The 71199-nt window shown below is 46.8% G+C and overlaps 1 protein-coding gene, 1 long non-coding RNA gene and 1 other non-coding gene across 3 annotated transcripts; 1 reads left to right on the plus strand and 2 right to left on the minus strand.

The window, feature by feature from the left end:
- Positions 1-21427: 21427 nt before the first annotated feature.
- Gm11735 lies at positions 21428-35182 on the minus strand. The gene is made up of 9 exons (XR_001780373.2): positions 33342-35182; positions 25826-26324; positions 24900-25068; positions 24634-24807; positions 23933-24069; positions 23493-23596; positions 23214-23303; positions 23028-23127; positions 21428-22877 (listed from the first exon to the last, which is right to left on the minus strand). It is a non-coding gene; the product is annotated as a predicted gene 11735 (transcript).
- Positions 35183-35790: 608 nt separating this feature from the next.
- Positions 35791-41507, plus strand: BC018473 (cDNA sequence BC018473). Its single transcript, NR_003364.1, has 4 exons — positions 35791-36210; positions 37194-37289; positions 37958-38113; positions 38917-41507. It is a non-coding gene; the product is annotated as a cDNA sequence BC018473 (long non-coding RNA).
- A 7141-nt stretch (positions 41508-48648) lies between these two features.
- Positions 48649-59131, minus strand: St6galnac1 (ST6 (alpha-N-acetyl-neuraminyl-2,3-beta-galactosyl-1,3)-N-acetylgalactosaminide alpha-2,6-sialyltransferase 1). Its single transcript, NM_011371.2, has 9 exons — positions 58911-59131; positions 52495-52993; positions 51569-51737; positions 51305-51476; positions 50602-50740; positions 50162-50265; positions 49883-49972; positions 49697-49796; positions 48649-49546 (listed from the first exon to the last, which is right to left on the minus strand). Exons 1-9 carry the CDS (start codon positions 59024-59026, stop codon positions 49355-49357), a joined length of 1581 nt encoding a protein of 526 aa, NP_035501.2. The 5' UTR covers positions 59027-59131; the 3' UTR covers positions 48649-49354.
- Between the last annotated feature and the right edge of the window lie 12068 nt (positions 59132-71199).

Here is a 71199-nt window from a genome sequence, read left to right on the forward strand (position 1 = left end):
TGTCATTACGGGTGGTTGTGAGCCACCATGTGGTTGCTGGGATTTGAACTTCGGACCTTCGGAAGAGCAGTCGGGTGCTCTTACCCACTGAGCCATCTCACCAGCCCGATTTATTTTTTTAAAGTGGGCTACCTCCTTATCGACCACATTATTCAATAAGCTAATAACCCATTCTTTTCAGGTGTAACATTTTTATGGAATTTAACTGAGAGTCTTTGTTATGAAATATAATGTGGCAGCAGGGGCAAGGGGGTAGCTGGTGGGCCCACACCAAGGTGCTCCCCTGAGAAATCCCACCATGAGACAGACCTGATAAAAGAAGAATTTATTATGGGAGAGGGGAGGGAGCAGGGACTTGGAAAAGGGGTAGAGACAGGGAAGGGGGGTGACTGTAAAGAAGGACAGAGGCTGGCCAGGAACACATGGGAATGGGGAAGGGGTGGCAGAAACCAGCCTGCCCCAGAATGTTTTGAAGTGGGACACAGAGCTTTCTAACTGTACAGAATGCTTGCTGGCAACTTCTAAAAAAAAAAAAAAATCCTGAAAACTTTCTTGTTATTCTGTGGTTAAAATCCACCACCTCTTGGGTAGTTAACACCTGTAGCCTGCCAGCAGGGAATTAAGAATTTAGAGCTATTGTTCCCTTTCCTGTTCAGGCAGCCAGAGGCTTCTCTGGCTTGGCTGGTTAACTCTTTGTGAAGCAGAGAGGAAAGAAAGGAAAAGAATCAAAATGCTTTATACGGGCAAAAATAAAAATAATAATGCTTTATACCGACACAAATACATCCATACACACACACTTACATTTTCATTTTCACACTAACATACTTACATTTTCTATTGGGCCCAACCACCTGTCTCATGTACTCCACACGTATTCGTGCATGCTTACACACACACATATAGTTACACAGGTACATTAGACAAACAGACGTATACATATGGATGGATAGATGGAGGGATGACTGGATTAGCTCAGAACCCCCCCCAGCCAAACCATCCAACCAACTTTATTTCTTTTCTTTGGCCTTTGTATACCTTCTTAGACAAAAAGTTCTTTAGACAATTACTTCAGAGATAAAATGTTATATAAATGGAGTTAATATTAAGTTTAAAGTAGCGTTTCACTGTAAATGCTCATTATAAGTTTAAAGCAACAGTTTTTACATGGCCTTGCCTTATCATAGTGCACACTCATGGTTTCATTCTTGGACCTGAATATTTTTCCTTGAACACAAATTTGTCCCAAGCCTATTTCCCTTTTTAGTGTGATTATGAAAGCTCATTGTATTCCTTATTATGCAGCCTTTACTTACCATAGGAAGCATGGGCACATTATATTCTTGATTCTAACTTTATTGCATCTTTCTAGCAAACTAAGACTATCTCGTAAAACTTTCTTCCTAAAATTATTTGAATCAAATCAGGAATTCTATAGAATCATTAATTTATCTAAACAGCATTACTTCATGAAAGTTCATCTTTATGTTGATCTGTAGGAAATCTGATCAATAGGTTGGGCTAATGCCCAGGGATTGTTATATTAATTTAATAATGACAGGAAAGGCGTATCAGCTGCAGGAAGCAATCCTGAGGTGAAGTCTCTTTGTGACTTGCCATTGGGCTCACCCACCACAGACCATGTAGATCATCCACCTCCAGGAAGGCCACCTGCTAGCCTTAGCCTAGGGTAGATGGCTCCTGACAGAGAGAGAGAGAGAGGGAGAGAGAGAGGGAGGAGAGAGAAGAGAGGGGTAGTAAGCCTTCTTACAAGCTGCAGTTGATGCACCTGATGCAGTTGATGGTGCAAGCTGCTGCTAGGTTGCTGTTGCTAGGTTGTCAATGCCAGGTTCCTGGGTGGTACCTAGCAGAATAGTCTGTAAGCCAATAGTTTTCAGAAAAGTAACTGAAAGAACCTAGTGGAGAAACCCCCACTCAACTCCTGATTTGGCGTGCACCCAAGAATCACGAACAGAACAGAACTCCTTGATGTAAAAACACGAGGTAGTTTAATGGCGGAGCTCCGGTTTGAAACGTATCTCATGCAGGAGACAGTTGATTTGACCACGAGGCTTGGAAGCTAGGGGTTTTTATAGAAAAGGGGTTGGGGCTGGGGGGAGGAATTGGCGAGGTTTCACATGATTGGTCCATTTAAACATTAGCAGCCTGTTTAACATTTAACTTAGGTCAGAAGGGCAGGAGATAGCCAGTCTGGCATGTCATTCTCTTTATCTTTATGGCCAAGCAGCCTCAGGAATGTCTTAATGATGGGCCTGCCCGGGCGTGTCCTGGCTTGTTCTGTTCTGTTCTCAGCCCCAGGTTTCAAAGCTCACAACTCTTTGGGCTATTTGACATAGATTACATGAATCACAGGTCTCAAGTTTTATTTTCTTTCATAACTTAAAGAGCAGAGTCAAATCCATAGTAGTGATAAACAGATCTGAGTGTACCCAATGATCTAGTTCAAACTCGTGAATTGCGGGGTTTGTTTTTGTTTTTATTTACTGTGAAAATTAAAATTCATTTAAGCACTAATTAGATGATCAGGAGAACACCCTCCATATAACAAATGACTAGTACCTCTGGAAATTTAAACAGCATTGACTTAGTACTTTATGCCCTGATTGTGATTGGTTCTGTACTAGAACTTGGGCTTGTTTTAAATTTTTTTCCTCCCATGAAGAGACCGCTGATAATGAATTTTCTCCACTATTAGGGCAAAACAAACAAACAAACAAACAAACAAAAACACATTTAAACAAAAATCAAGCTAACAAAATTCTAAGTTGTTAGCCAGATGTGTTAGCTCATGCTGCAGGAGCAGAGCCCCGCCCACCAGAGCCCCGCCCACCATTCGTTGGAATTCAGGTGTTGCTGCCCCCCCCCCCCCTACTCTTTTGGCCAAAAGGGCTGACAGACTGTTTGCAACCAGAGAGAGAGAGCTCTGAGCTCCAGCTGCCATTAATTTTTTCTTTATTGTTTTGTTTTGTTTTCTACCAGGAAGAGGCTTTCTCCTTCCTCTGTTCCTACCTGGAAAAGGCTGTTTTTTTCTCCCTTTATTTTTTTGTTTCCGGAACCTTTCTATTTCAGGCCTCCGTTAAACACTTCGCCTTCGCCCACCAGAAAAGACCTTTTTCCTCGATTCATTCTTTGTCTCAGGAGCCTTATTATTGCTGGTATAGAGATGGGGGATTTATTGCCTAACAAATCCTGGTGTCTCCCTTTCTCTGTGAGCACCCCTTACCTCCAGTCCTGGAGTGTTACAGCCCCTCTTTATCCAAGCTCCACGATGTTGGACACCAAATGTCCCAAAAGTCGGTGTCCTGGGTTAGGTGGGATGATTGCAGGATGAACTTAGGCTTCTCAGCCGCGGGGAGGTCAGCTCCTCAAGGACTGATCTATGAACCCATTTTGCAGAATATCTTTATTGTTACATGCAAAAGCAACTTAATTTCTGCATACCAAAAAAATCTCTGAAGGTGTCTGAAGGAACCATTAGCTCAGCATTTCTCAGCCGCTTGAGGCGTCCTGGTTTATCAGGTAGTCTCAGGACTAAGTATGCAAAGGCTGGGATGTACTCCGTTGGAAGAGCAACCCCTTAAAACCTCAGATAACGACCACTGACCAGTCACAAAAGGCTATGTCAAACCCTAAGTGCTATCACTCCGAAGTTCATGCCAGATACAGTGGCCCCACTAAATTTCTGCTACACTAACACGTCAACCCAGATTCCATCATGTAGCGGCAATTTTTAAACCACTCTGTTTCCAGGCGGGTGCGCACATGGCTCTGCACCCGACCAAGAGCTCTGGATTCACGAATGAAATTCGCGCACAAGCAACCTATATATTTTAACATGCCTCAACTGTTAAAACAGTTGGGCATTTCCAAACTTCCCTGCCGCTAGCACACATTCCCCTCCGGTATTCCCAAGCTTCATCTTTGCTGCCCTCTTTAACTCCTGGGCGGCCCTCCCATAGGGCCGCTATCCCCTTGCGCCTACAATTCGGCAGTCTCGCCCTTCTGCCCCTTCACAGCGTGGTCAGTCCTACTCCCCTCTCATGGCAGACTCTCTTCTCTCTTCTGCATTTCTTGCCTGGGCATCCTAAAAGTCCCGCCTCTGTCTCCCTGCTATTGGCCGCTGCAACGTTATTTCCCAATCAAAATCATTTGGGGTCAGGGACCTGCAGACTTGGGAATGCTCATGTAATTTGAGAATCCATTAAATCAAATTCCCAACACCATCTTGATCCTATCCTGGAAGGAGAGAACCGAGTCCCCAAAATTGTCTTTCGACCTTCACATCTTAAATAAGCAGACACCACTTGATGGGCACAAGAGACTCTTCAGTGGAGCTGCCTGCGAGCTGTGCAAGGTGCTCCAGGATTGTGGCTTCTGCCGGTTGTCCCCGCTGTGGTGTTGGGGATGGTTTTGTGCATTGTGCATTCAGATGTTGATTTCTGTGCCTAAAGAAAGACGAAGGGAAAGAGAGAGGATCCAAGGAGAATCCAGAGGGAGAGAGGAGAGAAGAGGAGGCAGAGAGACCAGGAGTATACACCATGAAGTCGTGATGAGAGAGCAGCCATGAGCACATACAGACCGGGGAGAGCCAGGGCAAGTAAGGTGGCTTTTAGCTGGGTATTGGCAGCCTAGTCAGGTTAGAATAGCTCAGAACCTGCCCAACTTAGGGTTGTAACTTGTTAATAAAAATACCAAGTCTCAGCCGGGCGTGGTGGCGCACGCCTTTAATCCCAGCACTCCGGAGGCAGAGGCAGGCGGATTTCTGAGTTCGAGGCCAGCCTGGTCTACAAAGTGAGCTCCAGGACAGCCAGGGCTGTACAGAGAAACCCTGTCTCGAAAAACCAAAAAAAAAAAAAAAAAAAAAACAAACAAAACAAAACAAAACAAAAAAAACCAAAACAAACAAACAAACAAACAAACAAAAAAAACCAAAAAACCAAAAAACAAAACCAAGTCTCGTGTCTTTATTTGGGAGCTAAAATGAGCTGGAAAGGGTGGAAACGCCCTGCGGTTATTTAGGAGCAAAGAGGATGTAAGAAAAGCCCCAGAATTCCATTTACTGATGAGGCTTTGACTCACAGTCCTGTAACACTAAGAAAATTCCCACCCAACAGAGCTCCATTGGGGAGCTTTGAACCTTGAGTGGCTGGCATGGTGTTGCAAGGAGAAATGCAAATATATATATACAGTTGAGATTGTTGAATGGAGTCTGCAGGGAAATGCTTGGTGCTGATGAATGAAGGTCTTATTTCAGACTACATCTCCAGTATCGAGGTGTGGTCACATGACCACTTACTTGGCTTGTACGTTATCCCTTGGGAGAGTGCCATCTGGGAGCTGGACGCACACAGAGAGAACATAGCTGAATCCAGAGTCTGCATGTAGGACCGTGTATAGCTCAGGGAGTGCTGGAACCTGTTGCTTTAAAGCAGCTTAAAGTCACATGCCTTCCCTGGCCCTCAGCTCTCCTTTGACTGTATCCTCTTGGGGAACCTATTGATGCTAAGCCCTCTCCCAGAGTACTAAGACCAGGCAAGCTCTCTTCTCTGGTGCGCCTTCATAGTGGCAATCCCCAGGCTCAGCACCCAGACCAGTCCTTACTTGCCTTTTACCCCGGCAACCAGAGCTCAATGTGCTGGCCAAGCCCTGCCCATTTGCCTGGTTTCCTGTTTCCACTCCGTTGCCCTAGAATGCCTTAATGTCTGCTTCCTTGGATTGTAAAGGATGGAGGCACACCCTAAGTGGTTAACACAAGCCCACAGGGAAGGACCGTGTTTCCCAGGGTGGATTCTGGGGCTGGGGAGATGGCTTAGTCAGGAGTGTGTTTGCAGTGCCCGCTTGAGTGCCTGAGTCTGAGCCCCAGAGCAGGCAGATCCACTGGGCCCTGAATCCCCATCGCTTACCTGAATTGTCGAGCCTCAGCCGCTGGGAGGCCCTGTCTCAAAACACAACATGGTTGGTCTTTCAGGGAGCAGCAACTCATGTGGGCCCTCTGACCTCCCCATGCGTACACACACACACACACACACTCACGCACCTCTGTGTGCACACTCAGAAGATAGATTTCAAAACCTGGCTGTCTCAGCTCTGCTCTATGCTACCATCTTGGGTCATGTGACCTGGGCTGACTTAACTTCACTCCCAGTGAATTCTCTAGAACACAAAAGGGAATCACAGTAGCGAAGCCGTAAGAATTGGCACACGTGAACACGCCTGCGACGGCTCCAGACACATAAGAGCTGCTGGATCTGGAGAAAGGTTGGGTTCTTTGTGTGGAGGGACTATTTCTGTCTCCATTGCCAGGCAATGAATGAGCAGGGTACTAACTAACCCTCCTACACATGCACATTGGGTGTCTCCAGATGAGCTGGGTTAGTGACCAAGATGGCTGCAGTTCTGCTGCCCAGGAACCATCACTTCCTAGTGGTGTGACTTTGTCTCCCCTCCTACCCTTCACTCTGGACTGGCTTTGTGACTTTTTTTCTTTCCTCCAATAGAATGTGGCAGAAATTGTTGTTGGGGCTCTGCTTCCCTGCCCAGCCCATAGTTGTGTGACAGGCCAGAGGTCACAACAGGTAGACTCAGAAACTGCTAAGGGATGGAGACCTCAAGCAACAAGTAAGCTCAGAGAAGATCAGACTCTTGCTCCCAGGCTTCAGTGGGAAAGCTCATTTAACTGGGAGAACGAAGGCTATTTAAACCTTTGGGGGAGTAGGTAGGCATCTTCAGGGAGAGTGTACATTATTGGCCAGGGCCAGGGTATGTACAGGATGCCTCATGACATAGGGAGGAATTTCAGATACTTCTGGACGTAACCTTGTAAGAAGAAGTCCACCCTGGCTGCCAGGCTATGTGACATCCTCCAAGGGGCAAAGGTGGGGGTGCGGGGCTGCTTGGTCCTGGATATGTGAGCATGGGGCACAGATCCTACTCTGGTTCATCTCAGGATGAGATTTTCTCGGTTTGGACACATCTTGACCACACTCTTACTCTGGACTGGCTCCGATGTTCTCATAGCTCCCTGGCTCCACAGGAAATGATATCTTATGCCTTCTGAGACATGGCCAGACATGTGGCTGATACCATGCAGGACAAGCTTCGGTAGGCAGATGAGCTTCCTGGAGATGGCCCACTGGTTTGCTCTGCTGCCCTGGGTGTACCCTGGAGAGGCACAGCCCCAGGGGCTTCGTCCCAGGATCGCTTCTTGCTACTGATGCGCCTGCTCATGTTTGTCATCGCTATCTTCCTCATACACCTGACATGGTGTGAGTAGACACCGAGAGACCCTCACTGTCTACAGCCTGGTGTGATTACTTCTTGGGAGATAGCCCACTCTGTTGGGCAAGTTTCCCGAAGATCAACAAGAAGATACATTTTTAAAGATAATATTGTTTAGACGAATTAATGATTTTTATGGATTTCCTGATTTGATGTAAGTAGTTTTAGGAAGTTAGTTTGATTTTTAAAAATTTGGGGAAGTTAGGGTGGTTGTTAGAAAGCTTAAAGTTAGAATCAAGAATAGAGTGTGGGGCTGGTGAGATGGCTCAAAAGTTAAAAGCACCGACTGCTCTTCTGAAGGTCATGAGTTCAAATCCCAGCAACCATATGGTGGCTCACAACCACCCGTAACAAGATCTGACGCCCTCTTCTGGTGTGTCTGAAGACAGCCACAGTGTATTTACATATAATAAATAAATAAATCTAAAAAAAAAAAAAAGAATAGAGTGTGCTCCTTCCTCATAGACTAGCCAGGGCTGCATAGGTTAGAAAGAGGACTATTGTGAGCTTTCATGGATTACCAGTACATAATTGTAGTAGCAAGAAATATAAGCTTGGGACAAGTTAGTGATCAAGGAAAACACTTGTTCTAGGTTGGGTCTGAGTTCCTGGATCCTGCGATGTAGGGATGTGGTCACAGGTTTCCTTGTGCACCATGAGAAGGAAGGTCATGAACTCTGAGGAGGTGACTTCATTATGAATGTAAGAACAGAGACTAGATGGTTAACCAGTTTAGCGGAACAAAACTTCAAAAATAAGACTTAAGAGAGATGACCTGTTTCTTAGTAAACAAAATTGTTGTCAGCCGAGCATAGGTAAAGCTCTCTAGCATGGATTTGGCTTGCTTAAGCTTTGTTAACCTATGGCGTGAAAATTATTGCTTTGGGGTTACAATGAACTCATGGGGAGAAAGACAGATAAAAAATGCAGAGTTAGGTATAAGTTTCAAAAGAATAGGCAATCAATAATCCCGTAGTAACTCCTCTTTTGTGTAATGACCTTAATCTGTGTTTTGAAGAATATTTTTTTGTGGTGATCGTTTTTAGAGAATATGTAACTGCTCACATAGGTGGTACAGACAGGAGAAGAGGAAAAATAAAGTTGTTAGAGCCTGCTCATTGGAGTCTGGGCCATCCACCAAATATGTGCTTATAGAAAATGGTTGGAGCCAGCTCATTGGAGCTTTGCTCCATTCATCCAACCTGTCTGCCTGTCTTCCTGCCCGTCTGTCTATCTGTGAATTTTTTGGAACTTGTTTGTGGGTCTGCGTTTTGTTTCACCGTTGGAACACCACTTGTGCAGATTAAACGGAGGGGCACTGGCTACATTCCATTCCTACTGCCATGGGGATGTGGCTCGTGGGGCACGCCAACACACAGCTCAGGGGAACAGAAGGCAGCCTCCTAAGATTGGGATTCCAACCCTGTTGCCTGTGCCCTGGACAGCTCTCCCCCAACCCTACCTACTCTTGGGGCGTTGTGGGGGGGTGGTGAATTGGCGCAGAGTCAGTAACACAGATCTCAGAAGGTGAGCACGGCTGCAAGCTCCTTTAATACCCTCCACCCACGCCCCATTGGTCCCAAGAAAGCATCTCTTCTAAACCGCAGTTCCTGATTGGCTAGCACTGTTTGCACTAGCAATCGTTGGTCTCTCATCAGTCCTCAATTAGGTCCTCCGCAGGAATGCAGGTCTCTCAGGCAGTCCTCAATTAGGTCCTCCTTCATGAGCTGCTTATAGAGCTGCACGGCCCCCAGCATTTACAGACAGGCGGACCACCGTTCCTGCTTCATAGCCCACGGCTCTCTGGGTGAGAAACCGCGTGGGCTGGGGTTGAGGCTGTGGCTCCCAAACTCCCGGACACCTGCGCAGAGGAGCCGTCTGTGGGAGTCTTAAGAGGTGAAGCTCGGTAACAAAGCTTCCCCCAATAGCGGTTCTTGATGAGAGAGACAGTCCTTGCTTGTTTGTTTACTCACGGTGGAAAATGAATGCATACATTTTACTCAGGACCAACGTTAAAAACTTTTTTTGTTGTTGCAGGAGGGCGTGTCTGAGAAGGGAAGCTTATTGGCTAAACCCCGAGGGCCCATCTAGATACCTCATTAGCATGAAGAACGCTGGGTTCTGTTACATGACCAGTTGCTATGGTCCTCTTCGTAGGATGGCAGGGTCAGTTGGTCCAGGACAGGAATCTGGTTGGGAGCAGATTTAAATACCCTCGAGTCTCAATTATGAGAATTGCCAGGGTTCCTTAATCTGACCTTACCAGTTTTTCTGTTTGGTGACATGGTTCCACTTGCCCCACACTTGTTGGAATTTGCTTCATCTACCAAATGTGTGTGTGTGTGTGTGTGTGTGTGTGTGTGTGTGTGTGTGTGTGTGTCTGTCTGTGTGTGTGTGTGTGTGTGTGTGTCTGTGTGTGTGTGTGTGTGTGTGTGTGTGTGTGTGTGTGTGTGTGAGATTTTTCTTTTCCTTTCTTGCCAGCCCAGAAAATTTTGTTCCCTCTGATAAAGTCCACTGAGTGACTTTTCTTCAACTCCACTATTGGCCCTCCTTGGTTTACTCTGGTGTTGAAGCTGTCTGTCAGGAGAAATGGCCCTTCAGATTTTGTTTTTGTCTTCTCAGGACCTTCTGCCACCCTGTCAGAAGGCTCCATCTGGCCTGATGGTGGATGAGAGAGGGGGAGGGTAAGGAATCCTGCTGAGGGCTAGCCTCAGTCATGACCATTGTAGATCGTTGGGTTCAGTGTAGCCACTGAAAGCCTGTTAGTTGAAAATGGTACCCGAGTCAGAGCAGAAAGAGGCTGATGCAGTCTAAACTGCGGACCTATAAAAGTGTGAGCAGACTCATGATCTCTTTTCAAGGCTTAAGGTTTTAGAATCCCTTCTGGGAGCCTGACAGACAACTGAGCTGTCATTCTTGAGCCTGTCTATGGCTGCTGCTTTGGTTCTGGGGCGGTAGATCTTCTTTTATGGATTTTGGCTGAGCCTCGAGATATTGTATTTGTTATGTGTATGGGTGTCTGTGCATGTGTGCTGTGTGTGTGTACATGTGTGTATGTGCATAAAGTATTTTCTTCTATTGCTCTATATTTATTGAGGTGGGGTCTCTCACTGGACTCAGGGATTCCCCCCCCCCCCCCCCAGTGCTGAGAATGAGGTCACACCCAGGATTTTATTAAGTGCTGGATTCCAAAGCCAGGTCTTTAGGCTCACATGACAAGCACTTAACTGACTAAACTATCTCAGAAGTTGTCTGTTCCTTTACATCACCTTTTGAGACTCCTTAGACACCTGAGCTGTTTGCTGAGGACATGCAGGGCTTCAAGTAGGCATTGGCAGAGCACTGCTAACTCTGGAGAGCATCCAGGCAGCGGAGGGAAAAGCCAGCTGAACACCAGAACTGTCAGTCACTGAAGCAGACTTAGGAAAGCACCAACTTTAACCAAATAATAATGAGTCCTTTCAAGGGAAGATTCTAAAGTTTCTACTCCTGGGGCCAGTGAGAGGGCTCAGTGGGGGAAGCTGCTTGCCACACAAGCCTGAGGAGCTGAGTTTGAGTCCCAGAAGCTATGTAATTGTGTAAGAAGGCCCATCCCATAAAATCCTCTGATGCCTTCCATATGCATGCTGTGGATGAGTGCCCCGCATCATACACATACGCCGCTGCCAGCGGTGACGGTGACAGCAGCAGCAGCAGCAGCAACAGTAATAACAATAAATCTAGAACATTTACTATTCCAGACCCAAACATTTAAAATTCCATGAAGAGCATGTGATCTGTGTGAAAATCCTAGTAAGGGGGAAAAAAGAAAAAAATAATAAATTATAAAACAAACAGAGTTGCACATAGATCCCTAGCTATAGAGGGGGCGTGGCAGAAGATGGTGGAAACACACAGTGACTGATCAACAGAAGCAGTCGTCAGGTTGAAGGTGCAGGTTAGAAGAAAGCTCACAAACCCCCAGTTAGAATTTCCTTGGTAAAGAGAAATAGCTTGGGGCTGAAGAGATGGCTCAGCGGTTTAGAAGGGGGAACTGCTCTCAGAGGAATGTTGTTCTGTTCCCAGCACACTGGACAGCTGACCAGCACCTCTCACTGGGGTGCTGAGACAGGAGGATTAGAAATTTCAGGTTTTCTTGGCTGAGTTTGAGGCCATAAGGCCAGTCTGGGATGCCTGAAACTGAAGAAGGAGAAGGAGGAGGAGGAGGAAGAGGAAGAAGAGGAGAAGGAAAAGGAAAGGAGGAGGATGAAGAAGAAGAGGAAGAGGAAGAAGAGATAAAGATGCTGGGGAAGAGGGGAAGGAAGATGGTCCATATGCCTTTAGGTTTTCAAAAGGAAAATGGCGGCCATACCTATTGATTTATACCATAAGGGACTGGAAATTACATCACTTCATAGTTAGCAGTTATCCCTGCTAACAGATGCTGACAAGACACCTGCCTAGGAAGAGAGGACTGAGTTCAGGGCCAGTCCCTGGGGAGCCGGGAGAAGGGGCCTGTACTGTAGCTCAGGAGAGGCAAACGTTTCAAAGTATGCTTCATTTTGAGGATCTGGATGTGTGCAGAGGGGGCTCGAAGGTTCTACTGCGACCTGTCTGAGATCTAAGGATGGCCTCGGCTGGCTCTCCATGCTAAATTCCCTAAACCAATTCACTCAGTCCAGTTCATTATTTCTTGTTCACCTTCAGAGTGCTTAACTGAATGTGGGGATGACTCCTCACCGGATGATTCTGGATTAAGAGCCACCAGGAGACACAACCTCTAGTTGTATCTGTGAGGGAATTTCCAGAAAGGATTGACTGAAGAGGGGAGACCCACCCTCCAGTGGGTGATACCACCCCATCTCGGGGCCCAGGATGAATGAAAGGGGTGAGGGAGGAGACAGATGGGTACCTGCCCCTTTCTCTCCTTCTAGTCAGCGGAGATGTGAGTACAGCTGGAAGCCACTCCTCTCCCCACTGTGATGGATGCATCCCTGTGTCATGACCCAAGATAAACACTCCATCCATAAGATACCTCTGCCTTGTCAGACTGGAGGCAGAGCAGGTAGATCTCTGTGAGTTCAAGGCCAGCCTGGTCTATGGAGATAGTTCCAGGATATCCATGGCTACACAGAGAAACCTTGTCTAGTAAAACCAACCAACCAACCAAAACCCCCACAAACAAAGAAACAAACAAAACAAAACAACAGCACCCCCCCCCAACATCTTGTCATGTTTGTTTGCAGCATTGAGAAAAGTATACAGCAAATTTTAGGGATACATCCATTTCTTCATTAGAGTTTGGGAATTTTAAAATGGTTATATTATTATTATTATTTTGTTACTGTCAATGTGTGCATCTTACACGTGTATGTGCACCATGTATAGATGAATGATGTGTGCATGTGTGTGCATGGTATGTATGGGTACATGCCACAGTGCCAGTGTAGAGGTCAGAGAACGATTTGAATCCATTTTGTCCCTCCACTGTGTGAGACGCAGAGACAGAACTCAGGCAGGGCAGACAGCAAATGTCTTTACCCACCATGTCATCTCCTGGGCCCCTGCAACTTTCTCTTTTGTTAAGGTTTATTTTCTCTTATGGGTATGCGTGTCACACCCTCAGAGGCTAGAGGAGACACTGGGTCCCCTGAAGCTGGAGTCACAGATCATTGTGACCTACCTAACATGGCTGCTGGCAACTGCACTCTGCTCCTCTGGGAAGGGCAGTTTGTGCTCTTGACTGCTGGGCTATTTCTCCAGCCCCAGGACTTCATCTCTCAAGTGGCATGTGCTAGAATTTCATGGCGGCCATGAGCCAAGTAACCAATACACTCATCCACATAAATATGTCGAGTGCATGTCTTTACGGGGTTCAGAGGAACATTCTGGGCCCCTTTGGGGATCTGAAAGTAAATCCTGGATCAAAAGGAATTAATTTTAGAAGTTGATTTTGGCAAGTTTGTCAAACATATCAAGGGCTTTCAGCAGTTCAATAGAGTCACTATGGAACAAACCCAAAATGTCAGAAATGTATTTTAAGCAAACCGTATGAAAGCAGTACATCAAAGTTCCAAGGAAACACTTCCCTTTGAGCCGTGAAGGTGTATTTACACATCTGTAAATCCCCAGGGCAGAAGTGATGTATGTCTGTACACCCCACCCAGCGCTCTGAGCAACCAATTCCACTTTCGGTGTCTAAACAAATAGTATCTAAGTTAGAAGCACACTCCATCAGTCCAGCCTGTCTCGCCAAGCCTTTCTCTTGGACATGAATTGTATCACCTGACATGATCCTGGCTTGTCTAGCCCTGAAGTTCGAGGCACAGACACCTGCAGAAGCTGTCTACACTGATATGGACCCGCCACTTCTGAGGGAGGGGAGCTCCCGACTGGTGACCTGTTGTCTTGCATCTTGTGGAACCTGCACAAAACTGGACATGCTCCTTCTTGCCCATAGACTCAGCAAATGGTGGAGCTCACTCATGTGTCCTGGGTGTGCTGCCATGTGGAAGACCTGGGGGCAGTGTCTTAATTAGGATTTCCATTGCTATGAAGAGACACGTGACCGTGCCAACTAAATCTTTAAAGGCAGACATTTAACTGGGGCTGGCTTACAGTTTCAAGGTTTCATCCATCATGATAATAGCAGGAACCATGGCAGCCTGCAGGCAGACGTGGTGCCGGAGAAGGAGCTGAGAGTTCTGCATCTTGATTCAAAGGCAACCAGGAGAGCCTGGCATCCTCAGGCAGCTAGGAGTGCTACATCCACTCCAGTAGTGACCCACCTAACAGGCTGAAAAGTCTGGGCGCGGTCCCAAGGCGAAAAGTTCACGGAAACTTAAGTCTCCTGGAACCGTGGCATCCTGTATAACGAATGCTCCAAAGTCCTTGCTTTAGTTGGTAAACGGATCTGTGTGCTTTCCCTTAATATTGCTTTATTATAAGTGTTTCTAAGGATTGAATTTTTGACATATAGCTACGTTAGATTCTTCACCAGTCCTAGGCAGTCAGTCCTTGAGCCGACCCTGGGCATGGATAGCTAAGTCACTGGAGTTCACCATTATCTAGGAAGAAGGACGTTTGTGATCTAAGGAGGAACCAGAGTAGATACTTAGAACTATAGATAGCTGAGTTACACCCATACACAAGAATTTACAATGGCCTAGGGGGAAGGTGGACTATACAATAGACTAGAATAGGAACTATGGCAAGGGCCCTTGCCCCTGGCTTCTAAGATTAAGCTGACTTTAGGTGGGGCTATTTTTGATACCAGTTGTTAACATTGAATTTTATCCCAGCTGGTTCCTGCCAGTCCATCCCTGTTTGCTTTCCTCTGTTTTATGTAAGAATCCGGTAACCTCATTGTACCTTGCTAGTGTGTCACCTAACTTCCCTATTTTCTTTGGTATAAAAAGTTTGATGCTCAATTTGACAAATTACATTCAGATCCAGCACACTCCCTTGTGTCGTGTCTGTTTGTCACCCCTCCTTCTTGCAGACTCCTTTGCCCATCTACAACCAGAAACCTGTTCCGCACAGAAAGGAGACCCAGAAGGGGTTAGTCTGCGGCATAGGAGGAAGCTCTTTTCTGCAATGGGTGTTCTTTTTGAGCACAGGAAGAGACCTCCAAAGCCCACCTCCACAGTGACACACTTCCTCTAACTAGACCAAGCCTCCTAACTGTAGCACTCCCTGTAGGCCAAGCATATTCAAACCACCACAGGCAGCTAATATAAATGCATACACTGGTGGCAGGCGTGGTGGCACACGCCTTTAATCCCAGCACTCTGGAGACAGAGGCAGGTGGATTTTTGAGTTCGAGGCCAGCCTGGTCTACAAAGTGAGTTCCAGGACAGCCAGGGCTACAGAAAAACCCTGTCTCAAAAAAATAAAATAAAATAAAAATGCAGAGACTGGGTACAAAGGGCTGGGCATCGGCCTTCCGGTTCCCAGCTCTCATTACCACACCTGAGTTTATGCAGTCAGAACGTGACAGCCAGACAAACACACAGCACATTTACTGTACATTATTTATTTAGTTGGTTGACTGGTTGGTTGGTTGGTTGGTTGGGCTCTCTTCCCCCTCTGAACGGAGTGCTGCCATGTAGCCCTGGCTGACCCAAAACTCACTAGGTAGACCAGGCAGGCTTCAAACTTCCGGTGATCTTCCTGCCTCTGCTTCCTGAGTGCTGGAATTTGACTATAAATCAGGAAACTGTGTGTGTGTGTGTGTGTGTGTGTGTGTGTGTACATATGCCATGGTGTGAGGTCACAACATAACTCATCGTGATAGTCCTTTCTCTCCTTCTACCATGCAGGTCTCAGAGATTGAACTCAAGTCTTCAGGCTTCAAGGCAAGGGCCTTTGCCCACTCTCTCTCTGACCCTATGGGAGAGACAAGTGGAGCCGGAAAATCGTACATTAAATCTAATGAGTGATAGAATATGATCTGATCAGTTTCATATTACATGATATCATCTCAATTAACAAAAAGGTCAAAAGTGCAACACCGGAATGAAGTGTAAGGGGCTGGCGAGATGGCTCAGTGGGTAAGAGTTCTTCCAAAGGTCCTGAGTTCAAATCCCAGCAACCACATGGTGCCCTCTTCTGGTGCATCTGAAGACAGCTACAGTCTACTTATTTATAATAATAAATAAATCTTTGGGCTGGAGTGAGCAGAGGTCCTAAATTCAATTCCCAACAACCACATGAAGGCTCACAACCATCCGTACAGCTACAGTGTACTCATACATGAGTGTTTGGTGCCCTCAGAGACCAGAAGCGGACAGACCCACTGGACTTGGAGTCCTGGATGGTTGTAAGTACTATGTGTACTGACACACATAAACATATGGACACACACACACCAGACAAGCAAAAGGAAGGAGGGAGGGAGAGCAGAGTCCCAAAGAAAATCATGATCTACAGGACCAAAGAGGGGCTATTTCCTATAAAGTCCTGGCCTCTGGATCCCACCAGGTCAGCTCTGTCATGAGAGGTGTCAAGGAATAGCAAATACTCGGTCCTGATTGGCTGACTGCAGGTCAGAGCAGGTCAGGTCCTGGTGGCAAAATAGAACTTTCCAGAGCCTGTTTATCTTGGCAGCTGACACAGGAACATGCCCAGGCGATGGCTACAAGAGTTCATCTTGTGGTTATTCCAGGAAGAGCGTGAGAGAACTGAGGCACGACCTAGCAGGCATCCAATGGCTACCAGGTTCCCTTCTGAACTTAGGCCCAGTTAGCCACTTGGGACCCTTGGAAATCCAGCTTTTCTTTTCTTTTTAACCTTTTTTATTTTATTTTATTTTATTTATTTTTTTTAAAGATTTATTTTATTAATATATGTAAGTACACTGTAGCTATCCAGACACTCCAGAAGAGGGAGTCAGATCTTGTTGTGGATGGTTGTGAGCCACCATGTGGTTGCTGGGATTTGAACTTTGGACCTTCGGAAGAGCAGTCGGGTGCTCTTACCCACTGAGCCATCTCACCAGCCCACCTTTTTTATTTTTTATTTATTTTTATTTATTTATTTATTTATTTTTTTAGATTTATTTATTTGGGGGATGGAGAGATGGCTCAGCGGTTAAGGGCACTTATTGCTCTTCCAGAGGTCCTGAGTTCAAGTCCCAGCAAACACACCGTGGCTCACAAGCATCTGTAATGATATCGGATGACCTCTTCTGGTGTGTCTGAAGATAGCTACAGTGTACTCATTCATATACTACAATAAATAAATAAATCTTTAAAAGAAAAAAATTTAAAGGATTTATTTATTTTATTTATATGAGTACACTGTAGCTGTCTTCAGACACACCAGAAGAGGTCACCAGATTCCATTACAGATGGCTGTGGGCCACCATGTGGTTGTTGGGATCTGAACTCAGGACCTCTGGGAGAGCAGTCAGTGCTCTTAACCACTGAGCCATCTCGCCAGCCTAAAAGAAATTTATTTATTTTATACGTGAATAATGTGTAAGTTATTGGATAGGTGTGAAACTGTGACTTCTGATTTCTAGGTCCCATCGACCGTTATTTGTCGATAGTTTTCGTTTCATGTTCATATTAGCATCCGTTCCTGTTTGAGTTGGTTGGAATTTGCTCCTGAGACCAGTTACATTCATTCTCAGGTTATGTGGGGTTTGGTGGAAGAAACTCCTTCAGCGAGGCTCCTGGATTGCTGCTGCAGTTTCTCCTCCTCCCTCCCCTCCTCCTCTGCCTTCATCTCTTCTTCTTCCCTGTCCTCCTCCTCTCTTTCCTCCCCCTCCTTCTGTTGCTTTTCCGTCTCCTCCCCTCCCCCTTCCTTGCTTCCCCCTTGTTCTTCTCCTCCCCCTTCCTCTCTTCCTCCTCCCCCTCCTCCCTGTACCTCCTATTCTTCCTTACTTCTTGACTCTGATTTTAAAAAGACTAAATTAACCACTGACATGGCTCAGCGGACTGAGGCACTCACTTCCCTAAGACCTTCATGGTAGAGGGAAAGAGCCGACTCTTCCAGGTTTTCCTCTAACCTCTACACAGGCAGCATGAAACACACACACACACACACACACACACACACACACACACACACACCACAGACATCACTTGCACACACATCACACATACATACCATGCACACATATACCACATACACACCACACACACCACACATACACACACCACAGACATCACATATACCACAAATATACTACACCTACACCCCCCCCACATACACACATAAACCATAAACACTAAACACACACCACACCCACATACCCACACACACCACACACACACCAGATACACACACATAACACATAAGCACATATATACACATATCACATATATACCACATACCACACACCTACCATATACACACAACCACACCCACCATACACAAAGATACACACACACTAAATTGGGTGAGGGCAGCAAATTAAACAACATTTTAAAAAACCCACCAATTTTAAATTTTATTTTTATTTATTATTCTTTTGTTTTTCAAAACAAGGTTTCTCCAGGAAGTACTTTAATCCCAGCACTCGGGAGGCAGAGGCAGGCAGATTTCTGAGTTCGAAGCCAGCCTGGTCTACAGAGTGAGTTCCAGGACAGCAAGGACTACACAGAGAAACCCTGTCTTGAAAAACAGCAACAACAACAAAAAAGATAGGGTTTCTCAGTTTAACCCTGGCTGTTCTGGAATTCACTCTGTAGACCAGGCAGTCCTGGAATTCACAGAGATCTGCCCACCTCTGCCTCCTGAGTGCTGGGGTTAAAGGCGTTCGCCACCACTGCTGACTAAGGGTCTCCTTTTCTCTTCCTACTCAGCCCAGTTTTCCCTTCCTTTTCTTCCTGCTTCAAGGTGACAGATTTAAACAGAGTCATATGTAGGTAAATTCATATACACACATGAATATTTGCACATATAAATATATATACACAGGAATGTACACACATAAATATACACACATGAACATACACAGGAACATATACATGAACATATACACATGAATATACACAGGCATAGATGCACTCATGAACACATACATGGATACACACATGAATACACATGTATATAATACACATATATGAACACACATTCACAAGTACACACATGAATGCACATACACACATGAGCACACATGCATGAATACACACATATGAACACCCACACACATGTATATATGTGTGTATACACACATGAACGCACACACATGGATACATACATGAGCACGCATGTATGAATACACACATATGAATACCCACACACATGTATATATGTGTGTATACACACATGAATGCACACACATGGATATACATACAAATATACACATATAATTCTATCTGTCCTCTATCTAAAACCATCCTTCATGTTAATATCCCCACTCAATACCATTGTTTACTAGGGAACACAGGGCCCATTTTGTGGGTTCTTAATCCTATAGATAAAAGAACATAAAGGTGGGCAGCTGTAATGGTGCACACCTATAATCTCAGTGCTTGGGAGGCAAAGACAGGAAAATCTCTGTGAGTTTGAAGCCAACATAGTCTACATAGAGGGTTCTAGGGCAGCCAAGCTTATATAGAAAGACTTTGTCTCAAGGGAACAAACAAACATATAATTAAATACTAGATTCAGAAGGAAGTGGGAGGAACATTCTATTTATTAGAGTTTAAGTCCTATGTCCACCTTCTCCACTTTTTAACGGTGTTTTTAATTTATTTTAAATGGATAGGTTTTCAATTTTAAAAAATGTTTACTTTTATTTATGTGTATATTTCTATGTTCCTGTTTGTATGCACCATGGAAACGTCGCTTTTATTTCCTCTGATGAGGGGATGAGAGCCGTACCCAAACTATTCTGTTACATGGCTTGCGCTGAGTCCAGAGTCTTTCTATCTCTGTATTATCTATCCCTGGGCCTAGGTCTGGAAGTTGCTAGCCTCCATACAATCTAATCTTCTACAAGCCTGGACCTTGAAGGCCTCAGCTTCCAGCCTCCATCTGCTAATCTAGGCCTAGAGTAGTTCATCCTCTAAGACTTGCTGCTGGACAAACTCACTCTTTCTAGCTCTTTCTAAACTCTGGCTGGCTAGTTCAACTCAGCTGTTCTGCCTCAAACTCCTCTCCAAGCTGACTGATTCAAATTGGCTTCTCTTGGCTTCTGACTGAATTGCTCTACTTGGAAAGACTGCCTCTGAGCTCCCTGAACTGAACTGCGCCAAACTCAACTGCTCTGCTCTGAATGGAACTGAACCGAACTCTCTTTCTCTCTCTCTCTCTCCCTGCTTGCCTCTCTTTCGTGCTGTTCTCATGAGAGTTGGGCATATCCTATGTCTGACTCATTTTGTCAAATCTTTCTCTGATTCCCTTTGTCTACCCCTCAATTAGACATCATTGTTTGGGATTAAAGATGTATACTAAGGGCATGCCTGCCCTGCAGCCAGAGGGATTAAAGGTGTTTGGCATGTCTGCATTCCAGCCAGGTCACATTTTTGGATGGGAACCCATGCTAGAGCAGCCATGTTGCTGGATTAACATCCCTCTACAGCACCATGTGGAGTCCAGTGCCCTCAAAGGATGAAAAAAGTCATTGAATTCCTTGAAGCTGGAGTTACCGGCAGTTTCAAAACACACAGCATGGGTGCTAGGACCCAAACTTGGTCCTCTACAAGGGCAGCAAGTATGCTTAACTGATGAACCATCTCTCCAATCCATTATGCAGTATTTAAGTCTTAAATATTCCAGCTGTACTATGATTCCTTGCATGAATTATTAACTAATTAATTTATGTACAGAGACAAAGTTTTGCTGTGAAGCCTAGGCTGGCTCCTGTCTGGGCCTCCTCCACTGTTGGGATTATAGACCCGAAACATTATTCCTTCTGCTTATACTTCCTGTGTTCACACTTCCTGTTCACACTTCCTGTCTTCACACTTTCTGTGTTTAACTTCTGTTGTTTGAGACTGACTCTCACTGCATAGCTCTAGCTGGCCTATAACTGGTTATGTAGACCAGGCTGGCCTCTAACTTACAGAGATCTGTCTGCCTCGGCTTCAGGATTGCACTGTTATAATTATAAAGACTTTACAGTATGTTTTAGTCATTTACTTGATTTTTTTTTTTCAGATTCCTGGCTGTTCTTACCTGTTTATTCATTCATGGTCAGTTTAGGGACAATTTTCAATCCAGAGAAAACAATTTTGCCATTTTTATTGGAATTATACTCGGTGGGAATTATACTCTGTGTATATATTAGTGCGTGTGTAGAGGCAACTAAGGAGTTTATTGCGCTGAGTCATGTTCTTTACTTGATTGGAGGCTGGAAGTAAGCATTGCTTCTCCTGGAACTAGAGTTACAAATGTCTGTAAACTTCCATGTGTCCACTGAGAATCATACCCAGGTCTTCTGGAAGAGCTCTTAACCACTGAGCCCTCTCTCCAGCCCATGGATATTACCTGTCTTAGGGTTACTATTGCTGTGATGATGAAACACCACGCCCAAAGTAATTTAGGCTGAAAGCGTTCGTTGGGCTTACACTTCCAGTTCATCACTGAAGGAAGTCAGGACAGGAACTCAAGCAGGGCAGGAACCTGGAGGCAGGAGCTGATGCAGAGGCCATGGAGGGGGGCTGCTTACTGGTTTGCTCCCCATGGTTTGCTCAGCCCGCTTTCTTATAGAACCCAGGACCACCAGCCCAGGGTGGCTCCACCTTCAATTGGTGTGGTCCTCCACTATCAGTCACCAATTAAGGAAATGGCATATAGGCTTACCTGAAGCCCTTTCTTGGGGCTTTTTTTTCAGTTGAGGTCCCCTCTTCTCATGTCTACCTTATGTCAAGTTGACAAATAACCAACCAGCCACGACATTACCTGTACTATACTTATAAAATATATTTCTCTACCACATCATCGATGCATGCTGCTTTCAGTTTTTCTTGTTTATTTGTTTGTTTTCAAAATAGGGTTTCTCTGGGTAGCCCTGGCTATCCTAGAACACCCTCTGTAGACCAGGATGGCCTGGAATGCACACAGATCTGCCTGCCTCTGCCTCCCCAGTGATGGAACTAAAGGTGATTCTTACTCTGCTGATAGCTTTATTTATCTCTTAAGGTTTATTTTTATTTTAAAATTATGTGTATATAAGCGTCCTTGTGTGGGTATGTGCATAAGAGGACAGGTGTTGTGAAATCCAGAGGGAGGCAACGAATCTGAGACCAGAGTTATTGGCAGTGGTGGGTTGCCTGACATAGGTTCTAGGACCCAAAGTCAGGTTCTCTGTTAGAGCAGTATGTGCTCTTAACCCCTGAGGCACCCTTGTCCTGCTCAGCTGCACCTAAGAACTTGCGGCGTCCTCCTGGACTTCATACTGCTCAGTCTTGAACCCCGATTGCTGGTCCAGTTCCACTTTGCACAAGCACCGCTCCAGCGAAGCACCTCAAAAGGCCAATCCGCAGTTGGGCGCCCAGCTGTCGCCCCCTGCCGGCCGGATTCACTACTGCACTATCAGAGCAAATCCTAGGCTCTGTGGTACACTACTGGGCATTACCGCTAAAGGAAGTTTGTTTCATTTTTGTTTTGTTTTTCTCCCAGCCACTACCAAGCTCCTCCATTTGCTCTTTACTGTAATTTTGAGTTCCAGAGTCCAAAAATCTGAAGGGAGTGTTTGAAAAGTAAAGTGAACTAAATTGTTTGGGGTTTGGGTTGAATTCAAACTGTAGGGTTTGAACAAGAAATCACCATAAGAGCCTATGGTGATTTTCCAAAGGACTCCAAACCCCCTGTCACAAACAGCTGCTCCTTGGGACTGTCTAAGGACTTGGAGCAGGTTTGAGTCCAGGAAAAAAAGGTAGGAGCATTTGAGGAGCCCTTGCATTCTGTGTTGTAAGTGGTCGAGGGGAACACCCTGATCTGGGCCCTGGTCAGTTCTTTGCTTTGTCACTTTGTGGGCGCTGGTAGAGCCAGATGATGCCTTCATCATGCAACCGCTTCCACACCATTCTCTCTAACCTGAAGTCATGGTTGATATAAAAGATGAGCCGTTTCCATGATGTATCATAGTAGTGGTCAGAGAAGCGCTGGTGGCCCTCGGTGATGAAGCCATAGGCGCTGACCTGCAGGAAAATGGAGGAGGGACTGGGACTGGAGAGGCTGCCTCCTGGGGCACTCTGTCCCTTTATCCTGGTCCTGGCCCTGGGCTCTGGATGCAGAGCCCTTGGGTGTACATGCTCGATCCTAATCCTATCAGAGGTTTGCAGGCTCACCTTGTCACAGATATGAAGGGCTGTGAGCAGCAGGAGGGCGCCAGTGGTGGGGCGGTATATTCTCCAATGGGCAGTGTCCAGGGTCTTTGACCTCAGAAACCTGTTCAAAATACCCAGATTCCCAACTGTCAGGAGTCAGCAAAGGATGAGAGGCCCACGGACCCACTATGGGCTTCCTACCCTTACCTGTTCTTCATGTAACGGAGAAAGTCTGGGTGCAGCAGCAAGTATCGATCCAAGTCCAAGGCATTCCGGAAGGCTTCCTGAGGCCTATGCCTGTGGCCAGAGATGGATCCCTCAGGTCCTGTTCTCTTACCTGGCCCGGTGGAGGCCAAGTTATGGTCACTGTGTGACCGCTATCCCATCTCCAAGTGTCACAGAAGCAGTCCCACCTGACTAACCCTTTTGAAGTCAGTCACTTCTCAGTCTGGCAGGGTTTCCAGGGCAGGAGGAGGGAAGGGGTACCTGAACCAGGAAAGGTGGGTTTTTGCCAAGGTCTGATTCAAAAACATAGCTTCCAGCCACTCATAGTCCCGGGTGCCTTCCAGGAAGTGTAGATATCAGACGTCCTGAAGACCAAGGACAACAAGTGGTCTGGGAGCACTGCCTTGAGGAGCCTAGACAGAGGGCGACCCTCATCTCACTCGTGACTGTCCCCCAAATCTCCCATGGCCTGAGTGGCTGTTGTCACTGCTCTTGCCCTCATGTGAACAGAGTTTGGGATGAGCCAGTTTCCATCCACACACAAGGCACTCATAAGTCTCCCCTATCCAGGGGCTGTATAGCCATGCCCATTCTCAATCTTGTTTCTCCCCTGAGCAGGCACGGTGGGGCCACGCCCATTTGCACTCATTGGTCTCCCATGTTCAGGGGCTGGGTGGTCACGCCCACTCCTCCCTTCTCACCTTTCCCAGAGGCACATGCTGGAAGCCTCGTCTACCCAAAATGAGGATAGACTGGGTCAGAGAGAAAGCAGTGAAGCCATAGAAGGATGTCCGGGTCCCCACATCCTGTTCATATCCTTTAATAACGGCTCCACTCAGTTTGTGTAGAAAGATCGAATCAGATGCTGTGAATGGAGGAGAGACATTTTTTTGTGGAGATGAATCAGGGGGTAGGAGCTGTAGACACACTCCATTTTCTAGATAAAGATATGGGGACATGTCTTAGGGTTTTATAGCTGGGAAGAGACACTGTGACCACTATGCCAACCCTTATGAAGGAAAACATTTCATTGGAGCTGGCTTACATTTTGAGAGGTTTAGTCCATTATCATCACGGCGAGGAATATGGTGGATCACAGGCAAGCATGGTGCTGAAGGAGCTGAGAGTACTACATCTTGATCCACAGGTGCCAGAAGGAGATGGTGTGCCACACTGGACATAGCTCGAATGTAGACCTCCAAGCCTACCCTCACAGTGACACACTTCCTCCAACAAGGCCATGCCTACTCCAACAAGGCCACACCCCCTAATCAGGACACTCCCTATGGGCCAAGCTTTCACCCAAATGAGTCTATGGGGGCTATTCCAATTCAAACCAGCACAGGACACTTATCGGGTCGCCCATTATAGCCCATATCTACAGGCAACAGAGGGAGAACATACCGGAAAACATAGTCATGGCTGTCTATCTCCTGGCCAACACGTGAATCATTCAGGATGCCCCCGTTGCCCACTACAGCACAGGTGATACACTTGGAATACCCAGTAGGGAGGCTGGCCAGGAGGAGCTGCTGCTGGCGGACTGGAGGGAAGCGGGTCACCACCTTCTGTACCACTGGAACACAGCAGGGTTCCATTCAAAGCCCCAGAAATGAACCAACCCAAGAGAGGAAGCCAGCCACCCTGTACTCTGAAGTAAGCACTCACGGGACTGATTGAGTTCCATGAAGCCAAAGGGAGGAGCGAAGTGCTCTAGACGGTTCCACTCGCTCTGGGTGAAGCGTCCAGAGTCCAGGAACAGAGTGATGTTGGGCAGAAAGATATTCTGTAGCCATGGTGACTTGGAGGCCTTGATCTTCACAGAAGCAGAGCAGTTCTATGTGCAGGAAGATATGGAAAGGTCAGGCAATGGGTGGCCCAGGAAAGCATCAGCCAGGGGCTGGGTGGGTTCCATTAGACAGAGACTGGGCTGGGGATACAGGTTGAAAGTTCCTGCTCCCTACTCTCTCTTTCACTCTGGACCCCAGGGTCTCCAAATCTAAGTCACCTTGGTTCCAGAAAACAGGTCCTCTCAGCTCTGAAGCAGCTACACCTTGCAATTCTGACAGCCACATGGGCATGCGCTGCTCTCTTGGGTTGTGACCCTGTCCTGTGTGTATACACAAGCAGGTTTTCAGTATTTCCTCAAGGCAGGGGTGAGAAGGATTAGGGTGGTGACATGGGCTTGAGGGCTGAAGGACAGTGAAGGATCTGAGGGGGCTTTCCAGGGATGCCAGTGTCACTGGGAAGGGAGCAGCTAAACAGTAGGCTGTGTCTTCCTGTCTGCTAGTCCCATGACTATAGAATAAGGGATGACGTACTGGACCCCCAGAACTGGCCCCAATATCTTCTCACAGAATGGTGACCTGCCTCAGGTCTTCTTGAAAGGGGTCCCAGACAAGTCCCTTCCAGACACACCTTTCTGAGTTGTCCAGACCTTAATCCTGGACCTACCTTCTCCTCCCTGACTTTGGCTGTTATAAAAAGGAAGGATGAAGGATGGTTCATTTTTAAGTGTCAGGTAGACCACAGGAGGAAAAGGGCTGCCTGGGGTGGTGGTATAGTGCAGAGTCACAGGGAAGGTCCAGACTCACCGTCTGCAGGCTGCTCATATCCAAGCTATATTCCTCCTCAAAATCCCACCGAGGCTCAGACTTGAACTCAGAGGCCTTCAGCCTTTGCCTTCTTCGTGTGGTGGGGTGTGGGGAAGAGGCAGGGGATTTGGTAGCCTGGACCACTTTCTTCTTAGCTGGGACAGCTCCTGTGGCCATTGGTGTCTTCCTTGTTGACAGTACTCCTGGAGCTCTGGGTAGTTTGTCCAGGTATTCTGGCACAGGCATCTTTGCAGCAGGCTCTGCCTTGCTCTGAGGATTCTCTGGTGCTGGCCTTATGGTCTCCAACTTCCTCTTCTCCTTCCCCTCTCCTTGCTCTCCTTGGGATGCCTCTCTCTCCTGTTTCTTCAGGTTCTTTGAACTGACAGAGGTTGTCTCTTTGTTGTGAACTCTGGGTGACAGTGTCATGATGGGTCCTTGGGGCTCAGCCTTTTGCAGAATCTCCTGGGCACTTGAGTCATTGTTCAGTATGAACTGTCGCCTGCACAGAGAATACCTGATGAAGGTTGGCTGTTCTATAAACCAGCCACAACATCACTAGCAGGGCGAGGAGACGGCTCAGTGAGTAAAAGCGCTTTCTCTGCAAGAATGAGCTTATGGGTTTGGATCCTCAGCTTCCATATTAAAAAAAAAAAAACAACATACCATAAATCCAGCCAGGCATGTGTCTGCAAGGCCACGTGTTTTCCTGTTTTATCCTCCATGTTATTTTATTAGATAGAGTTTCTCACTGAACCTTCTGTTCACTGACTTGAGTATTGTGGTTGGCCAACCAAACCCCACAGATCCTCTGCTTCTGAACATCAGGATTACAGGCCGGTGCCTGTGTGATCTGAGATTTGAACCCAGGTCCTCATGCTTGTGCACTGTACTGGCTAGTTTTGTGTCAACTTGACACAGCTGGCGTTATCACAGAGAAAGGAGCTTCAGTTGAGGAAATGCCTCCATGAGAGCCAACTGTAAGGCATTTTCTCAATTAGTGATCAAGGGGGAAACGCCCCTTGTGGGTGGGACCATCTCTGGGCTGGTAGTCTTGGGTTCTATAAGAGAGCAGGCTGAGCAAGCCAGGTGAGGCAAGCCAGTAAAGAACATCCCACCATGGCCTCTGCATCAGCTCCTGCTTCCTGACCTGCTTGAGTTCCAGTCCTGACTTCCTTTGGTGATGAACAGCAGTATGGAAGTGTAAGCCAAATAAACCCTTTCCTCCCCAGCTTGCTTCTTGGTCATGATGTTTATGTAGGAATAGAAACCCTGACTAAAACAAATTGGTACCAGCAGAGTGGGGTATTCCTGTGACAACCTGACCATGTTTTGGGGAGGACTGTGGAAGGACTTTGGAACTTTGGGTCAGAAGATCCATTCAGTGTTAAGAGCTCTGTCAAATGTTGTGTAGGAGCTTGGAAGATAATGTTGAGAACAGCACAGAAGATAGTGTCTGGTTTGTGAAATTTCAGAGGGAAGATTAAAGACTCTTTTCAGGGCCATTGTTGTTTTGATTGTGAAGATTCTGTAGTTCTGGTTAGCTGGAGCTGAAGAATCAGCTGTGATTAACAAAATACCAGAACTACTAAAGCAAAAACTTTGCATTACTGGGACTTTTGATGCTGGTTAGCTAGAGCTAAGAAATTAGCAGTGATTAAGAAGAGACCAGCATCGTTGAGGTGACATCTTCTGGGAAGTGTTTTCTGAAAGCACAAAGAGGCTGTGTTCCAGAGATAGCCAAGGTTGTACTCCTGCTGCAGTGGGACTTGGTAATATGAAAGGGTCACCCAGGTGGTACTGGTTTTGAAGGCATGAAGAGGTCATGCAGAGCAGCTGAGGCTCAGCACTGTGAGAGGCCATGGAAGGCCACTGGTGAAGGTGCAGCCTCAGTTGCAATTGAGGGCCCAGGACTGAAGGGGTCATGCAGTGTTTTAGAGATGCCAGTACCATGAGATGACCACCAAGAGCAGCAGCAGCAGTGGAGTATAGGCATCTGGAGCCTAGAGGACGATGCGTGTGCTACAAAGGGCCTGGCTGGAGAAGTGACCCAAGCCCTTGGAGGAGCTGAGAAGATCGTGAGTTGGATCCCAGACATTGGATGGTTGGAGATTGACTTTTGCTTTTGATTGTGACTGTGCCCTGATGTTTTCCCTCTTGAAGGAAGAAATTATTTTAGTGGAGCCCACAGTTAAGAGACTTTTAATTGTAAAAAGACTTTGGATTTTTAAAAGAGATGGATATTTTAAAGAGGTTGAAATTTTAAGACTATGTAAAGAATGTGAGACATTTAAAGTTATTTAGACCTTGGGGATGAATAAGAATGTAAGGGTTGAGGCTTACTAGTGATGTGTTTGTGTGTCATCACAGAGAAAGGAGCTTCAGTTGAGGAAATGCCTCCATGAGAGCCAACTGTAAGGCATTTTCTCAATTAGTGATCAAGGGGGAAAGGTCCCTTGTGGGTGGGACCATCTCTGGGCTGGTAGTCTTGGGTTCTATAAGAGAGCAGGCTGAGCAAGCCAGTAAAGAACATCCCTCCGTGGCTTCTGCATCAGCTCCTGCTTTCTGACCTGCTTGAGTTCCAGTCCTGACTTCCTTGGTGATAAACAGCAGTATGGAAGTGTAAGCCAAATAAACCCTTTCCTCCCCAACTTGCTTCTTGGTCATGATGTTTGAGCAGGAATAGAAACCCTGACTAAGACATGTACCAATAATTTTACCATCTCCATATGTCTTACACACAAATAAAATAGAACTAAGAACTCCCGTAGTTCTTGGATTTGGATCCTCTTAGTCTCCCATGAGTCTCAGGTTCCTGCATGGATCCTGGCTTGTTGCCTCCTTAGACTGCTTGCAGAAGTGGCCTCTGGACACCACAGAAATCCTCCTGATTTTCTGGCATGCCCCTTACTTGCTGAAACTACCCGCTTTCTTCTGTAACGAACGTCCAGCTTAACCTCATTACTAATACCAACAGCAGAGTAATGAACACACAAGTCGCTCATGTGCTTTAGCCACATGTCTTGCCCTCTTCTGTTAGACTTTGTATCTCTTAGGAGCTCACCAGAAAAAAGTGGAGTAAATGTAGCACCCAGACCCCTATTCCCTGTGCTTTGCAGCCACCAGGTTGTTAGGACCATCATTGACCCTTATGGATCTCATATCCTTCATCTTTGAGAAGGTGTGCCAACATCAGTCTTGTCAGTGGTAAAGATGAAAGCCACATACAGAATGATGCCAGTTCTGAATTGATGTGTCATAAAAAAGGGTGTGGCCACGTTCACAATGAGCCTCACAAAGCATCATAAATCTTTGAAAGCTCCTGTTCAGCATTTTAAACTTTATGAAAATGTCTCTCTGTGTGTTGGTGTATGTGGATGCATGTGTGCATGTGCTGTGGTGTGTGCATGTGCTGTGGTGTGTGCATGTGTTCTGTTGTGTGCATGTGCTGTGGTGTGTGCATGTGCTGTGATATGTGCGTGTGCTGTGGTGTGTGCATGTGCTGTGGTATGTGCATGTGCTGTGGTGTGTGCATGTGCTGTGGTGTGTGCATGTGCTGTGGTGTGTGCCTGTGCTGTGGTATGTGCATGTGCTGTGGTGTGTGCATGTGCTGTGGTATGTGCATGTGTTGTGTTGTGTGCATGTGTTGTGTTGTGTGCATGTGCTATGGTGTGTGCATGAGCTCTGGTGTGTGCATGTGCTGTGGTGTGTGCATGTGCTGTGGTATGTGCATGTGCTGTGGTGTGTGCATGTGCTGTGGTATGTGCATGTGCTGTGGTGTGTGCATGTGCTGTGGTGTGTGCATGTGCTGTGGTGTGCGCATGTGCTGTGGTATGTGCATGTGTTGTGTTGTGTGCATGTGCTGTGGTGTGTGCATGAGCTCTGGTGTGTGCATGTGCTGTGGTGTGTGCATGTGCTGTGGTATGTGCATGTGCTGTGGTGTGTGCATGTGCTGTGGTATGTGCATGTGCTGTGGTGTGTGCATGTGCTGTGGTGTGTGCATGTGCTGTGGTATGTGCATGTGCTATGGTGTGTGCATGTGCTGTGGTATGTGCATGTGTTGTGTGCATGTGTTGTGTTGTGTGCATGTGCTGTGGTATGTGCATGAGCTCTGGTGTGTGCGTGTGCTGTGGTGTGTGCATGTGCTGTGGTGTGTGTATGTGTTCTGTTGTGTGCATGTGCTCTGTTGTGTGCATGTGCTGTGGTGCGTGCATGTGCTATGGTGTGTGCATGTGCTGTGGTGCATGCATGTGCTGTGGTGCGTGCATGTGCTGTGGTGTGTGCATGTGCTGTGGTGCGTGCATGTGCTGTGGTGTGTGCATGAGCTCTGGTGTGTGCATGTGCTGTGGTGTGTGCATGAGCTCTGGTGTGTGCATGTGCTCTGGTGTGTACATCTGCTCTTGTGTGTTTTTGTCCTCTGGTACGTGCATGCCTGTGGAGACCACACGTTGACCTCTGTTGTCTTCTAGAAACCACCTTCTGTGCTTTTTGAGATAGAGTCTGTCGTTGGCTTAGAGCTTGCTAAGAAAGCTTTCTGGCCATTGATCCCCTAGGATCCCCCTGTCTCTGCACTGGGATTCTGAGCTCTCCCCACCATGCCTGGATTTTCCGTGAGTGCTGGAATTGAACTCAGATCCTCACGCTTGTGTGGCAAGGGCGTGACGGACTCAGCCATCTCCCATCTCCCCAATCCCTCCCAAGTTTTCCCTTTTTTTTTTTTTTTTTTTTTTTGAGTCAGGTTCTAAGTGGGGATGCCTGGCCTCAGACTCAGGCTCCACCAGCCCAGTGCTTGAGGTCATGGACTGCTCCACTCCACCTGCCTATTGCTATCTGGTTTACTGATCTTATTGCTTCCCTTCTTCTACACCTGCAGCAGCATGGCCACCCCTCCAAGCTGTAAAACCTATAGTCACCTTTGTTCCCCCTCTTCCTCCCACCACTCCTTTAAAATAGCTCTTGAAGTTCCCTTCTCTCTTGTCCCAGATCCTCACTGGGCCTCAGTGGCAGAACCTTCATCCCTTCCTGCCTGAGTTAACCACTTAGGTAATCTCTCCACCCCTGCCCTTGACTATCACACTGGATGGGCCAAACCCTCACCTCTTGAAGCTGCCTTTCTGCCCTAAAAGTCCTTTGCTACCATCCCCTGGCCCCACCTTTCTCCTGGGCTGGCAGAGAAGCCCTTCAGATTGGGAATGTGCCTTCCTCATTGGGGGAGGTCCATGGAGTTTCTATATCAGCCCATTCTCTATAGTCTCCTCCTCCCCTGCAGGCCATTTACTGATCACTCAACTGTCTTAGTCAGGGTTTCTATTCCTGCACAAACATCATGACCAAGAAACAAGTGGGGGAGGAAAGGGTTTATTCAGCTTACATTTCCACATTGCTGTTCATCACTGAAAGAAGTCAGGACTGGAACTCAAGCAGGTCAGAAAGCAGGAGCTGATGCAGAGGCTATGGAGGGATGTTCTTTACTGGCTTGCTTCCCCTGGCTTGCTCAGCCTGCTCTCTTATAGAACCCAAGACTACCAGCCCAGAGATGGTCCCACCCACAAGGGGCCTTTCCCCCTTGATCACTAATTGAGAAAATACCTTACAGTTAGATCTCATGGAGGCATTTCCTCAACTGAAACTCCTTTCTCTGTGATAACTCCAGCTGTGTCGAGTTGTGACAAAACTAGCCAGTACACTCAACCAAACTGCACACTGTCTTTGAAACTTTCCGCAGAGCCTCCTAGGCTCTCTCTCTTCCAGAGACCTCTCTCCATGCCAATTGTTCCCTCTGTCAATCATTTGGAACTTAATTAATTGTATTCAGTGTATTGAACATGCTTCAGGTTACAATCACTTCAGCTCATTAAAATGCCTTCTAATTTTGAATGGTAGTACATGCCTATAATCCCAGCACTTGGGAGGCTAAGGCAGGAGAATCAATGGGTCTCAGGTTATCCTGGGTTATATAGTGAGACACTGTGTGTCTGCCTATGTTCAGTCTATCTATCTAACTCTCTACCTACAAATGTATTTATCTATAAACATGACTATCTACACATCTATCTATAAATCTATAATAAATATATCAATCTAACTATTTATAAATTTATCAACCTATTTACCTATAAATCTATCAAGCTAACTCTATACATCAATCAATCAACCTATTTATCTATAAATATATCTAAGTATCAATCTATCAACCTATCTATAAATCTATCTACCTAACTACCTATAAGTCTATCAACCTAAATATCTATAAATCTATCTATCTATCAATCTATGAATCAATCAACCTATCTATTATCTATTATCTATCTATCAATCTATCAACCCATCTATAAATCTACCTACCTAACTACCTATAAATCTATCAACCTATCTATCTGTCAATCTATCTATCAATCAATCAACCTATCTATTATGAATTTTCTATCTATCTATCTATCTACCTATCTATCTATCTATCTATCTATCATCTATCATCTATCTATCCATCCTTCCATCCACTGCCTTCTTCCTTTTTCCAGTGCTGGAATAAAACCCAGGGTCTTATAGAAACTGGGCAAGGGCTCTACCACTGAGCCACACCTCGTCCCCAGCCCTTTCTCCTTCTCCAAGCCTTTCTTCAGGTTATGTACTTCACATCCTGTTTGCTCTGAGGTTAGGTTGGTTTATTGGATGTCCCAGCTCTTGCTGAAATGGCCTCAACAGTCAATATCTGGGGTTTTCCTGGGGAAACTCCCTAACTCTGCAGAACCCCTGAGTTCTGTTCAGGATCCTGCCCCCCCCTTGCTCTGACAACATCATTGTCCACAAACACACATCTGGGAGTGTGCGTTCCACTTCTTGCCTCCTGGTGAAGGAGGTGCTAAGCTCCTGTTCCCCAGCTCCCTAGGCCATGAAGACCTGGGATAGAACAGCACGGCTCTGTTTTCTTTCCGTGTGTTACACAATGGACAGCAGCATTGCCAGTCAACCTTCAGAAGGCTCTAGACCGCAATGGCCACCAAGCTGTTTGCCATACCCCTCCACTCAGGAGCATGTGCCACTGACTAGTGTGGGGACCTGGAGTGGTTCTGCTGCAGGCCACTCCCACTAGAAGCTTCTTTCTAGCATCCCTGGAGTCCTTCAACCCCCTCCCACATCCCCATGTTATTCTAGGGATGCCCTGACACTGTGACAGCCATTGTCATCTGAAATGCATGCTTAAAACTGTTTTCTCAAATGATATAAAAACATGAATACAAAAATAAAGGGATACAGGCCTGTAATCCTAGCAGAGGTTGGCAGATCTCTGGGAGTCTGAGGCTAGCCTGGTCTACATAGCAAATTCCAGGACAGCCAGGGATACACAGAGAGACAAACCTCTGGTGTCTCAGGCACCTTGGTCAACAGCACCAGCTCCTTCCAGGGTTCTTTTCAAGACTCCTGACCTTACTCACATGGAACCTATAGGTGGCTCTGAGTCCCTCAGGCCTCGCCTCAGGTGCTTCTCCTGGGAATCACAGGAGTGGCATCTTCTTACCTGGAATCTTTTGCCCTTGGATCCTTAACAACGAAGAACAGAATAAAGAGCAATGCCAACACAGTCAGAAGCAGGAAAGCTTGCCTCTGGGAAAGTCCTCTGCAATATCTCGTCATGGTGGATGGCTGGTCCCTAACAGCATGTATGATGAGAGCAAGCTTCTTGAAGCAGCAGTCAGATCGCCTGCTCCTCAGGTGAGGGCGAGGGAGCCTCGTGACTCTGAGCTGTTCCAAAGAGCAGAAGAGTTAAGGGAAGGGCGGGACATTGGCGGAAGAGAAAGACTCTGTTCAAATAGGTTTTATTTCTGATGGGAGGGACCCAAAGCACAGTTGCCCTTTAGGGTCAAGTTTCTTAGTTTCTCAGAAATTGTGACGGGAACATCACCAGAAATCTGTGTGTCTGAGATTTGCTTTCATTCAGGGCCAATGGACAGCTTCACAAAATAGGTGCCTAGAGAGTTCTGGGAGAAAGGCATGGTGGGTGAAACCCTTGACACACAGCCATGAAGACCTAGGTTGAGTTTCCCAGCACCTATGCAAAGCCAGTCATGGTAGCAAAATGTCTGTAGACCCGGTGATTCTGTGGCAAGATGGGAGATGGAGACAGAAACATCCCAGAACTGCACAGGCCAGCTAGCTTGATGTATGCAGAGGAGAGGGGGCCCTGTCTCCAGCAACGTGGAAGATGATACAGGTACAGAAAAACAAGAAGCCTCAATGACGATGTCTTCAAATGCCAGCCCCTGCAATTCTACCCCTATACCTGCCTGCCTGTTTGTTGGGGTGGCCAGAGGCAGGGTACAGGGGTTAGGCCCTTTCTCACTCCAGCATCAATCTGAATAAACAGTTTCTCTCCTTTCAACTGTCAGATCCAAAAGGCTCTCAGGACAAATGGCTACATGTTGTGCCTATTAACCTAGAAAAGGGCAGATGCTGGCCTCCTTCTGGCTCGCCAAGTCTCACAAGTATATACTACCACATCCATGCTGGGACATTGGCTCTTCTCAGCAGTTCTCAAAGGGGCCCAGGGGATGGGTGCGGGGGATGATGGAGGTGGAGTGGATTAGGGGGATAGGGAGGGTGAGGGGCTGAGAGGGTGGAGATGCACTGAGATACACTATACTTCTGCAGCTCCTGTGTCTCCCATTCTCCAGATTCTCTTTCTCAACAACCTCACTCTTGTCTCTCTCCCTTGTTTTGTTTTGTTTTCGGGTTTTGGTTGTTTGTTTTCTCTGGTTTTAGCCTGCACATTGCCTTTCAGGCTCTACTTCTTCACCCATGGTGGGTGACTGGCTGATCCTGAAAGGGGAAGCAAGGTGTGAAAGGCTAGGAGTCTAGGAGACCTCAGTATCTCTGAGCACAATGAATATGACACTGGGGAGACAGCTTCGGTGAGCCAGCTTATTTCATGGTGGAAACAATCGCTATGTAAACCTTTAGAGGATGGGTAGGGATCCTGGGTGAGTGTACATCACTGGGTGTGGCCAGGGTATGCGGGATGACTGATTGGAATAAGAAGAAATTCCAGGCGCTGCAGGACAGGACATTATTAAGGGGAGAATTAGTTTAACCTGGCTACTAGGCTCTATGACCTCCTCTGGGGGGCAAAGGTTGGGGAGCAGGGCTACCTGTGCTGGAATATGCAGGCTCAGAGTGGGGTGGGGCGCAGAGGGGATGACCCGACTCCTGCAAATCTTAGGACGGAATTTCCAGGGTTTCAACATGCCCTGACCCCACTCTTTCTCCAGGGTGTTACCTGCTCCCAGGTTCCACGGCCCTCCAGCCCCACAGCACTCTCTCTGTCGTCCTTTCTCTTTCTCTCTTTCTCCTCTCATGGCCAAGTCCAGCCTACTGTTCATGTTAAATCTACTTCCCGCCTACCCCCCCCCCCCCCCGTGCATTCTACACTCATTCAGATGCCCCTGGCTGTACTCTTTATTATATCTATAACACAAACTTCCTGTTCAACCACACCTTGGAGGGGTGATGTCCTCAGTTCAGATATCACCATGCTCTCTGAAGAGGACCCTGGCTGCCAGTCCTCTCTGCCTTGCACGGGTGTGGAGACCACGCTGAGTTCACAATGAATCTGAAAGACTGCACATGACAGAAGCTTAATGAGACTTTCAGTATCTGTATCCACCGACATTTGCTGAGGCCTCAACACCATTTAAGGTCAAGCTAGGAACACAGATGTGTTTTCTTCCTTCCTTCCTTCCTTCCTTCCTTCCTTCCTTCCTTCCTTCCTTCCTTCCATCATTCCATCATTCCTTTCACTTTTTCTTTCTTTCCCCTGCATTCCAACTGCAAAACCCATGACTAGTAAACTTTGTTGTTGTTGTTGTTTTTTTTTTTTTTTAGCTCAGGCTGTCCTGGACCTCACTCTGTATATCACCCTGGTCTCCAACTCACAGCGATGCGCCCGCCTCTGCCTCCCGGGTGCAGATTAAAGTCTGCACCCCCACCTGGCCTGGAAACCCATTATTAAGAAACCTCCCTGACAGTGTTTCCTCTTGTGTAATCTTAGATGGTCCACCTGCTTGTGAGTTTCCATCTCATGATGCTGTCTTACACACGTTGATTGTGGTTTTTGAGTTCAAAACCTGCTCCCCCAGAAGAGTAAGGGTTGCAGTGGCAGCAGCTGCATCTGTGTTGTATCCCTGACTGCTCAGTTTGCTGTTCAAATCAACAAAGTTTCTCTGGTTAAAGAACAACAACAACAACAACAACTTGGTGTGTTCCTGTTGTTGGATTTTCACCAGACTCTCCGCACCATCGCACACCAACATTTTGGGGGTTTGTCCAGGATCCAGAGCCCTGATACAGAAGTGCAATTTTTTGAATTGGCAACTTCAGGGGAAACACTGGAGGTGAGTCTGGTTTTGATGGGGGAGGGGGGTGTCTCGTTTGTCTGTTTCTTCTATCAGTCCCTTTGTCACATTTAGACATTCTGTGTTTGTTAGTGTCTGGTCTTACATTCATTTCTCTGTTCACTGTCTGTGTCTTCTTGGTCCTGGATTCTAAGACAGAACAGAAGCAATTCGCCACCCAGTCCTCTCTTGAGCTTCTTCATCATTTTAAGGAATTTTAGAAGAAACTTCTCCATCTGGTAATAAAGTCTACCCTGACAATCTTGTGACATTCTGTCATCTCAAACGGCCCACCTTCAGGATAGACTGGTGCCCAGGGGGTACTTTCAATTTAACTGTGGTTTACTGCACACAGGCTGTCAACTTTGCATGATAAGGACATTCTGGCCAAGGCTCCTACTTCAAGGCTTGGTGATGTCTTGTGGAAGAGCTACTTGAATGGCTCAACTCTCTCTTGCTGGAGTCGAGCAGCGCCTCTTAAGTCCTCCCCCTCAGACCCAAGTCTCAGAGGGATGAGAGGGAGATTCCTGGTCTCCCCTCCATGGACAAGGACACACCTCCTCACTAACATTGTCCCCTCCATTGCCCAACCTTTCACACGACTCATGGATCTCTTCCTACTTCTGCTATCCCTGTCGTGGAGCTCCACCTCTAACTCCTTCTTCCCAAGTCCCCATTACACCAGGACCGGTTCCAGATATTGAAGAGATCTTAGTGAGGAAGACCACTTCTGGCAGAGTCCCCACCTTAACTCTATGTAAGGTGTGGACACTCCCCATGGCCCCGAGATGAGGACCCTCCCATGGGCCCCGAGATGAGGACCCTTTCATGGTTTAAAACAGCCTCTTGACCTCTATCCTCAAAGAATCTGAATCCTTCTTTTTCAGAGAAACTCCAGGGTTTAACTTTTCTCTTGGAGACTATACCCATCAGCCAACTTGGGATGACTGTCAACAACTCCTGAGATGTTCTTTTCCTCACAGGCCTGGGAATGCATCTTCTGGGAAGCCAGGAAATTGCTTCCTAGTGACAACAGTCACCCTTCATATGCCCAGATTGGAACCCTAATGAGGCAGCAGGTAAGCAGCCCTTTAAGGTCTTTCACCAGACTCTTGGGAGTACTACAAGCAGCTGTCTGCTGGCCTACAAATTTGCCAAAAGTTAGTCAGGTTATTCAGGAACCCAAGAAGTGTCCTTTGGACTGTGATCTCCCTGGAATGCCTCACGGAAGCCTGGTGGACTTATATCCTGATAGATCCCAAAGCATAAGGAAACAGGAGGGCCATGAATACTGCCTTTTTGGCCCAGTCTGCTCCTGATAATATTGATTTTATGGCCCATTCTGACCTTGATAATACTGCCTTTATGGCCCAGTCTGCCCCTGATATCTGAAAGAAACTTCAAAGACTGGAGCACTTTGGAGGAGAAAACTTGTCTAAGTTGGCTGAGGTTGTGGCTAGAGTCTTTAATAACAGGGACACCCCAGATGAATGGCAGATGAAACACATGGCTCAAGCTATGTTGGCTGGGAACTAGAGGGTCCATTCCTAGGTTCAGATTTAAAAGGGAACAGGCCGTTGATAATGGCAAGAGAAGGCTGCCACTGGCCACCTGCAAGAAAAACCAATGAGTCTACTGCAAAGAATTAGGACACGGGAAGGAAGAATGACTCAGCTCTAGCGAGATCAAGGTCCCAGGATTGGACAAGGACCAAGTAGGTCATGGCTCAATCTCTTCCCTCCCTTAGCCCATGGTAACCTTGAAAGTGGAGGAAAAACCAATGGACTTTCTGGTAGGCATGGAAGCCAACTGAAGGAACCAAAGTGACTCCTAGCCACGAGATGCAGCCTGGTGCTAAACAATACCCCCAGTACAAGGAAATGCCATGTCAACCTCGAAAAAGGTACTGTTTCACACTCCTTTCTAGTTATCCCTGAATGCCCCAACACCCTCTTGGAAAGAGACTCGTTACACATACTTTGGGCTCAGATTGCCTTTAATGATGAGATCATTAAAAACAGGATGGGCAACCGAGTTGAGACGTGAGCTACCCTTCCCTTAGCTGAGGAATATCCTGACACCTCCAATCCCACTCCCCCGTGTCAGTCTGCCCTCCCTGATATGATAACCTATTGGACTATTTGCTAGACAGGTTCCCCAGGGGCTGAGGCAAAGCCAATCCTCGTAGACTTGCCAGCAACAGGTCTCAGTCCTCATTCAACACAAGGCTTTGGTAGAGCCTATATGGGGGTGCCAGTACCCTATGAGCCTGGAAGCCTGACAAAGAATCATAATTCATATAGACAGACTGAGAGAACTGGGACTCCTATAGGTCCCTGCAGGAACACTCCACTGTTTCCTGTATGGAAACCAGGGACAAAAGATGCCTGGCCAGTCCAAGACTTAAGGGATGTCAACAAGTGTGGAAGACATTCACCCCACAGTCCCTAACTCATATACATTGTTGAATATGCTATCATTGTCTGACATATACACATTGTCTTGGTCTTAAGAGATGCTTATTTCATTATACCTCTGGCCCTAAAAAGCCAACCCCTGTTTGCCTTTGAATGGATTGATCTGGGCAAGGGCTTCAGCAGACAATGGACATGGATCTGGCTACTGTAGGGTTTCAGAACCTTTTCTACCATCTTTGATAAGGCTCTCTATGTAGCTCTGAATGAGTGCCACCTGATGTTTCCCCAGATGATGTTACTCCAATATGCAGATGACCTCATCAGGGCAGCCAGCCAACATGGACACGTGCACAATGGCCACTCAAGAGCTCCTAGGACCTCTCCAATGCCTGAGATACTTGATGGATGTGCACCAAGAAGGCCCAACTCTGCAACCGGAATGCCACATACTTGGGATTCCATGAAGGGAGGAAGTCCTAGTTTATGTCATGTGAACAGGAAATCTTGGGTTGGCGAGATGGCTCAACGGCTAAGAACACTTATTGCTCTTCTGAAGGCCCTGAGTTCAAATCCCAGCAATCACATGGTGGCTCACAACCACCTATAATGAGATCTGATGCCCTCTTCTGGTGTGTCTGAACTCAGCTACAGGGTACTTATGTTTAATAATAAATAAATCTTTGAGCCAGAGTGAGCAAGTTTGACCAGAGCGAGCGGGGCCGAGTGGAGCTAGTAAAGGTCCTAAAATTTCGATTCCGAACAACCACATGAAGGCCCACAACCATCTGTACAGCTACAGTGTACTCACATAAAATAAAGAAATCTTTAAAAAAAAAAAAGCAATCTTGAGAATTCCCAACCTATCAACAAAAAGGCAAATCAGGGAGTTTTGAGGGGTCAGCAGGATACTGTAAGCTCTGGATTCCTGGATTGGCTGAATTAGGCAGACCCTTTATTTGATGTCACCCTGAGGCCTAATAATACCTTTCAATGGACTGAGGTTGAAGATAATGGCCTTCAAACAGATTAAACAAGCCCTGCTTTCTGTGCTAGGTGTATCACTTTCTGACATTAGAAAGTTTTTACACTGGTTTGTGGATGAGAGGAGGAGGACCCCTAAGAGGTTGTCACTCAAACACTTGGCCATAGCAGTGCCAGGTGCCTACCTTTGAAAAGAATTAGACCCTGTGGCTATCAGCTGGCCTGCCTGCCTGAGAATTATTGCAGCCATAGCCTTATTGACAGAAGACTCAAATAAATTGACTTTTGGACAGAACTTGATCACTACCACTCCTCCTGTGGGAAAGACCCCACTCATGAGCCCCCTGTGACCACTGCATGACTGGTGCACAGCAGACTCAGCATCAGGCCCTCCTCTTGAACCAACCAAACATAACTTCTGACCAGTGGGCTACCTTCAACCTTGCTGCTCTGTTGTCTGACGCCAAGGGGAGCCCCTCTATGATTGACACTAGCCCTCAAGCCTGCCAGAGATCTGCTGAATATGGCATTTAAGATATTTATACTTACCGTGGCAGACAGAGGTCCAGGTCCTAGAAGTGACCCCCAACGTCTACGGGAAAATAATAAACAGAACCACAAACTCCCACTAAAGTGTAACCGACTGCTTCCTATTTGGCCACAAGCTCAAGAATTTGAATTTCCTTCGGTCATCTTCTAAGTATAGACTTAATGATGCTTCTCAATGGGCTGAAACATCTCTGTTCAATCTATGTACCTGGCTCTCTGCAGAGGGAAAGAAAACGTTCATGATTTCTAACACAAAGCTATAGTTTTTGCTTAGACTCAAAGGTGGGAGTCTACTCCTGCTCTTTTACAGACGCCTGTTCGCTACTTTTTCTACGATGTAGATTCCGGTACGATGGCATTGCCAATGTATCTCCTTTTGGAAAGGAAAAATTCATGTAAGATTCAGGGTGTCAAAGAAGTCATAAAACTTGGACCCACCTGTCTCAGGTCAAATGGATCCCAGTTATCTACAACCTGAGTCTCCTGAGAATGGGGTTTGCCCTGGTCTTGGGATGCCTCTCCTTCCCCAATTTCAAGGCAAATTTTATGTCTTTCCTAGTCTATGTTTGTCTCAGAAGATTTTCACTTGCTCACAGACTCCATCCCGGGTCACCTATGCACTGCAAACTGCTGAACCCTAGACTTGCTGAAAGCTTATACAAACCAGCCCAACCTATGTGATTGCTCCCTGTCTCTTCAGCTTGGCCAGCTCAAGATGCTTCTGATAAATGCCCCATTGCTCAGCCCTTGGGAAGCCTTTCAGCCTGCCTGGGCCCTGGCATCAGTAGCCTAACATGAGCTGGAAGTACTTACAGAGGAGAATGGCATCCCTTGACCCTTGGTCCTCTCCCTGCAACACCCTGCCCCCTTACCCAACAGGCTGAAATGGTAAGTTAAAAAAAAAATTAAATAACTCCCTGACATAGGGGACAAAAGTGCAAGCCAATTGACACACCAGAAAAGTGGGCCCAGATTGGTGAACAGGTAGATTTATTAAATAAAACAGTTCTACTATATTATAGGACACTTGACCTGTTTCATGCAGGAAAAGAGATACCATATGGCTTTTAAAAAGTTGTTTCTGTACAAGACATTAGGAATTGTACTTTGACTGTACTCAAGAAACAATATAAAAAAAGAGACTTGAGATAAAGTAAATGGGGCTGGAGAGATGGCTCAGCCGTGAAAGGCTAGGCTCACAACCAAAAATATAAGAGATAAAGTAGATGACTGGTAGCCTGTCCTTCTAGACAGTAACTCTGATGTCAGCGATCACAGGGCCTTTGGCCCTCCTGCTTGTACTAGTTTACAACGACTGATACAATAATTAAATGATAATTCCTTTCTGGATACCATTAAGCTGATGATTATTAGATGGGAGAATAAACCAATACCCAAAATAGAGTTGAGGATTTGACCTGAGACACAACCGAAGGAGGGAATGTAATCTCCAAAATTTACCTGAAAGCCCTACCTGCCCGACGACCAGGTAAGGAGAGGCTGGAGGTGCTGGGGGTTGTAGAACTTGGGAATATAACAAAAGCCTCATGTGAAAGTACGGCGGCCTATGAATTTGCCTTCATTTACCCCTGCAACTCTCCATCTATATGGTGGTAGACTTCCCTTTTTCCCATCTGAGAGCCTAGGTCCGATCAATCCCTTCTGCTGTCTGGGCTGACATACCTGGCTTGGGCCCAGAATGTTCCTCCTAACTACTCGAGCTCCCCTGTACCGGGGTTCACCTTTCTTCTCATGACACTCAAAAGTGAGCACACAAGGGTTGTCGTCTGACCAGGGGGTAGCAGAATGGGTGGCAGTGGGTTTCTCAAACTGGACCAGGAAGAGGGTCTGGTACCAGGTCATGAAGTCATTAGACAGCTGGCATTTTGGTGTTCCCCTAGTAGGGCCTTAACGGTGTAGGTGCAGTGACTGTAAGATCTTGATCCAGAGTTAACTTGTTTGCTTTTTGTCGTTAGACAAGCAGTAGCTAGCTCAGCCCTTAGACAGGGGGGCCATCCTGTGCCTATAGGGACCAATCAGGTCAGGTACCTCACAGGGCATTTCCATAGCTCCAAAGGTTGAGTTAAAACTCCTTTTGTAATGTTTCTTTGTCTCATGGACAAACAGATGACAAGTTTTTGATACATCTGGAAGTGTTAGTACTGGAGGCCAAGTCAGAGCTTTTTTAAAAACCTGAAATGTGTTTTATTTCATCTCAGTTCAGAATAGGCACTTAGTATCCTGTGAATGGTATCTTTAAATGTTTAATAACTCTATTAGTTATTAATATGTCCCAGTCAGCCCCCTAGTAATCAAGGCAGAGTTCTGCGGGTTGCTTTTTAATCAGTGCTCTTAACTGCTGAGCCATGTTTCTGGCCCCTGTAGTCACTTTTATTTAGCTCTAATTTGGGGAGCAAGGTTAAACAGCAAAGGCTGGTGTATGGAAGAATCTTCTCATTTGGGGCAACTAGAAATTGGGGTTCAGAATTTAGCACTTGTATACACAGCACCAAAATCTCCTCCTGGCCGAGAAAACCTCTCCACAGAGGAGGAAGAGAAAGAACACCAATTTGCTTAGTGAACTCTGGTGTGCACCCTGAGAGAGGGCAAAGACAGAAGGAAGTCTTGCCCTTCCAGAAAAGGCTCGGCTCATCACATACATGCTCTCAAAGCGGGCAACCAAGACCCTTTTCAGACCAGGATGGCCTCCAGAACGGAGAAGATGTGGGGTAGTATGATGGCTTTCGCCTGTAACCCTAGCGCTCTGGAGTCAGTGAAGAAAGGTCAGAATAAGTCCATTTCTGTTTTCTGTAAGACTTGCATTTGACCATGTTTTGACTCATTTTCTGAAATTTGATACCTTGTGTTGGGAGCCGCCCCCACATTCGCCGTCACAAGATGGCGCTGACATCCTGTGTTCTAAATGGTAAACAAATAATCTGCGCATGTGCCAAGAGTAATTTTCCACTACATGTACTCTGCCTTTACTCGGCCATGGGCTGCAGCCAATCAGGGAGTGATGCGTCCTAGGCAAAGAATAATTCTCCTTAAAAGGGGACGGGGTTTCCGCCATTCTCTCTCTTACTTGCGCTCTCTTGCTTGCGCTTTTGCGCTCTGCGCTCTGGCGCTCTGGCGCGCTGGCGCGCTGGCGCTCTGGCTCCTAAAGATGTAAGCGGGGGGCCTTTCGTTTTTGGGGCTTGGGGCTTGCGCTCCTGGCTCCTGAAGATGTAAGCAATAAAGTTTTGCCGCAGAAGATTCGGGTTTGTTGTGTTCTTCCTGGCCGGTCGTGAAAACGCGTTTAAGAGTTGGTGCCGAAATCCGGGACGAGAAAATCCGGGAAGAAAAAAAAAAAAACCCGGGACGAGAAAATACAAGAAAACTCGGGACGGGAGTTAACCATCACCGGCGCAAGGAAGATCCCTCATTCCGGAACCAGAACTGCGGGTCACGGTAATAAAGGTTCCCGTAAAACAGACTGTTGAGAAGGATTCAACTGCATGAATTCAGAACTTTTCAGCTGGGGAACAGGAGTACCAGTGAGTACAGCTTTACAAGGTAAGTCTGGTCTTGAACTTTCTAAGGAAAGTCAAGACAGTCTATCAGAAGTAAAGTGGAAAATAGCTTTACAAGGTATGTTTGGCCTTGAACTTTTTCTAGTGTTAGGAGCCCTTTTGTTCTTTTTCACATGTTATCAAGTGATTAAGATAGGGCTGAAAATTCTAGATGAAATTCAGGACAATCTATCAGAAGTAAAGCGGGGAGAGAGAGTAGGAGCAAAGAGGAAATATGGTGCACAGAATAAGTATACAGGCCTTTCCAAGGGTCTTGAACCCAAGGAAAAGTTTAGGTCAGGTAAGAATACCTGGGGAGAGATTAGAAGGAAGGAGAAGGAAAAAGAAAAGAAAAAAGATCAATCAGCGGAGGTTTCTAGGAGAAGGAGCCTATACTCATCACTAGGTGAGTTCAAGGAGCCAGTTCTTAATAGTTCTGAATCAGATGAAAAGGCTATTAGGGCCTGGAAGGCGCTCTCCCGAGCAGGTGAAGCCACTGGACAATTAACAAAGATCGTCCAGGGACCTCAGGAGTCCTTCTCAGATTTTGTGGCCAGTATGACAGAGGCAGGCTCTTGCAGCCTACAAGGTCTTATTGTCCACCCTGGAGTTGTAGATCAGGATTGTAAAGGGGAACTTCAGGTTCTCTGTTCTTGTCCTCAAGTTGTCTTTTCTATATCACAAGGGGACAAAATAGCTCAACTAATAATTTTGCCAAGCCTACATGGCTGTTTTTCCTTCCTCTGGTATTCCTAGAGCTGCCAGAGGGATTGGTTCTACTGAAAATGATTCTGATTACTTAATAATGCCTTTAGATTGTTGTCAAATTTTATCTACTCACGTAGGGGTAAACCCTCGTGGCGTCAGGCCATTACAGGTCTGACAAATGGATGTCACACATATTTCCTCCTTTGAGAGAAATCAATATTTACATGTTTAGATAAGAAGAGATCACCTCCATACCTTAAATGATTTTCAAAAGCTGTTGGGAGATATTAATTGGCTCAGACCTTTTTTAAAGATTCCTTCCGCTGAGTTAAGGCCTTTGTTTGGTATTTTAGAAGGAGATCCTCATATCTCCTCCCCTAGGGCTCTTACTCTAGCTGCTAACCAGGCCTTACAAAAAGTGGAAAAAGCCTTACAAAATGCACAATTACAACGTATTGAGGATTCGCAGCCTTTCAGTTTGTGTGTCTTTAAGACAGCACAATTGCCAACCGCAGTTTTGTGGCAAAATGGGCCATTGTTGTGGATCCATCCAAACGTATCCCCAGCTAAAATAATAGATTGGTATCCTAATGCAATTGCACAGCTTGCCCTTAAAGGCCTAAAAGCAGCAATCACCCACTTTGGGCGAAGTCCATATCTTTTAATTGTACCTTATACCGCTGCACAGGTTCAAACCTTGGCAGCCACATCTAATGATTGGACAGTTTTAGTTACCTCCTTTTCAGGACAAATAGATAACCATTATCCAAAACATCCAATTTTACAGTTTGCCCAAAATCAATCTGTTGTGTTTCCACAAATAACAGTAAGAAACCCACTTAAAAATGGGATTGTGGTATATACTGATGGATCAAAAACTGGCATAGGTGCCTATGTGGCTAATGGTAAAGTGGTATCCATACAATATAATGAAAATTCACCTCAAGTGGTAGAATGTTTAGTGGTTTTAGAAGTTTTAAAAACCTTTTTAGAACCCCTTAATATTGTGTCAGATTCCTGTTATGTGGTTAATGCAGTAAATCTTTTAGAAGTGGCTGGAGTGATTAAGCCTTCCAGTAGAGTTGCCAATATTTTTCAGCAGATACAATTAGTTTTGTTATCTAGAAGATTTCCTGTTTATATTACTCATGTTAGAGCCCATTCAGGCCTACCTGGCCCCATGGCTCTGGGAAATGATTTGGCAGATAAGGCCACTAAAGTGGTGGCTGCTGCCCTATCATCCCCGGTAGAGGCTGCAAAAAATTTTCATAACAATTTTCATGTGACGGCTGAAACATTACGCAGTCGTTTCTCCTTGACAAGAAAAGAAGCCCGTGACATTGTTACTCAATGTCAAAGCTGCTGTGAGTTCTTGCCAGTTCCTCATGTGGGAATTAACCCACGCGGTATTCGACCTCTACAGGTCTGGCAAATGGATGTTACACATGTTTCTTCCTTTGGAAAACTTCAATATCTCCATGTGTCCATTGACACATGTTCTGGCATCATGTTTGCTTCTCCGTTAACCGGAGAAAAGGCCTCACATGTGATTCAACATTGTCTTGAGGCATGGAGTGCTTGGGGGAAACCCAAACTCCTTAAGACTGATAATGGACCAGCTTATACATCTCAAAAATTCCAGCAGTTCTGCCGTCAGATGGACGTAACCCACCTGACTGGACTTCCATACAACCCTCAAGGACAGGGTATTGTTGAGCGTGCGCATCGCACCCTCAAAGCCTATCTTATAAAACAGAAGAGGGGAATTGAGGAGACTCTACCCCGAGTACCAAGAGTGTCTGTGTCTATGGCACTCTTTACACTCAATTTTTTAAATATTGATGTTCATGGCCATACTGCGGCTGAACGTCATTGTTCAGAGCCAGATAGGCCCAATGAGATGGTTAAATGGAAAAATGTCCTTGATAATAAATGGTATGGCCCGGATCCTATTTTGATAAGATCCAGGGGAGCGGTTTGTGTTTTCCCACAGAATGAAGACAACCCATTTTGGATACCAGAAAGACTCACCCGAAAAATCCAGACTGACCAAGGGAATACTGATGTCCCTCGTCTTGGTGATGTCCAGGGCGTCAATAATAAAGAGAGAGCAGCGTTGGGGGATAATGTCGACATTTCCACTCCTAATGACGGTGATGTATAATGCTCAAGTATTCCCCTGCTTTTTTACCACTAACTAGGAACTGGGTTTGGCCTTAATTCAGACAGCCTTGGCTCTGTCTGGACAGGTCCAGACGACTGACACCATTAACACTTTGTCAGCCTCAGTGACTACAGTCATAGATAAACAGGCCTCAGCTAATGTCAAGATACAGGGTGGTCTCATGCTGGTTAATCAACTCATAGATCTTGTCCAGATACAACTAGATGTATTATGGTAAATAACTCAGCTGGGATGTGAACAAAAGTTTCCGGGATTGTCCATTACTTCCATTCAGTATGAGAATTTTACTAGGGCAGCTAATTTGTCAAAAAGTCTTTTTCAGTATATGTTACAGAATTGGACGGCTGAATTTGAACAGATCCTTCGGGAATTGAGACTTCAGGTCAACTCCACGCGCTTGGACCTGTCCCTGACCAAAGGATTACCCAATTGGATCTCCTCAGCATTTCCCTTCTTTAAAGAATGGGTGGGATTGATATTATTTGGAGATACACTTTGCTGTGGATTAGTGTTGCTTCTTTGGTTGGTCTGTAAGCTTAAGGCCCAAACTAGGAGAGACAAGGTGGTTATTGCCCAGGCACTTGCAGCTCTAGAACATGGTGCTTCCCCTGATATATCTATGCTTAGGCAATAGGTCGCTGGCCACTCAGCTCTTGCATCCCACGAGGCTAGACTCATTGCACGGGATAGAGTGAGTGTGCTTCAGCAGCCCGAGAGAGTTGCACGGCTAAGCACTGCAGTAGAAGGGCTCTGCGGCATATATGAGCCTATTCTAGGGAGACATGTCATCTTTCAAGAAGGTTGAGTGTCCAAGTGTCCTTCTCTCCAGGCAAAACGACACGGGAGCAGGTCAGGGTTGCTCTGGGTAAAAGCCTGTGAGCCTAAGAGCTAATCCTGTACATGGCTCCTTTACCTGCACACTGGGGATTTGACCTCTATCTCCACTCTCATTAATATGGGTGGCCTATTGCTCTTATTAAAAGGAAAGGGGGAGATGTTGGGAGCCGCCCCCACTTTCGCCGTCACAAGATGGCGCTGACATCCTGTGTTCTAAGTGGTAAACAAATAATCTGCGCATGTGCCAAGAGTAATTTTCCACTACATGTACTCTGCCTTTACTCGGCCATGGGCTGCAGCCAATCAGGGAGTGATGCGTCCTAGGCAAAGAATAATTCTCCTTAAAAGGGGACGGGGTTTCCGCCATTCTCTCTCTTACTTGCGCTCTCTTGCTTGCGCTTTTGCGCTCTGCGCTCTGGCGCTCTGGCGCGCTGGCACGCTGGCGCTCTGGCTCCTAAAGATGTAAGCGGGGGGCCTTTCGTTTTTGGGGCTTGGGGCTTGCGCTCCTGGCTCCTGAAGATGTAAGCAATAAAGTTTTGCCGCAGAAGATTCGGGTTTGTTGTGTTCTTCCTGGCCGGTCGTAGCGCTCTGGAGTCAGTGAGGAAAGGTCAGAATAAGTCCATTTCTGTTTTCTGTAAGACTTGCATTTGACCATGTTTTGACTCATTTTCTGAAATTTGATACCTTGACCTCCAAATGTTCTGCCAAATGATTTTGAAATGTCCTACCAAGATCCTACATAACCTGAATCCCTTGCAAGCCCTCTGGCTTTGCAATTTTGGGGCTATATAAGTTCCAACGTTTCCTATGTTCAATGCCATTTTCTCCAACCCTGCTTCAGGGAGATAGTCCTGTCTGACAGAAAACAAAGCTGGCTTAATTTGACCAAAGAATTTGAATAATGCTCTTTAGCAGTTTCGTGGAATGACAGGAAAACAGGACAATTGGCAAAAGTTCAAGACCAGGGGTCTGGAGAGATGGCTCAGCCCCTAAGAATACTTGTTGCTCTCAGACAGGACCTGGGATCAGTCCCCAAGCCTACAGCCATCTACAACTCTCTTGCCAGGGGACCTGATGTTCTGTCCTCAACTCTGCCATCAGGCATGGACCGTACACATACAGATATGTCGGAGGGGGGAACCTCATACAGAAAATATGTAAGTCTAAATAAAAATCAGTTAAGGATGACCTGAAGCAAGACAAGCCGAGGTCAGAGGGTAGTCCCTTTATTCAATGGCAGCTCATGGTGCCCCATCATGGCTCTGAATTAACACAAAATTCCACTCTGGGAAGTTCTTTGATGTGAGACAGAGTCTTCCTGTAACCCAGGCTGACCTTGAACTTGCTGTGTAGCCAATGCTAGCCTTGAACTCCTGAAAATGTGTAAACCTGTACATTTACACAGATGTACACACACACATACTCTCTCTCTCTCTCTCTCTCTCTCTCTCTCCCTCTCTCTCTCTCAATAAGATTACAAGCATTCAGTGGCACAGAGGGCTCACTCTGAAATCCTGCCGTACCTTGAATGTGTTCAGTCTACTCACCCAAAATGTCAGGTGAGCACACTGTGAGGTTGAAGTCAATGCCTTGTGGGTGGTGCTGACACTTTGGGGATCTCTCCCTATTCCTGGGGGAAGTAACTTGACTGATTTTATTTATTTTAAAGTAAAACATTACTGTCAATGTTACTTTTCAGTGATTTTCCTGTTTGCTTTTGTTGTTGTTTTCTTTTGTTTTGTTTTGGAGAGGGTTTCTCTGTGTAGCTCTGTCAGACAGTGAACTTACTCTGTAGATCTAGACTCTTGAAAGGTGTGGAGCAGGTCTGATTCCAGAGACACAGGTAGGAGCATTTGAGGAGCCCTTGCATTCTGTGTTGTAAGTGGTCGAGGGGAACACCCTGATCTGGGCCCTGGTCAGTTCTTTGCTTTGTCACTTTGTGGACGCTGGTAGAGCCAGATGATGCCTTCATCATGCAACCGCTTCCACACCATTCTCTCTAACCTGAAGTCATGGTTGATATAAAAGATCAACCTTTTCCACGATGTATCATAGTAGTGGTCAGAGAAGCGCTGGTGGCCCTCGGTGATGAAGCCATAGGCGCTGACCTGCAGGAAAATGGAGGAGGGACTGGGACTGGAGAGGCTGCCTCCTGGGGCACTCTGTCCCTTTATCCTGGTCCTGGCCCTGGGCTCTGGATGCAGAGCCCTTGGGTGTACATGCTCGATCCTAATCCTATCAGAGGTTTGCAGGCTCACCTTGTCACAGAGATGAAGGGCTGTGAGCAGCAGGAGGGCACCAGTGGTGGGGCGGTATATTCTCCAATGGGCAGTGTCCAGGGTCTTTGACCTCAGAAACCTGTTCAAAATACCCAGATTGCCAACTGTCAGGAGCCAGCAAAGGATGAGAGGCCCACGGACCCACTATGGGCTTCCTACCCTTACCTGTTCTTCATGTAACGGAGAAAGTCTGGGTGCAGCAGCAAGTATCGATCCAAGTCCAAGGCATTCCGGAAGGCTTCCTGAGGCCTATGCCTGTGGCCAGAGATGGATCCCTCAGGCCCTGTTCTCTTACCTGGCCCGGTGGAGGCCAAGTTATGGTCACTGTGTGACCACTATCCCATCTCCAAGTGTCACAGAAGCAGTCCCACCTGACTAACCCTTTTGAAGTCAGTCACTTCTCAGTCTGGCAGGGTTTCCAGGGCAGGAGGAGGGAAGGGGTACCTGAACCAGGAAAGGTGGGTTTTTGCCAAGGTCTGATTCAAAAACATAGCTTCCAGCCACTCATAGTCCCGGGTGCCTTCCAGGAAGTGTAGATATCGGACGTCCTGAAGACCAAGGACAACAAGTGGTCTGGGAGCACTGCCTTGAGGAGCCTGGACTGAGGGCGGCCCTCATCTCACTCGTGACTGTCCCCAAAATCTCCCATGGCCTGAGTGGCTGTTGTCACTGCTCTTGCCCTCATGTGAACAGAGCTTGGGATGAGCCAGTTTCCATCCACATACAAGGCGCTCATAAGTCTCCCCTATCCAGGGGCTGTATAGCCATGCCCATTCTCAATCTTGTTTCTCCCCTGAGCAGGCACGGTGGGACCACGCCCATTTGCACTCATTGGTCTCCCATGTTCAGGGGCTGGGTGGTCACGCCCACTCCTCCCTTCTCACCTTTCCCAGAGGCACATGCTGGAAGCCTCGTCTACCCAAAATGAGGATAGACTGGGTCAGAGAGAAAGCAGTGAAGCCATAGAAGGATGTCCGGGTCCCCACATCCTGTTCATATCCTTTAATAACGGCTCCACTCAGTCTGTGTAGAAAGATCGAATCAGATGCTGTGAATGGAGGAGAGACATTTTTTTGTGGAGATGAATCAGGAGGCAGGAGCTGTAGACACACTCCATTTTCTAGATAAAGATATGGGGACATGTCTTAGGGTTTTATAGCTGGGAAGAGACACTGTGACCACTATGCCAACCCTTATGAAGGAAAACATTTCATTGGAGCTGGCTTACAGTTTGAGAGGTTTAGTCCATTATCATCATGGCGAGGAATATGGTGGATCACAGGCAAGCATGGTGCTGGAGGAGCTGAGAGTGCTACATCTTGATCCACAGGCGCCAGAAGGAGATGGTGTGCCACACTGGACATAGCTCGAATGTAGACCTCCAAGCCTACCCTCACAGTGACACACTTCCTCCAACAAGGCCACGCCTACTCCAACAAGGCCACACCCCCTAATCAGGCCACTCCCCATGGGCCAAGCTTTCACCCAAATGAGTCTATGGGGGCCATTCCAATTCAAACCAGCACAGGACACTTATCGGGTCGCCCATTATAGCCCATATCTACAAGCAACGGAGGGAGAACATACCGGAAAACATAGTCATGGCTGTCTATCTCCCGGCCAACACGTGAATCATTCAGGATGCCCCCGTTGCCCACTACAGCACAGGTGATACACTTGGAGTACCCAGTAGGGAGGCTGGCCAGGAGGAGCTGCTGCTGGCGAACTGGAGGGAAGCGGGTCACCACCTTCTGTACCACTGGAACACAGCAGGGTTCCATTCAAAGCCCCAGAAATGAACCAACCCAAGAGAGGAAGCCAGCCACCCTGTACTCTGAAGTAAGCACTCACGGGACTGATTGAGTTCCATGAAGCCAAAGGGAGGAGCGAAGTGCTCTAGACGGTTCCACTCGCTCTGGGTGAAGCGTCCAGAGTCCAGGAACAGAGTGATGTTGGGCAGAAAGATATTCTGTAGCCATGGTGACTTGGAGGCCTTGATCTTCACAGAAGCAGAGCAGTTCTATGTGCAGGAAGATATGGAAAGGTCAGGCAATGGGTGGCCCAGGAAAGCATCAGCCAGGGGCTGGGTGGGTTCCATTAGACAGAGACTGGGCTGGGGATACAGGTTGAAAGTTCCTGCCCCCTACTCTCTCTTTCACTCTGGACCCCAGGGTCTCCAAATCTAAGTCACCTTGGTCCCAGAAAACAGGTCCCCTCAGCTCTGAAGCAGCTACACCTTGCAATTCTGACAGCCACATGGGCATGCGCTGCTCTCTTGGGTTGTGACCCTGTCCTGTGTGTATACACAAGCAGGTTTTCAGTATTTCCTCAAGGCAGGGGTGAAAAAGATTAGGGTGGTGACATGGGCTTGAGGGCTGAAGGACAGTGAAGGATCTGAGTGGGCTTTCCAGGGATGCCAGTGTCACTGGGAAGGGAGCAGCTGAACAGTAGGCTGTGTCTTCCTGTCTGCTAGTCCCATGACTATAGAATAAGGGATGACGTACTGGACCCCCAGAACTGGCCCCAATATCTTCTCACAGAATGGTGACCTGCCTCAGGTCTTCTTGAAAGGGGTCCCAGACAAGTCCCTTCCAGACACACCTTTCTGAGTTGTCCAGACCTTAATCCTGGACCTACCTTCTCCTCCCTGACTTTGGCTGTTATAAAAAGGAAGGATGAAGGATGGTTCATTTTTAAGTGTCAGGTAGACCACAGGAGGAAAAGGGCTGCCTGGGGTGGTGGTATAGTGCAGAGTCACAGGGAAGGTCCAGACTCACCGTCTGCAGGCTGCTCATATCCAAGCTATATTCCTCCTCAAAATCCCACCGAGGCTCAGACTTGAACTCAGAGGCCTTCAGCCTTTGCCTTCTTCGTGTGGTGGGGTGTGGGGAAGAGGCAGGGGATTTGGTAGCCTGGACCACTTTCTTCTTAGCTGGGACAGCTCCTGTGGCCATTGGTGTCTTCCTTGTTGACAGTGCTCCTGGAGCTCTGGGTAGTTTGTCCAGGTGTTCTGACACAGGCGTCTTTGCAGCAGGCTCTGCCTTGCTCTGAGGATTCTCTGGTGCTGGCCTTATGGTCTCCAACTTCCTCTTCTCCTTCCCCTCAGCTTGCTCTCCTTGGACTGCCTCTCTCTCCTGTTTCTTCAGGTCCTTTGAACTGACAGAGGTTGTCTCCTTGTTGTGAACTCTGGGTGACAGTGTCATGATGGGTACTTGGGGCTCAGCCTTTTGTTGATTCTCCTGGGCACTTGCGTCATTCTTCCATATGAACTGGCACCTGCACAGAGAATACCTGATGAAGGTTGGCTGTTCTATAAACTGGCCACAACATCACTAGCAGGCCGAGGAGACAGCTCAGTGAGTGAGAGCGCTTTCTCTCCAAGAATGAGCTTATGGGTTTTCTATCCTTAGCTTCCATATTAAAAAAAACCATACACCACAAATCCAGCCAGGCAAGTATCTGCAAGCCCACGTGTTTTCCTGTTTTATCCTCCATGTTATTTTATGAGATGAGTTTCTCACTGAACCTTCTGTTCACTGACTTGAGTATTGTGGTTGGCCAACCAAACCCCACATATCCTCTGCCTCTGAACATCAGGATTACAGGCTGGTGCCTGTGTGATCTGAGATTTGAACCCAGGTCCTCATGCTTGTGCACCAATAATTTTACCATCTGCATATGTCTTACACACAAATAGAATAGAACTATGAAGTCCCGTAGTTCTTGGGTTTGGATCCTCTTAGTCTCCCATGAGTCTCATGATCCTGGCTTGTTGCCTCCTTAGACTGCTTGCAGAAATGGCCTCTGGACACCACAGAAATCCTCCTGCCCGATGATCTTCTGGCATGCCCCTTACTTGCTGAAACTACCCGCTTTCTTCTGTAATGAACGTCCAGCTTAACCTCCTTACTAATACCAATAGCAGAGTAATGAACACACAAGTCCCTCACGTGCTTTAGCCACATGTCTTGCTCTCTTCTGTTACACTTTGTATCTCTTGGAAGCTCACCAGAAAGAAGTGGAGTAAGCATGGCACCCAGAGCCCGATTCCCTGTGCTTTCTGGCCACCAGTTTTGTAGGACTGTCATTGACCATTATAGATCTCATATTCTTCATCTTTGAGAATGTGTGCAAACACCTGTCTTGTACAGTTGTAAAGATGAAAGTGACCAGAATGATGCCAGTTCTGAATTGATGTGTCATAAAAAGGGTGTGGCCACGTTCGCAATGAGTCTCAGAAAGCATCATAAATCTTTGACAGCTCCCGTTCAGCATTTTAAACTTTATTAAAATCTCTCTGTGTGTGTGTTGATGTAGGTATGTATGTGTGTGTGCATGTGCTGTGGTGTGTGCATGTGCTGTGTGTGGTGTGTGCATGTGCTGTGGTGTGTGCATGTGCTGTGGTATGTGCATGTGCTGTGGTGTGTGCATGTGCTGTGATGTGTGCATGAGCTCTGGTCTGTTCATGTGCTGTGGTGTGTGCATGTGCTGTGGTGTGTGCATGTGCTGTGGTGTGTGTATGTGCTGTGGTGTGTGCATGAGCTCTGGTGTGTGCATGTGCTGTGGTGTGTGCATGAGCTCTGGTGTGTGCATGTGCTCTGGTGTGTACATCTGCTCTTGTGTGTTTTTGTCCTCTGGTACGTGCATGCCTGTGGAGACCACACGTTGACCTCTGTTGTCTTCTAGAAACCATCTTCTGTGCTTTTTGAGATAGAGTCTGTCGTTGGCTTAGAGCTTGCTAAGAAAGCTTTCTGGCCATTGATCCCCTAGGATCCCCCTGTCTCTGCTCTGGGGGATCAGAATCTGGGGATTCTGAGCTCTCCCCACCATGCCTGGATTTTCTGTGAGTGCTGGAATTGAACTCAGATCCTCACGCTTGTGTGGCAAGGGCGTGACGGACTCAGCCATCTCTCTCCCATCTCCCCAATCCCTCCCAAGTTTTCCCTTTTTTTTTTTTTTTTTTTTTTTTTGAGTCAGGTTCTAAGTGGGGATGGCTGGCCTCAGACTCAGGCTCCACCAGCCCAGTGCTTGAGGTCATGGCCTGCTCCACTCCACCTGCCTATTGCTATCTGGTTTACTGATCTTATTGCTTCTCTTCTTCTACACCTGCAGCAGCATGGCCACCCCTCCAAGCTGTAAAACCTGTAGTCACCTTTGTGCCCCCTCTTCCTCCCACCACTCCTTTAAAATAGCTCTTGAAGTTCCCTTCTCTCTTGTCCCAGATCCTCACTGGGCCTCAGTGGCAGACTTCAACCCCTCCTGCCTGAGTTAACCACTTAGGTAGTCTCTCCACCCCAGCCCTTGACTATCACACTGGATGGTCCAAACCCTCACCTCTTGAAGCTGCCTTTCTGCCCTAAAAGTCCTTTGCTACCATCCCCTGGCCCCACCTTTCCTAGGCTGGCAGGGAAGCCCTCCATATTGGGGATGCAACTTCCCCATTGGGGGAGGTTCATGGAGTTTCTATGTCAGCCCATTCTCTATAGTCTCCTCCTCCCCTGCAGGCCATTTACTGATCACTCAACCAACTGCACACTGTCTTTGAAACATTCCACAGAGTCTCCTAGGCTCTCTCTCTTCCAGAGACCTCTCTCTACAGCAATTGTTCCCTCTGACAATCATTTGAACTTAATTATATTCAGTGTATTGAACGTGCTTCAGGTTACAGTCACTTCACCTCATTAAAACTCATTCTAATTTTGAGTGGTAGTGCATGCCTATAATCCCAGCACTTGGGAGGCTAAGGTAGGAGAATCAATGGGTCTCAGGTTATCCTGGGTTGTATAGTAAGACATTGTCTAACTATCTACCTACAAATTTATTTATCTATAAATATGATTATCTACAAATCTATCTATAAATCTATCTACCTATAAATATATCTATCAATCTAACTATAAATCTATCAACCTATTTATCTATAAATCTATCAACCTAACTCTATAAATCAATCAACCTATTTATTTGTATGTCTATCTATATATCTATCAATCTAGCTATCAACCCATCTATAAATCTATCGACCTAACTACCTATAAATCTATCAACCTAACTATCTATAAACCTATAAACCTATAAACCTATAAACCTATATATCTATATATCTATAAATCTATAAATCTATAAATCTATAAATCTATAAATCTATAAATCTATAAATCTATAAATCTATAAATCTATAAATCTATAAATCTATAAATCTATAAATCTATAAATCTATAAATCTATAAATCTATAAATCTATAAATCTATAAATCTATAAATCTATAAATCTATAAATCTATAAATCTATCTATCTATCTATCTATCTATCTATCTATCTATCTATCTATCCTTCTATCCACTGCCTTCTTCCTTTTTCCAGTGCTGGAATAAAACCCAGGGTCTCATAGATACTGGGCAAGTGCTCTACCACTGAGCCACTCCTCGTCCCCAGCCCTTTCTCCTTCTCCAAGCCTTTCTTCAGGTTATGTACTTCACATCCTGTTTGCTCTGAGGTTAGGTTGGTTTATTGGATGTCCCAGCTCTTGCTGAAATGGCCTCAACAGTCAATAGCTGAGGTTTTCCTGGGGAAACTCCCTAACTCTGCAGAACCCCTGAGTCCTATTCAGGATCCTGCCCCCCCCCCTTGCTCTGACAACATCATTGTCCACAAACACACATCTGGGAGTGTGCATTCCACTTCTTGCCTCCTGGTGAAGGAGGTGCTAAGCTCCTGTTCCCCAGCTCCCTAGGCCATGAAGACCTGGGATAGAACAGCACGGCTCTTTTTTCTTTCCGTGTGTTACACAATGGACAACAGCATTGCCATTCAACCTTCAGAAGGCTCTAGACCGCAATGGCCACCAAGCTGTTTGCCATACCCCTCCACTCAGGAGCATGTGCCACTGACTGGTGTGGTCACTAGAAGCTTCTTTCTAGCATCCCTGGAGTCCTTCAACCCCCTCCCACATCCCCATGTTGTTCTAGGGATGCCCTGACACTGTGACAGCCATTGTCCTCTGAAATGCATGCTTAAAACTGATTTCTCAAATGATATAAATACATAAAAACATGAATACAAAAATAAAGGGATACAGGCCTGTAATCCTAGCAGAGGTTGGCAGATCTCTATGAGTCTGAACCTAGCCTGGTCTTCATAGCAAATTCCAGGACAGCCAGGGACATACAGAGAGACTTTGTCTCAGAGTCCCAACAGACACAAACACATCTTATTCCTGTAAGCAGCGACCAAACTGAAGCTGTTGTGAAAACAACTGCCATTTTGAATAGGGGTCATAGGAAGTTTTAGTTGCAAGCCCTCCCTGGGTAACTGACATCCTGGTTGGCAGAAAGAGTCATGGAAATGAGTCCTTTACATCCTGGTTGGCAAGTTGAGACACGAATTCTTGGCAGATTGCCCCACCAGAATTCACTAACCCAACCAAGGAACCAGGACAAGTGAAGCACAAAGACATGTTCCTATGGAAGTCCCATCCCTAAATCCTGATTGGTGGGATAACTTGGCACAGATGTTTGTAATTTTGGAGCTGAAAACCTATGTACTATTCAGGTTCAGGGTCACAGATCAGCCTGTGCCTGATACCCAGCCCTGACTGATCAGTAGTGGTCTGAATACAATACATTTTTGCCATCTGCCTAAATACTTACTAAAATAGCCTTCAACTACTCAGTCAGCTCCCGAATCTGCGCTGTTGTTGCTGACTGGTCAGTTTTTGCTGCCCAATTCAAAGAAAGATCTTGCTCTGCTGGGCTCTTGTGCCTGCTTGGGTTGTTTTGGATGATCAAACCGTAACAATACCACAAGCGGAAACGAATACCTTCTAAATGAACTCTTGAAGCTTAGTGAACCAAACGACTGATACATTAGCAGGAGGCATAGAAGCAGTTTGCGTATTTGTGGAAAGTGTTGAACCAACCTTTCCCTCAACTCATAATCTAATGACCATTAAGGAAAGGCACAGAAATCTTTTCTAGATAAGAAAATGTTTCTAAGCCAAAGTGGTGGGTAATACTTATAATCGCCACACTTGGGTGGTAGAGACAGGGGGAATGGAAGTTCAAGGTCACCCTCAGCTATGTCACCTACAGGCGTCAAGCCCAGGCTATGGGATGGAGATGCCTGGGTTTGAATCCCTCCGTGTGACAGGCAGGGCAGTGTATTTACTGTTGAGTGACTCATCTTAGCCATCTGCCTTCCTCATAATGAGAACCTGGACCTGAGGGATCTAGAACCGGGCCCCATGCACAGAGAGACCACAGAAGGCTCAGCTACAGCAGCAGTGTGGAGTCTGTGCACACCCAGGGCTTAAGGAGTAACGAGTTAGGGAGACCCCACTTCCTGCTTCATTTCTTTCTTTGTTTTTGTTTTGTTTTGTTTTTTAATCTTAAACTGGGTCTCCTGTAGCTCATGCTGGCCTTGAACTTGCCATGTAGTTGACCTTGAATCTGCTCCTGGTCCTGCTGCCTCTGCCTCCCACGTGCTAGGATGAGCCACCATCCTAGTTTGATACCAGGAATCTGACTTTGTTCAAGCTGGGCAAGTGCTCCACCCTCTTGGCCCCCATCAGACCCAACTTCTCTGAACTTTCCTCTCATCTTGTTAGAGAATGGATGTATTGTGTTCAAATGTCAAGAGCGGTAAAAAAAACCCAAAAACAATGGAACCTTTTTTACTGAGACTGTAAAAGAAAGGTGTCCCTGCTGGAGATGTGCTGCATAATCTAGAAGTTCTTGTGGAGGAGTCCCGTGGGGCACAGGTTCGAGGCTTCCCTTCAACCCCACCAGTGGGCAATCTTGACCTTTCCGACTCCCTTTTCAGGGTGAGGAGGCCTCTGAGACATGGGAAACCCACAGGCTAGGTCTGTGCTTTGGGTCTAGGGGTGTGGAGTGTAAGAGCCAGCACTTCTGCTGCCCTACTACTCACCAGCCATGGGGGTGACTTCCCTTGTGCTGTGTGTGCCCTCTGCAGACTCTGTCCTTGGGTCCCCAACTCCTGCCTGCTTCCCATCCCACCCCCCACCTGCACAAGCCTCCTGGTGTCTCAGGCACCTTGGTCAACAGCGCCAGCTCCTTCCAGGGCTCTTTACAGGACTCCTGACCTTACTCACATGGAACCTATAGGTGGCTCTGAGTCCCTCAGGCCTCGCCTCAGGTGCTTCTCCTGGGAATCACAGGAGTGGCATCTTCTTACCTGGAATCTTTTGCCCTTGGATCCTTAACAACGAAGAGCAGAATAAAGAGCAATGCCAACACAGTCAGAAGCAGGAAAGCTTGCCTCTGGGAAAGTCCTCTGCAATATCTCGTCATGGTGGATGGCTGGTCCCTAACAGCATGTATGATGAGAGCAAGCTTCTTAAAGCAGCAGTCAGATCGCCTGCTCCTTCAGGTGAGAGCGAGGGAGCCCTGCCCTTTAGCGTGACTCTTAGCTTTCATGAAAGCACAGGTGAAAATGAGGGGTGGAGTATGCTTTAAGCTAACTTGATGGAAGGAAGAGAAACTCCTACTCAAGCAAGTTTTGTTTTGTTTTGTTTTTTGTCTCTGAAGCCAAATTCCGGAAGCTATATGAGACCATGTATCTGTCATAAACAGCCTCGCTTTTATCTGGTCATTTCCTCTCCCAGCCTCATCCATAAGTAGAAGAAGCAGAGGTTTCCAGCACACTTGGCTGTTCATGGGAGGAACCCCACAAAGTCATCATCGCGGGTGTTAGCCTCTCTGGGGTTGAGACTGGAATGTCACCAGGAAGCAGCACATCTGAGACTTGCTGTCATCCAGGGATCATTAAAGGCTTTACACAAAAGTTCTTATGGAGGGCTGGGGAGAAGGCTCCATGGGTGAGAACACAGGCTGCTATTGCAGAGGGTTCAGATTCAGTTCCCAGCAGTCACGTGGTAGCCCACAACCATCTGTAACTCCAGCTCCGGGGGGGTCTGCTGCCCTCTGCTGCCCTCCATGCACAGATACACACACACACACACACACACACACACACAAAGTGTGTGTGTATACACATATGTGTGTGTGTGTGTATATCTATATAATGTGTATACATTATACATATATAGCCATATTTAAAGGTGCTTATGGAACCTGTCCCCAAAGAATCTATAACCAATTGTCACCCCACTGTCATAGTGGAGAAAGCAGCCTTTGTGTACCAGGTGGCTCCAGAGTGCAGAGCACACCACTGCTGCAGATCCAGTTTGATCGGTCCCAAGATGGCTTTCTCAGCCTCTGCACAGAATGGTCCAAGAAATCATTCATTCTATCTGAATTTAAAGAAGAGAGAAAAGAAGCATAAGGTCCAGGGTAAGGCCTCAGTGGGTCAAACACTCCCTGCACAGCCATGAGGACCTGAGTTCAGGAGTCCCAGCACCTACGCCAAGCCAGTTGTGGTAGCACATGTCTGCATACCCGGTGATTCTGTGCCAAGATGGGAGATAGAGAAAGAAGACTCCAAGAACCTCATTAGGCCAGCTAGACTGGTATAAACCAGAGTGGCCCTGCTTTAGACAAGGTGGGAGATGTGACCCAACACTGGAGATGGTCTTCTGCACACACATACAAACATGTCCATACACATACACACATGCACATACACACACAAACACGCACATACACATGCACACACCCATGTGCACACATATACAAACATGAACATACACACACACAAACATAACTTTTGTGTAATACAATATGGCGTAACACAATAAAATCATATTTTCAGAGAACAGAAGTATGTATGGATTACTGGTTAAAGGGTCTTGGATGCTGTACAGTACAAAACACTCGCACTGCTAAAGGTGTTACTTGGAAGGTGAGGTTCTGACGGTGGATTCCTGGCCTCATTGCTCATTTCTCTCTGCTTTTGTTTCTGTCCCTAAAACTCTTGGGCCTTCATCCACAGCATGCACCAGTGTGTGCCTCAACCACCCTCCTAGGGATGAGAGAGTGCGAGCAGATGCCTAAGAAGCTGGGCTTGCAGGGCAAGGATAGGTTGAAATCTCACAGTGTCTACTGCAGCTCCTGGCACCAGAATAGTAGAACTGTAACTCCAGCTTTCCAGGGTGTGTGTGTATGCATGTGTGCGCATGTGTGTGTATAAGCATGTGTATGTGCATGTATGTGCGTGTGTGTCTAAGCATGTGTATGTGCATGTGCGTATGTGCATGTGTGTATAATCATGTGCGTGTGTATATGTGCATGTGTGAGTATGTGCATGTGTGTATGTGCATGTGTGAGTATGTGCATGTGTGTGTATTCATGTGTGTATGTGCATGTGTGTGTGCATATGTGTGTATGTGCTTGTGTGAGTATGTGCATGTGTGTATGTGCATGTGTGTATATGTGCATGTGTGTATATGTGCATATGTGTGTGCATGTGTGTATGTGCATGTGTGTGCATGTGTGTATGCATATGTTCATGTGTGTGTTCTGTTCTGTGTCTGTCTCTCTATCTCTCTGGCTTCTGTCTGTTTCCGTGCAACTCTAGAAGCACTCTCTGAATAGGCTCATGCCTACTCCTTGCTCTTGGAGCTGGGCAATGCCCAGTTGGTGAAGTGTTTTGCAAGGGTAAAGACCTAATTAGTTCAATCCTCAAAAGCCATGTGAAAGAAAACAGAGGCCGGGGGCGGAGGTGGAAGGGGGAAGCACCAGGGGCAGGAACGCTGGCTCAGCAGACTAAGATCCCTGCTGTCAACCCTGGTGGTCCCCAGAATCCAGGTCCAGGTGGAAGGAGAGGACCAACCCCCCAGGGCTGTCCTCTGACACCAGTGCTCCAGCCCAATAGTAAAAAAGTCAAATTGAAATCTAAAAGCAGGGCATGGTGATGCATGCTTATAATTCTAGCAATGGGGAGTCAGAGACAGGCAGATCCCTGGGGTTCAATGACCAGCACAGCCTACTTGGAGGTAGGAGACCAAAACAGGAATAATGTGCCTTGCAGGTTAAGGGTTGTGTTCGAAGTTAAGACAATTACAAGGAAGTTCCCATTTGTCCCATGGTAAGCTCTTGCAAGTTAAGGTTTCTATTTGTTATTAAGAAAAAGATCTTGTTCCTTAGATCTGATGTCAACTGTTTGCAACCCCATTCACCTGGTGTACATGCTAAGGTGTTCCTTCCCTTCGGTTGGATCTAACAATGTATAACAGCCAACTCCCTCCTGTGTACACCTTATCTCTCCTATAAAAGGGACTTCAAAAGGCCAGCGGGGGCTGCTTTCACAAATCCCGACTTAGGGTAAGACAGGCTGGCCAGTCTCAGGTACACCGAAAAATGCAGCTTGCTTTAATTGGACAGTCATGGATTTGGTTTCTTCTCCTTACAGTTCTCAGGTTTAACAGTGGGTACCCAGCCAATAAGAGTTCCTGTCTCAGCAAAAGGGGATGGCTAATGGGAGTGACAAGCTAAGTTGTCTTTAATCTCCACCTGCATATGCTTGCACTCACCCCCCCCCACACACACACACATGCACACACGAACATGCATGCATACACATGAGAGCTGTAAGTGGTTTTATAGTGATCGAAGGGCCAATGTGTTAGACTATGCAATGACGCCGGGCGTGGTGGCGCACGCCTTTAATCCCAGCACTCAGGAGGCAGGCAGATTTCTGAGTTCGAGGCCAGCCTGGTCTACAAAGTGAGTTCCAGGACAGCCAGGGCTATACAGAGAAACCCTGACTCGAAAAACCAAAAAAAAAAAAAAAAAAAAAAAAAAAAAAAGAATATGCAATGGCAATAGACACAGGAGTGGTGCTGTTGCCTAGAGATGACATGTCTCATTGCTCGGTCCTAGAGCTGACTGTAAAGACGCTTCTAGCTGTCAAGGGATGCATCTGATGCTAACACAAGGAATGCCACAAAGTCACACACACAAGAGATTTATTGGGGTGGTAGTATGCTACAGGCTACCTCTGAGCAGGGATAGGAAGGGGGAGACTTGAACATGTAGGCTTTATAACAGGTAAGGCACATAGGAAGTGTATAACAGGTATGACACATATGCATAGGAAGTGTAAGGTATGGCTTCCCCATTTGTTCAACCGCAGTACTTTGCTGTCTGCACTTACTCCGGGCTGGTGTTCCGGGAGTGAGGAATTGCAGTCTGAGGTTCCGGGAACTGCCGGAGCTGGCTAGGGGGTCCTGGGCCATCTGGTTCTCAGGTCTCAGGCATCCAGGTGGATGCCACAGAAGAGTTGAGAACAGAGTCGGGGCCTGCGGGCTGGGTCTAGCCCAGGGCCTGGGAAGAAAATGGGGGAGCTCCGACTAGTCCTAGGGGAGTCCCTTGGCTTGGCAGTGGCGTCGGTCTTGGGCTTGGCTTGGCAGAGAGGTCTTCTATGGAAGATTAGACGGTGGAGGCTCTATAGACAAAGGCCTCCATGACTCTCCATGGCTCCCCACGGTGGATCCTAATGAGAAGAGGCAGTCTGTGGTTTTAAGACATTTATTGACATGGAAGAAAGTGGATGAATAAAAAAAAAACCATGCCCCACTTCTCAGGGCTGGCCTGAGGTTAAATACCTTTTGCAGGGAGGAGTATCTGGGAAAGAAAGCTTATTGGCTAAGCCCTCCAGACCTTTTTTTTTTTAAGATTTATTTACTTATTATAAGTAAGCACACTGTAGCTGTCTCCACATACTCCTCCAGAAGACAGAGTCAGATCTCGTTACAGATGGTTGTGAGCCACCATGTGGTTGCTGGGATTTGAACTCCGGACTTTCGGAAGAGCAGTCGGGTGCTCTTACCCGCTGAGCCATCTCACCAGCCCAGCCCCCCAGACCTTTAGGTAACTCATTAAAATGGAGATCTGTCTTGAGCCTACATGACCGTCTTCTACAAGTGGAAGGGTTTGGGGTGTTGCCCTTACATGACTGATGGCCACAAATCTATGGGGGACTGTGGCTAGTGACAGGAGCCTGGTGCCTGGGAATCAGGTGAAGTACCTACCGTCCCTTCAGGGTCACCAGGTTTTCTAGCCTTAGCCCAACCAGAAACCAGGCTGCCTTTCACAGACCCAGAAGGAAGAATATACAACGCTTTGACAGTGGAAACGTGGCACTTGGCTACTGATGATGAAGTGGCCACAGTCTCTGAGTCACTGAAGCCAGGCTGGGGGAGCATCTCATTTCCGTTTATCAACAGGAACATACTGTGTGCACACACACAGGAACACACAAACACACGGAGGAACAACAAGCCCTGTATGCCAATGTCTCCTTCAAATGCTGGCACCTGCAGTCAAGACCCTAATCCATCTGCCTGCCTGCCTGACCTGGTGGACAGATGCAGTGTACAAGGGGTAGATACTTTCTTACTCCAGCATCAACCTGAATAAACGGTCCCTCTCCTCTCACCTGTCAGACCCAATGGCTAGCTGTGGTGCCTATTTGTGTGCCAAAGTGCACGCTGGCTTCCAGGCTAAGCATCACAGCACATCACAGTCCCTGGATCCGGCCTGGAGGGATGGCTCAGCGGTTAAGAGCATTGTCTGCTCTTCCAAAAGCCCTGAGTTCAATTCCCAGCAACCACAGGGTGACTCACAACCATCTGCAATGGGATCTGACATCATCCTCTTCTGGTGTGTCTGAAGACAGTTATAATTGTACTCATACGCATAAAATAAATAAATCTTAAAAAAAAAAAAGTGCCTGGATCCTGGCCCTCCTCACCTTGCCCCTACACTGCACTTCCGGCTTGAGGGCTATTCTCCCAGCTTCTCTTTCCCACACAACCCCATCATTTCGTCCTTGATCACTCTTTTGTCTTCCTCTCTGGGCCCCAGGCTGTACTCTCTCGCTCTTGTTTACAATACAAACTTTCTCTCAGCCACATCTGAGAGGGGGTCACATTCTCAGTTCATATATCAACCTGCTCTCTGAAGAAGAGCCCTGGCTGGCAGTGTCCTTTGCCTCGCGCTGGTATGGAGGCTGAGCTAAGCTTACGGGGGTCACTGAGAACTGTCCAGGTTAGGCCGTGCTTCACCTCACAGTTTGGAAGCCGGTTAAACTTGGAGATCTAAAAGACAGCTGTGGAGATGGACTAATCCCTAGGCCATTTCCTGGTTCTCAAATTCTAGCCCAAGGCTGCTCTAGCCTGGGCAGAGGAACACATGCTTTGGGGAAAACTGATTAAAAACAAGGTCCATGTTTGGTCTCAGCTGCTTTTCGCTCTCTTTAAACTCAGACATCTGCCTTCCTTACGGAGAAGATGTGTGAGCTCCTGCTCCCATATAAGGGACATAACAAGACGCTGTGCATTAGGGTACAAAATGCATCACTCTTGGGGCTGCAGAGTGGCCTCAGCACTTAAGAGCACTTGTTGCTCTTACAGAAGGACCCAGGTTTGGGTTTCAGCAGCCATATGGTGGCCAACAACAGTCTGTAACTCCAGTTCCAGGGATCCTGATGGCACCAGGCACGTATGTGGCACACATACACACAGGCAAGACTCATTAAAATAATTTTAAAAGTGTGTCTCACTTACAGTTGTGAGACATGAAACTCTGGTGATATTTCACTCTGCTCCAGACAGAACCAGGCACTGGAAACAGCCAGTTCAAGAGAGGGGAGCAGAAACTCAAATTAATTCAGAGTTCAGAAGGAAAATGATTATATAAGTTGGGGCAAAACTGGTTTTTCCAAAGAAGAAGGGAAATGAGAAAGAGAAGATCTATTTTTTTGTCTCTCTCCACTACCTGCTATTTTGATGGTAAATTCCCAGCAGGGGTTGCGGTAAAACCAACCAATCACTTTCCACAGCTTTTTAGAGTGAAATGTGTGTGAGTGTGTGAGTGAGTATGTTTGTGAGAGAATGTGTGTGTGTCCGGGGAGAGTGCACTTGAGCATAGGCATCGGGCAGAGGTCAACCAATGTCAGGTGTCTTCCTTAATTGCTCTCTACTTTTTAAGAATGTATTGGTGTGTGATGTGTGAGTGCATGTGTTGGTGTGTCCATGTGTGTGGACATGCACATGCCTGTGGATGGCACAGGACAACCTTTGAATGTCAGTTTTCGCCTTCACCTTGTCCGAAACAGGGTCTCTTTGCCACTGTGTAAGCCAGAGTGTCCCATATGTTTCTTGATTCTCCTGTCTCTTTCTCCATCTTCCTGTAGGGGTGTACTGGGACACTGGGCACAATGTTTACATGGGTTCTCGGGTCCAAAGTCAGGCTAGTGGGTTTGCAGGACAAGCACTTTACCCAAGAGTCAAGTCCCAGGCTCACCACCATATTTTTCGAGACAGGGTTTCCCATAAAACCTGGAGATCACAGAGAGCCCTAGGGATCCACCATCCCCCACTGGGGTTACAAGCATGAGGTTTTAATCCTACTAGGTGAGAATAAGACCACTATCGCGGGCTGGAGAGAGATGGCCAGCAGGTAAGAGCACTGACTGCTCTTCTGAAGGTCCTGAGTTCAATTCCTAGCAACCACATGGTGGCTCACAATCACCCGTGATGAGACACCCTCTTATGGTGCATCAGAAGACAGCTACAGTGTACTTACATAATAAATAATAAATAAATCTTTAAAAAAAAAAAAAAAGACCACTATCGCAAGCTTTGAGCCAAATATGAAGCAAGCTTTGTTAAATACTGTCCAGGGCGATGGATGTTGGTCCCTGAGTATGACACCAATTACTTTAGTCAGGTTTCTAACGGCAAAACCCCCATGGCTACGTACTTCCCTCCTTCATCCAGTTGGGGGCAGGGTGGGGCAGGGTGGAGTGGGGCGGAGCATACATAGGTCTTGCCATCGTAGCGCCCACTTATGACACGTGACCTAGCCCAGCCTGTACAGCTGTGGCAACCAAGCTTGTTTACGGAGGGAAAACACAGGTCTTGTTATCTTACATAAACAAAAGCCCTCAGTCTTCCAGATGGTTATCTGTCCTTGGGCAAGTGTGGCTTGCAGATTAGAGGCATTTTTGTTTCCTAAATCTCTTAAGCACAGTAATGTAAACTGAAAACATAACGAGCCATTACACCACCACCTTCCCGGGGTTTTTATGAGTTCAGGAAGTTGATTTCAGGTCTTTGTTCTTCCAAGGAAAGCACTTTACAAACCGAGCAGCTCCCCAGCCCCAGACTGGAATTCATTTTTTAAATGACTTATTTACTTTGATTTTATGTATATGAGTGTCTTGCCTGCACTTATGTATGTGAAGTGTTACGGAATTCAAAACCCTGGCGGGTGAGGTGAGATGACCACAGACTCAATCTAAATTATAGTTGGATCAATTTATTTAAACTGCTAGCTGCAGCAGCCTTAAAGCCAAATTGAGGGCTTGGAGAGGTGGCTCAGTGGTTAAGAGCACTGACTGCTCTCCCAGAGGTCCTGAGTTCAGATCCCAACAACCACATGGTGGCTCACAGCCATTTGTTAATAGGAGCTGATGCCCTCTTCTGGTGTGTCTGAAAACAGCTACAGTGTACTCATATAAATATAATAAATCTTTTTTTTATTAAAAAAGCCAAATTGAGCTGGGCATGGTGGAGCATGCCTTTAATCCCAGCACTTGGGAGGCAGAGGCAGGGGATCTCTGTAACTTTCAGGCCAGCCTGGTCTACTTTGGGAGTTCCAGTCCTGCCAAGATTACACAGAGAGACCCTGTCTTAAAAACAAAACAAAACAAAACAAAAACAAACAATAACAACAACAAAATCAATCAAACAAAACTACTAAACAATAAACCCTTAAAATCTAAGCTTTCTGCTTGTGAGTTAACTCCATATTTATTAAGAGAAAACATACACATTAGGTGTCTAGAGGAGTGCAATACATTGTTATGTAAATATACAAGAGGAAATGAACAGGACCTCTAGAGAGAGGCACACAAGAGGGGCATCTAACGAGCTCAGCCTAAGCACAGAACGGTACTTCATCCCGTGTTCCCAACATAACAACAAGGCCTGTGGGATAACATGGATCCATCTACCCACAACAGGTAGAGGTTGAGATTCGGTCAGGAATCGGTCTGGTCCAGATCTCCACCATGACAGAGAGAGGCTGGAAGAGAACGCTGGATCCTTCATGGAGGGGTGGTGGGAACTGGCTGGAGAGTTCATTTAATTCCCAGACAGCAGTTCCCGGAGGTGCTGTAGACAGACAACCTGGTCCATCCCTATCAAGACTTCTAGGCCAGAGACAAAAGAGAGAATCAACCATATAGATCATGCTTTGGGCTTAGCCAGGCGAGAGCTTCCTCGGGGTTGAGCAAGGGCCGTTCAGAGGAGACCAGGTGGAAGTAAGAAGCCGCACTGGGTGGAAGCTAGGCGAAGCATGAGGAACCAGGAATGGCAGAAAAAATGCTTCCGGCTTTGGAGATTAACAAGAAGTCAGTGTGTCTGACCCAGACAGGGTGAGGGAGGGGCCTTGTCATTAAAACCTCCTCCCGACCCAGAAAACCTCTCCAGAGAGGAGGAAGAGAAAGAACACCAATTTGCTTAGTGAACTCCGGTGTGCACCCTGAGAGAGGGCAAAGACGGAAGGAAGTCTTGCCCTTCCAGAAAAGGCACGGCTCATCACATACACGCTCTCGAAGCTGGCAGCCAGGCCCTTTCCCGACCAGGATGGCCTCTAGAAGGATGCAGTGTGGTGGCTTTTGCCTGTAATCCTAGCGCTCTGAAGTCAGTGAGGAAAGGTCAGAATAAGTCCATTTCTGTTTTCTGTAAGACTTGCATTTGACCCGGTCTTGACCCATTTTCTGAAATTTGATGCTCCACACCCTATACCTTGATCTCCACCTTGATAATATGTTCCGCCAAGTAATTTTGAAATGCTCTACCAAGTTTCTACGTAACCAAAAACTCTTGGGAACCCCCTAACCTTGCAAACTTTGGAGCTGTAAAAGCCCCAGCTTTTCCGATGCTCAGTGCCATTTCCTCAAACCCTGCTTTAGGAAGAGAGTCCTGTCTGACAGAAAATAAAGCTGGTTTAATTTGACCAAAGAATTTGAGTGCTTTGAATATGCTAGGCCCAGGGAGTGGTACTATTGGGAGGTATGGCCTTGTTGGAGTAGGTGTGGCCTTGTTGAAGGAAGTGTGTCACTGTGAGGGTGGGCTTTGAAACCTTCCTCCTAGCTGCCTGGAAGAGAGTAGTTTTCTGTTTGCCTTTGAAACAAGTAGACCTCTCAGCTCTTTCTCCAGTGACATGCCTGCCTGGATGCTGCCATGTTCCCACCTTGATGATAATGGGCTAAACCTCTGAACCTGTAAGCCAGCCCCAAATGAAATGCTGTCCTTTATAAGAGCTGCCTTTCAGCTGGATCCTGTGTACCCATGTTGCCATTCCCTTAGTCTCCCCCTTGCACTCAAGTGAGATCCCATGTGTGAGAGGCAGGAGAGGAGGCTCAGTGGTTAAGGACATTTGTTGCTCTTGCAGAGGACCTCACTTCGGTTCCCAGCACCCATATGGTGGTTCACAATTCCAGAGGATCCGATATCTGCTCTTGACTGCCGAGGACACCAGACATGCATATGGTGCACAGACATACATATGTGTTGGGAGCCGCCCCCACATTCGCCGTTACAAGATGGCGCTGACATCCTGTGTTCTAAGTGGTAAACAAATAATCTGCGCATGTGCCAAGGGTATCTTATGACTACTTGTACTCTGCTTTCCCCGTGACGTCAACTCGGCCGATGGGCTGCAGCCAATCAAGGAGTGACACGTCCGAGGCGAAGGAGAATTCTCCTTAAAAAGGGACGGGGTTTCGTTTTCTCTCTCTCTTGCTTCTCTCTCTCTTGCTTCTTGCTCTCTTGCTTCCTGCACCCTGGCTCCTGAAGATGTAAGAATAAAGCTTTGCCGCAGAAGATTCTGGTCTGTGGTGTTCTTCCTGGCCGGTCGTGAGAACGCGTCTAATAACAATTGGTGCCGAATTCCGGGACGAGAAAAAACTCGGGACTGGCGCAAGGAAGATCCCTCATTCCAGAACCAGAACTGCGGGTCGCGGTAATAAAGGTTCCCGTAAAGCAGACTGTTAAGAAGGATTCAACTGTATGAATTCAGAACTTTTCAGCTGGGGAACGAGAGTACCAGTGAGTACAGCTTTACGAGGTAAGTCTGATCTTGAACTTTCTAACGAAATTCAAGACAGTCTATCAGAAGTAAAGTGGAATATGTTTGGCCTTGAATTTTTTCTGGTGTTAGGAGCCCTTTTGTTCCTTTTCACATGTTATCAAGTGGTTAAGATAGGGCTGAAAATTCTAGAGGAAATTCAGGACAAGCTATCAGAAGTAAAGCGGGGAGAGAGAGTAGGAACAAAGAGAAAATATGGTACACAAAATAAGTATACAGGCCTTTCCAAGGGTCTTGAACCCGAGGAAAAGTTAAGGTTAGGTAGGAATACCTGGAGAGAGATTAGAAGAAAAAGAGGAAAAAGGGAAAAGAAGAAAGATCAATTAGCGGAGGTCTCTAGGAGATACTCGTCACTAGATGAGCTCAGGAAGCCAGCTCTTAGTAGTTCTGAAGCAGATGAAGAATTCTCCTCTGAGGAAACAGACTGGGAGGAAGAAGCAGCCCATTACCAGCCAGCTAATTGGTCAAGAAAAAAGCCAAAAGCGGCTGGCGAAGGCCAGTTTGCTGATTGGCCTCAGGGCAGTCGGCTTCAAGGTCCGCCCTATGCGGAGTCCCCGCCCTGCGTAGTGCGTCAGCAATGCGCAGAGAGGCAGTGCGCAGAGAGGCAGTGCGCAGACTCATTCATTCCCAGAGAGGAACAAAGGAAAATACAACAGGCATTTCCAGTCTTTGAAGGAGCCGAGGGTGGGCGTGTCCACGCTCCGGTAGAATACTTACAAATTAAAGAAATTGCCGAGTCGGTCCGTAAATATGGAACCAATGCTAATTTTACCTTGGTGCAGTTAGACAGGCTCGCCGGCATGGCACTAACTCCTGCTGACTGGCAAACGGTTGTAAAAGCCGCTCTCCCTAGTATGGGCAAATATATGGAATGGAGAGCGCTTTGGCACGAAGCTGCACAAGCGCAGGCCCGAGCAAACGCAGCTGCTTTGACTCCAGAGCAGAGAGATTGGACTTTTGACTTGTTAACGGGTCAGGGAGCTTATTCTGCTGATCAGACAAACTACCATTGGGGAGCTTATGCCCAGATTTCTTCCACGGCTATTAGGGCCTGGAAGGCGCTCTCTCGAGCAGGTGAAACCACTGGTCAGTTAACAAAGATAATCCAGGGACCTCAGGAATCCTTCTCAGATTTTGTGGCCAGAATGACAGAGGCAGCAGAGCGTATTTTTGGAGAGTCAGAGCAAGCTGCGCCTCTAATAGAACAGCTAATCTATGAGCAAGCCACAAAAGAGTGCCGAGCGGCCATAGCCCCAAGAAAGAACAAAGGCTTACAAGACTGGCTCAGGGTCTGTCGAGAGCTTGGGGGACCTCTTACCAATGCAGGCTTAGCGGCCGCCATCCTCCAATCTCAGAACCGCTCCATGGGCAGAAATGATCAGAGGACATGTTTTAATTGCGGA

The sequence above is a fragment of the Mus musculus genome, chromosome 11, assembly GCF_000001635.26.
Source record: "Mus musculus strain C57BL/6J chromosome 11, GRCm38.p6 C57BL/6J".
Taxonomy (NCBI): domain Eukaryota; kingdom Metazoa; phylum Chordata; class Mammalia; order Rodentia; family Muridae; genus Mus; species Mus musculus.

Bases quoted from the DNA above. Each gene is read 5' to 3' on its own strand.
- St6galnac1 (NM_011371.2), bottom strand. From the start codon at position 59,026: ATGACGAGATATTGCAGAGGACTTTCCCAGAGGCAAGCTTTCCTGCTT. The intron at 51,477-51,568 runs GTGAGTGCTTAC...GCTGTGTTCCAG, and splicing joins CATGGAACTCAATCAGTCCC to TGGTACAGAAGGTGGTGACC. The intron at 50,741-51,304 runs GTATGTTCTCCC...CTTTCTACACAG, and splicing joins AGCCATGACTATGTTTTCCG to ACTGAGTGGAGCCGTTATTA.